This window comes from Poromitra crassiceps (genome assembly GCF_964638095.1).
Source record: "Poromitra crassiceps genome assembly, chromosome: 1".
Lineage (NCBI taxonomy): Eukaryota > Metazoa > Chordata > Actinopteri > Beryciformes > Melamphaidae > Poromitra > Poromitra crassiceps.
The window spans coordinates 31,518,928-31,589,388 of NC_139623.1; the positions used below are offsets into that span (position 1 = coordinate 31,518,928).

The window sequence follows — 70,461 nt, forward strand, 5'->3', positions numbered from 1 at the left end:
GGTTTCATTGTTTTCCTGGAGGGTATTGCGCTATGCGTTGCTCTTGCACAAGCAAAGCCTAAATGTAGGCATATGAAGGAAACCTGGAAAAAAAATGAAATTACAATGATGTACACAGACCGAACATCCAAGCTCAACATAGTTGTGGACAAGTCATTTGTGGAAATTGAAAAAGTGAGCTGAATGCAGTAATTGTACCAGTTGGCCTGATTCAGATCAGAAGGTTATCCGCTTTCTGTTTACCAAAGGTAGGTTGTAATCAAGGTCTCAATCAAATGCATGGATACTGATGAGGCTGTGATTTGATGCAGATGCCATCGATTGATCATTATGGTTTGGGAGAATATGAGCACATTACATGTGGTTTTAACAACAGAATTAAAACGGTACATAGTACAGAGACAGCATGTTCAGAAATCAGAGGTCATTATGCAGCTGTTAGCCAAACCTCTGGCTTAAAGCTCTCTGAGCAGTAATAGCAGTAAATTGGCACAGCTAATTCAGATTGAAGAGAGCTCTGCTTTGACGATGTGGGCTCTTCGTAAACCCAGATACTCTCAGTGTATGAGCTCGCCTTAAAGCTCCAGTGCAATGAGATTGGCATTTCTCAATTTAACTAAGGACCTCCAAAGTCATCCAAACGATTATAACTGTCAGCCTTGTGGAAATTTGACTAACGCCCTAAAACTCTGCCTCTGGCAGTCAACAGAACAAAACTGATTCAGAATTCCAATCTACTTCCTGGTGTTAATGATGTCACCTAGGTTTGATTAGGTCAACAGTATGCATAGTTAATCAGGTTTCCCATAGTGTGTCAGACAATAACAACAGGCAGCCGGGTACTTGCCAAACCAGCCAAATTATCTGTGTCTCCATCCCGAGGTTCCCACACTGGATATTTGTTCCCCAAAGACAGAAAGATTCAAGATTCAAGATTAATTTTAATAGCCATAATGAGTAATTAGATTACAAATGAGGAATTTGACTTAGTGCAAGTATGCAACACAGCGGTCACATCAACAGCAGAAGATGGAGCAATACAGAAAACAATCTTAAATTATAAATTATAAAGTAAAAAGTCAGAAGTATTTTAAAGTGACATATAATTGGGGGGTAGGATAGTGTCCGTGGGATAATGTCCATGGGGGGGACCCCAGCCTGTTGCAGAGCCGGTTGTGCTCAGGGGGCAATGGGGGGTGGGGGGGCTTTTTGGTCTCAATGAAGAGACGGATGGCGGTTGGGAAGAAGCTGTCCCTGTGACGAGAGATCAGTCTTCTGCCATCTATGGGGGAGGGCCCTGAAGAGTTTATGTCCTTGGTGGGTAGGGTCGGCCATGATTTTCCGAGACCGCTTTAGCATCTTGGTGTGTAGGTCCTGAAGGGATGGCAGGCTGCGCCCTACAACTTTTTCAACGTGGTGGATGATGCCCTGCAGTCTGGAGATGTCCTTGCGGGCAGCAGCAGCATACCAGACGGTGGAGGAGGTGAGGATGGATTCAACGGTGGAGGTGTAGAAAAGTGCCACATTGAACTTCCTCAGCTGCAGAAGAAAGTACATCCTCTGTTGTGTCTTCTTGGTGAGAGCTTTGATGTTCGACTCCCATTTCAGGTCCCCACTGATGATTGAAACCCGGAAGCGAAAGGACTCTACAGTGTTGATGGGGAGTAACCCAGGGTGATGGGGGAAGGTGGTGCTGCGTTCTTCCTGTCGTCCACAACCATCTCCACTGTCTTTTGAGCATTGAGCTCCAGGTTGTTTTGAATGCACCAGGTCATCAGGTGGTCGATCTCCTTACTGTATGCAGACTCATCACCATGAGAGATGAGCCCTATGAGGGTGGTGTCATCTGCAGATTTCAGCAGCTTGAAGGACTTATACTGCAGGCTGCAGTGAAAGGTTTTACTCTCATTCAGTCCCACAAGCTGTGTACCATCTGTAACCATCAAAAACTGAGGAAAACACACTTTTGCACACAAGCAAGAGTTATAAGTTATAAGTTATAAGAGTTATGTGACATGCATGACAAATGTGGATTGAAGAATTCCAGCAGAACCTGATCTACCATTAACGGGTAATGGACAGGCTCAATGCAAAAATGCCCTTGAAACTGGGTGTCCAGGTAGTGTAGCGGTAGATTCCCTGCCTACCAACATCGAGGGTCGCACGTTCGCGCCCCTGTGTTACCTCCGGCTTGGTCGGGCGTGCGTGCGGGTGGGAAGCCGAAATGAGGGTATGTGTCCTGGTCGCTGCACTAGCGCCTCCTCTAGTCGGTCGGGGTGCCTGTTCGGGGCGGAAAGGAACTGGTGGGAAGCTCCCCGCCGTCAGGTGAAAAGAAGCGGCTGGCAACTGCACATGTATCAGAGGAAGCATGTGTGAGTCTACGGCTCTCCCCAGATCGGCAGAGGGGGTAGCAACCAGGGCATCATGGGGAATTGGCCAAGTACAATTGGGGAGAAAATGGGGGGGAAATCAGGAAGGGGAAAGCCCTTGAAAGATTAAAAAAAAAAAAAAAATGGTGGTGGTGAAAAAAATAGGGGCCAAAATATGCTCCTTATAGCACCCTGTTCATCTTTTTCTAATCAAGTTGCCAAACAATCATGCACGAATTCGACCACTGTCCCCTGTGATTGTGAGCCACCGTGGGTAACTTGTGGGAGACCACAGGATTCTTTCCAGTGTGTTCTCTGTGAGAAAGATTGGGCCTTTTTGATTAGAAACCCAATGAGTGCACAGCCTGAGGCAGTAGGAAACGTTGCCACCACACAGCCGACAGTAGAGCAAAATGCCAACCCCACACAAACCGCTGCATCTAAACATAAAACAACCAAGATTGTAAACACTCAGCATTCGGGGGAAAGGGAGGGGTAGAGGGACAGAGAGGGAAAAACAGCACCATGCTCTTCAAGTCATTTGCATTTCCCCCCCAATGGAAGAAACCTTAGTGGTACAAATTGAGTGTTTAATTGCCCATATGCAATGTATTATTATTGCATTGTTGCATTCCATTGTTTTCACTGCATTTTTTTCTCGTAACAAGGTTTTTGTATGTGAGTTTTTCCTTTGACTTTTTCATTGAGGGTCCAAGGCTGGTGGAGCCAGGAAGGTTAGGCTATGTAGAATAGGTAGGCTTTATCCTAGTATATATAAAGGGAGCAAGTGGGCAATGTCTGTTTAAATGTTTGTCCCGGAAGTGATGTCACTCAACTGGAAGTGATGTCATCAGTGATGTCACTTGAACAATTGTGCATTGTGACATCACTGATGATGTCATAGGCATTGTGACATCAGTGATGTCATAATTGTGCTATTGTGCAATTGTGACATGCCTATGACATCATCAGTGAATTTGAGCTGTGCATGCCAATAGAGCAGGCGAGCCGAGCTGCGTATGTCAGGTAATGCAGAGGTGTGGACCCAAATGCAGAACAGAGAGGCAGCAGGCAAGGCTTTAAGTGCAAAAAAGGTCTTTACTTGAAGATCATATGATATCACAGGAGCAAAACAACAAAACTAGCACATTAAAGACAAAACTCAGAGCACAAGGACCGGGTAGACAATACGTACCATACCAGAGACAGAAAGACAGGGTAGACAATGACTCGACAAAGACTAGACACAGACTGAGACAATGGCTGCGTTCCGACCAGCTAGTAGTTCCCCTTCGAAGTGGACTGCAGGGTATTCAGCCATGTTAAGTAATATAGCTGAATACCCTGTGCAGTCCACTTCGCAGGGAACTACTAGCCGATCGGAACGCAGCCATAGACAGAGGTAACTAATGAAACATGAGGGACAGCTGGGGAAGGCAGGAACACAGAGGGCAAAACTGAGAACTGATTGGTGGGTCAGACTAACGAGGGAACATAGGCAACAGGTGGGAGGAAAACAGAACACACAAGGAATAAACATAACAAAGTCCTTTCTCTACAGTATATGACTGAGGGCCACTGAGGCCAGCTCCTCAGGAATTACACACATGATAACAGAGCATAGCAGGCCACACCATGGCCTGGGTGTTACAGCGTAACAGGAGGTGGAGGCCCTGGAACAATGGTGCCAGGACAACCACCTCTCTCTGAACGTCTCCAAGACAAAGGAGGTCATTGTAGACTACAGAAGGAGGGGGGGCGCACACCCCCCAATCACCATCAATGGCACAGTGGTGGAAAGGGTGGACAGCTTCAAGTACCTGGGAGTCAATATCCACCAGGACCTGACATGGGCCAACCACACCGCCACTGTTGTCAAAAAGGCCCAACAGCGACTACACGGACTTAGGCGCCTGAAGAAATTCGGGCTAAGGCCAAAAATCCTCAGGGACTTCTACAGAGGCACCATTGAAAGCCTGCTGACTGGCTGCTTCACCACCTGGTACGGGAACTGCACCACCATGGACCGCAGGGCACTAAGAAGGGTGAGGCGCGCGGCCCAGCACGTAACAGGATGTGAGCTGCCAGAACTGCAAGATCTGTACAACCAGCGGTGCCTCAGGAGGTCCCTGAAGATCATCAAAGACACAAACCACCCCCACAACAGTCTGTTCTCCCTGCTACCCTCAGGGAGGAGATACAGGGTCCCAAGAGCACGCACAAATCGTTTGAGGGACAGTTTCTTTTCACAGGCCACGATACTCCTTAACATATACAAATAGTGTAGTAGCCGTAGTGTACCGCACTGTAGATGCTACCATTATGTATGACTAATGTTCAATAGTATGTTTAATTAGGTATTAAACCTAACAGAATGTTATTATGTTTAATTATGTTTAAAGTATGTTCATGCCATTTGCACTATGGGCAGTGAATACGCCACTGTCTGCGGTGTGTCTTACTGCTCTATTGCTTGTTGCCTCTTGTTTTATTTATATATCTTTTATTTTTTGCACTATGTTGTAATGGAGCCTACAGCACAAGAATTTCACACATGATACTTGTACTACGGAGTGACAATAAAAATCTTGAATCTTGAATCTTGAATCTTGAGTATGCGAGCTGCAGGGCGGGTGATGACGCGCATCTCTGCCTAATATATACTGTATACATATATATATATATATATAGCATATATACAGTATATATACCGGTATATCTTCGTTTGCCGAAAAAGATCAAAATGAAAAATCTGATCAAAAGGTCATAAAAAGGACCTATGCACGTTACATCTCTCTCCTCCCTCTCTCTGATATGCTGATATACCTTTAGCTTCTGGCTGATTGCCCCAGGGTGTACTTCCTTACCACAACTGGCTTCCTATACTGTACCACAACTGAAGCCCAGATGCCTGAACTGTCTCATAGGAACTGCTGTGTACTATTCTCTCTGTTGCTATGCTCTGGACTACTAAGATCTACTATTTCTGCGTTTCTTCAAGTTTCTTCTGTTCTAAATGCATGGCCACAATACACTTTTCATATTTCATTTTCATTGCTTGAAAAAATGTGTAATCCTTTTGGGGGCTTTTCCTCCAAATGTTGCTTTGTAGCATATTCAACAAGACAATTTCCTAATTTTCTTCTATTAAGAGCAAGATCGATCATGTTATTCTTACCCACTCGTTAAATCTGGAAAGCCACAGAGCCTTTTGAGTCCCTAAATTATGATTGTCAGTGCTGTGCTACAGTTGTAAAACACATGGAGAACGATCAGTTATACGATCCCATTCTTTTGTGCTCTGTTTGCAGATGTATTTGGCATATTCATGACAGCCATTTGAGAAATAGGCCCATAATGTATAACTAATGTTTGGGCCCATATTCAATTGGCTTCATTTTTCTGGAGTTCTCCAAAGACTGCACAGCACAACCTCATCAACATGTGGGAGTGAAGGAAAGACTGCACAGCACAACCTCATCAACATGTGGGAGTGAAGGTAAGACTGCACAGCACAACCTCATCAACATGTGGGAGTGAAGGAAAGACTGCACAGCACAACCTCATCAACATGTGGGAGTGAAGGAAAGACTGCACAGCACAACCTCATCAACATGTGGGAGTGAAGGAAAGACTGCACAGCACAACCTCATCAACATGTGGGAGTGAAGGAAAGACTGCACAGCACAACCTCATCAACATGTGGGAGTGAAGGACAAATGAACAGAGCTGAATGTTGTTTTGGCAGTAAAGTAATGGGATAATGAGTAGATTATCGCCTTGTGGCCATTTTTAGGAGATTTTTACTGTTATTGATTTTGTTTCTTCTCTATCATTACTCCCCGACTCCTGACCCACTTAGATTATAATACATTCCATAACACACTTAACACACATAACACACAGTTAGAGCTGTAATTACCTTTTGCTGTTCGCATCCCAGTCTATAAAATCCCGACCCGCTGATGATTTCCTTGTCAAACTGAAGCCATATTCCATCATTACAGCCCAACTGATAATTATGCTGTACACTGTATTGTGCTTTTGGCCCCATTTTAGTTGGCGTTTGTGATGTCTCGTGTTCTTATTATCCATGTTTTAATGTTTATGTGTCCTTTGCTTTCTGTAAAGCACTTTGTGACAATGTGACTGTGTTTGTTGACTTGGCAATTTCAGGCAACACATTTGCTGACTTCCAGGAAGTTGCATTAATATTTGAATTGATGCATGGTGCAATAAAGCTTACACTGATCATAAACTGTGATGCTGAACATTGAGTAGCAGCAGGGACACCAGTGAAGAAGTCAACATTCACCACAGTTGTGGGCTATTTATTATACAGTCTATGGTTGTGGGTGGGGGTGAGTGAGGTATGAGACAGGCCCGGTTACAATTCAAGCAACTTTGCAGTCCATTTGACTAAAGGTTTAATTTATTGTCATCAAGGATGGGCCATCCATAAAGTTTGTAAGAAAGTATGTCAATGTAAGTTGGTTAAATTGTGAAAGGCCAGCATCTCCATGTTGATTCTTTGATGCAATCTATTTCTTTGATAAAACAGTTGTGTTTAAATCAGTGAGCTAGTATTACACAATTGTTTTTAAACGGCTGTTGATGTAACTACTCTCATCAGAAATGTGCCAGACTCGAGGGGGTCTTGAGCCCTGCGCCTCCTGTAAAAAAAAAAAAAAAAAGTATGATTGAAAATTACATAAATCTATAATTGCTTTCACAACCACAAACACTCACTGCAATGGCAAATGACTATGGCACAATTTACTACATGAGTCATATGGAATAAGGAAAATAAATATTACCATGTGCTGTTTTCCCATTTTGTTTTTCATTAGAGATGTATTGATGCCTCCAAGGGAATTAGGAGTAAGTCAATAAGTGTGGTTTTTAGTGTTTTGCCTGGAACAATTCAATGATTACAGTGGAAACATTTGAATTAGAAGACTTTAGATCACTTTAGAAAACTCCAGTTTCATGTAATTGCAGAGAAATTCAGAGGTTATGACCAGTGCTACCAACAGAGGCATAGTGTGCATTCCCTTCAGTTAATTAATATTCCATTCTTATTTTCAACCAGCTTTGTATTATTACAAAATCAGTATTATTTGCAAATGAATAATGTTTAACTTCCATCCACCTTGCCTGGACCGAGAGCTCCCGCTTCATTCACAGAAATTCCTAGTCCAAAATGATGTCATAATGATGTAATTTGGAGAAGTTTTGCCATGGTGTCACTATTACTCCACTACTACACTGTTTCCAGGTGTATCACAGTCACACTGTTTCTAGGGAATTCAACATCATAATTGAAGACTTGTATAACTCGACTGCCATGGGTCCTTTGGGGGAACAATAGGCGGCTATGCTCTGCCTATCCATCGCAAGATTACCTCAGTCAGTCATCACTCAGTTGTTTGTCCTCGCTAATTTTCACATCGAGTTCAATAGGAAGCTTAGAGGGAGAGAAACAGACATTATTCATCATCATAATCACAATCATTATTCATGTCAATCTTTGAGCTTCCTAGCTGCAGAATGGTGATTTGAGGCTCGTTTGATAATAGAAGTCATTGCACATTAAGAATTTGGGACTACGTATGGAAAATAACTTATTGAATCTAATCTCTGTCTATCCAAATACTTTTGCCATGCTGCTACGTGGGGCACGCACAAACCGAGCTACAGTTTTAAAATTTGTGTTCATTTTGTGATGATTTAATTTCTATTTTGACTGAAGTTTGATCTGGGGGAAAGGAAAACAGAAAAGAAGACAAATAAATAAATAAATAAATAAATAAATAAATAAATAAATAAATAAATAAATAAATAAATAAATAAATAATGAGATGGGGAAATATGATGAAGCTTGCCATACCCTTTGGCAGGACATGAGAGACCTGAGGGAACATTTGCAATTTATTCCCTGCCATGATTAATGACTTCACTTACTCTGCTTCTCTGTTATGAATTTCAGTTCATACCATGCTGATACAGGGAAACCTAATCTGCGCTGTTCTTACAAGTCTTTGATTTATGCTTGTTCACGCTCTGTTTGGTTCTGTTGCACTTACAGGTTTCTCATTCTGGACCGGTTACTTCATCCACAAACACAGATGTCAACACATCCACAACTTGCACTTCTGCATGTCATCTTAACCTTTTTGTTGATTCACACAAATAATACAAATGAACAGAGAGAGAGTTTGTGTATATCCAATTATATTTGTAAATTATTTTCAATCATGTGGAAGTATCTGAAGTCTGACCAAAGTATACGTTCTAATGCATTGTTTACCGTCAACAAATCCTTTAAAAATAACCAAATCAGCAATGATTTTGCTTTGCCAACAAGTCTTGTCCATGTAGCCATGTCAATAGCTACTACAGCCATATAACTCCATCGTATTAACAAGCGCAAAGACCTTGAAGCTTGAAGTCCACCGTGCAGTGGTGTGGCCATTCAGCCTTATGGCACTTTAGGGAATGTTTCGGGGGTACCTCAACAACACGGCTAATCGTTTTCAACATGGAAAATTGTCCTACCCCTACCCTAACCTCCCCACATTCCTCCAGCCATTCCCCCTACCCACCCCTCGAACCCCGACTCTCTGCCACCTTCCTATATCCCTAACTATGTCCCCCCCTACGTTTTCCCTAGCCCCGCCCCTTCAGGGGGTACGGTGGCGCAGTCGGTAGCGCTGGCGCCTCACAGTTAGAAGGTCCTGAGTTCGATTCTCGCCTGGGACGCTGTGGGCGCTGGAGTTGTGACCCCCCCATATCTTCAGTGCCTATCTCGTCGAAAGGGCCTTTCTGTGTGGAGTTTGCATGTTCTCCCTGTACCCCCCAGGAGGTTCCTCCGTACATAACCCCCCACTAAAAACATGCAGAAGATCGTCATCCGACCAGTGACAACAACATCTGAAGTTGGTCCAATGATGGTCCAATGATGGTCCCCGGGCGCTGGAAAGAAAAAGCGACCACTCCTCCTGGCCTGCCCCCTGGAGGAAAGGACAAGCCTGGATGGGTCAAATGCAGAGGACATATTTCACCGGCCACCGTCAGCATGAGTGTGTGTTGTGGCCGCATGCATGTGTTGTAGTGTGTTCGTGTGACAATAAAGACGGGCTTCCTTCTGAAATGGTGTTTTATTTTTCACTAAATGTCGATGAGTGAGTGAGTGTCCTGACTTTGGCATCTTCTGCCCCTGGCCTGGCCTGCTGCCAGCGCCATGGGAGGAAAAAAGATTAAAAACATGTCAAAGAGCCTTTCCTCTGGGCAGCATATTTCATCATCGCGATGCTGGCCAGCCAAATTTTTCCTCAAACAACTTAATAAGATGACCGTAAACACATTTACACGTCAGGAATGTAGTTCTGTAGCACCAAAAATAGTTCCCATTTAATGAAGAATTTAATTTATTCCCATGGAATTTGATTTCATAACTACAACCGTCTATTTGTGGTAAGTAACAGTTAGTGGTTTTTAAAATTGAAACTATGTCTTTCTGAGCTGTATTTCAAGGTTTTAGGTTACAATTGGAGCCAATGACTTCCGGGTTGATGGCTAAAAACGATACATGGGAAGTCAGAAAGTAACAGGAGTAGAGCAAACACATTGTTGATTTTGTTGTACACCAGTTGAGAACTAGATCTATCATGTTGCCCTTTCACCATGTCACCTCCATTTACATGACATGATGTCTGCACCCACTCACATCAGTGTTATTCACTCTACAGCGTACTGTATGACCTTCATGGCTCTTATTTGAATGGGGCCATGCTGATGCATTTTCCAGGCTTGTGTGAGGGTGTTTGCCCACAGCAGGTTTGGATTAGGGGGATCGTGGCCTTGATTGCTCTTGTTCATAAATCATGACATATAATTAGAGCTCTCAACTCATTTAGGGATTATAGACTTATGGTTTGGACAAGTATATTTTTCATAATGTCACATCGTTGGTTAGCACCGGACTTAACAAAATAACTTCTGCGCTTTGTTGTACCCGGTATCATCTGAGCACAGATAGAGTAATATGGCCTTACTCCTGTTAAACACTCCGTTTTATAGATTCATAGCATCACCATATGACTTCATCCTCTCACTTCTCCCTTCAAGATGTTTCGCCTGTTGAGTAATGAACTCAGTCTTGAGGGACTGGCAGGGCCGGACTGATCTCAGTCTTGAGGGACTGGCAGGGCTGGACTGATGTGGCCCAAATCCAAACATATACAACCGCCGGCAGCAGGACTTGACATCTCCTCTGCGCCAAGGTTAAAGGGATACCTTGACATTTGGAATTTCAGCAGGACATTTGTCTTCGCCAGGAATTTATCACAGTATAGGAAAAAACGGGCCGTTCCGTTTCCCTGGAATGATTGTTAGCATTGGTAGCATTCCTCATTGAAACCAAGGGGCACGGCTAGCCACGAGCTTGCAGTAAGAGAGAGAGATACATAAATACAGAGAGTGAGAGTGTGTGAGAGAGAAATCGAGACAGAGAGGCGAGAGAGAGAAGGAGAGTTTTTGTCTACTTTTTGGAGGGCAGTGAAACTGAGACACTGTTAGTAATCTGATACAAGAGAACCCAATGAGAAGAAGAGCAGAGCTACACACTGTTGTACCTGAATATGCAATGCTGTTCTTTCTCCTTAGCTGTAGTCTACAGTATAACGAATCATCTCAATACTTTTTTTTGTTAAGGACTAGGCTACTGACTCTTCTCAACCCCTGGCCAACTACCACTGGACTTTGCCATGTTTTAGGCAAATCAAGCTGACTGTGGGTTGGGTGTAACAAAGGACCCAAAGACCACCCAAAACTTTTGATGAGTAAGGTCATGTGTGGCCAGAGCAGCGGGTGTCCTGCTCTTCTCTGTACTGTATACACTCTGCAACTTTGATCACAGCTCCATGATTGATGCCATATTTTGCGTTTGCCTGGTTTTGTCTTTTTTGATCCAAATTATAGTGTGAAGAATAAATGTCAGCTCTCTATAACAAGCCCCCCCCCCACCCCCCACTTTGGGGTACTTACCATATTCCCTCTCATAAAGACACACATGGTTCTACTCAATCTGCCTCTTCATTCTGAGACCTTAAAAACCCCTTGATTAGAGTAAATGGAATATGAAACCCCAGATTTAAGCCTGGTCCTCTGTAGTTGGTGTGCCTTTGGATGAAGAACTTAAATGAAACATTAAATTATTTCTCATCCAGCTGCGGTGAAGCAAGTTCATCCCTTTGACTTGGCTGCGTTACAGTTCTTCCTGGCCGCGTTTGAACACTGACATTATGTACTGTTACATAGTGTCCAAAGTCTTGCTATTGAGTGTTTGCTTATCTGACTAGCAACAATCTTCAGTGGAGTGTAGACAAGTCCCTGTATCTCGAGTCCAAGTCGAGTCACGAGTCCTCACAGTTCAAGTCCGAGTCACCAAAGAAGAGTCCGAAATGAGTCCGAGTCGAATACGAGTGCCTGCCGTTAAGCCCATGGCACACCAAACATTCTCCAACTGCAAACAACAATGTTGGCAGGTTGTTGGAGAATGTTTGATCGGTGTTCCATAGGCCAGTGGTTCTCAAAGTGGGGTCCGGGGACACCCAGGGGTCCGACATAGAAAAGTTTGAGAACCACTGCCATAGCCTACAGAAGGATAGAAGGATTGAACATGTTGAATCTGACCAAACATCTCCAAACAATTCCAAACAAGGACAGACAGCCATGGCACACCAAACAAACATCTGTGTTTGTCCGTGTTTGTTGGAGAATGTTTGATTGGTGTGCCATATGGGCTTTACACGAAATTGAATAATGTCATGGTAAAGCTACATGTATCAATATCTTATGCCAAATCATTATGGCCTATTAAAAAAAATGTTTACACAAATGAACAAGTCCGAGTCTTCATCTCCGACTTCCGAGTCTGAATGCTTGAGTCCATGTCCGAATATCAGTTAAGTCCAAGTCGAGTCACGAGGACTGGCTGAAAATGAGTCCTGGACTTTCTACAGTATGTATAGCAGATATTTTAGAATTCAAATGTACTTTCCTAATAGCTGCCAAAATACTGTACATCTAAAACACGCTTCAGAGTTGTCAGTTCTCATCTGTATAAGTTACACATCAATACCACCACTCAAATAGAAAAAAAAAACAGACTGGCATTTCTGCATTTGACAAAGCCTATAAAGTGTTTTCAATGACTGCCACTGCCCATATGGCTGCCTTTACACTCTATATAAGCTAAAGGTGGCAGTCTGGAGAATGACAGACCCTGTTGGACTTCCCCCTTTGACTCAAACTGCCAATCCACGTTATGATGCAGCTCTCTGCCAGAGCTCAATTGGAAGAACATTGTGAGTGGAAATACAGCATCTACTCTGTCCCAATCAATTTCCTAGCGCTGCTTTTAAATCTCAGCAGAGCTCAGGCAAAAAAATAAACCCACCTGAATTCAGTCCATACAGAAACAAGCAATGGTAACACTGCAGTCCCTTTGCTTCAGCCTGACGTGAGTCAGACTGTCAGAGTCTTGTAGCAGGTAGTGAAGCAGGAAACATAAAAAAAACACGTGGGACTCTTAATGTACTCAGGGTTAGAGATGGATGATGTAGCCCGACTCCCTCCACTCAGTCCAATTGCTGTTGAAATACTGGGAGGTGCTGAGCTAACCTTCTCTTTAACTCAGTTGGTTATGACTTTACAATAAATATGAATTTCTGATTTGTGATGATGTTGATTGTGACACTACACTACACAACACAACACAGAGCATTGAAACCACAACACTAACATGTCAACTAAAATAAACCATGTACAAGCACCTTAATGAACATTACTGTAAATGTGCCAGGGTTAGCCAGACGACACATTTTCAACTCGACAAAGAAATCCAAAATGTATTATTTATTTTTTTTAATGCATAAACTAAATTCATTCTATTTTATTATGTGGTTTCCCAGGGAGAGGGACGAACACCAAAATGCCCAAACAAAATGGAAAAAGTGGGGCAGAGCGATTGAGAGAGTACAGGCAAAGACTGAGGAATGACCCAGTGAAATACCAACAGTATTCTTCAGTTCTTGAAGGAGAACTATCCGAACGTCCAAAAACTCTTCTTCATCAGTGATGGGCCAACCATGCAATATAGAGGGAAGAAGAACTTTTACCTCATGAGCATCATTCCATTCCAGATGGGATTCACTGCTGTAAACTGGAAGCTGGTCATGGCAAAGGGCCTGCTGATGGAGTTGGGGCCACTATCAAGCGAACTGCGGATTCAGTGGTATATATATATATATATATATATATATATATATATATATATATATATATATACCACTGAATCCGCAGTTCGCTTGATAGTGGTGATATATATTATATATATTATATATATTATCTATATATATATATATTATCTATATATATATATATTTATCTATATATTGTAGCGATCCTGGGTCTGGGTGGATAAAGCGAGCACGTTGGTCCTTGGCCAAAGGGATTGTCCCTTTGGTCGGATGGTTAACGTGTTGGGCTTGTAAGTTGTCTTTGTCTTTATTTAAGATCCCCATTAGCTACAGCACAGCTGCAGCTATTCTTCCTGGGGTCAAACAACTTGCATAGTTTCAAGATATCACATACAAAATTTACATTCTGTATAAAAATACATTCTGTACAAACGGTACAACTTCAGATATTACATACATACATACATACTGTATCTTTCATGATATTGCATAGTCAGAATTACCTACATACCATTACAGATGTGTAGAATATACATAAAACTACATCACATATTATGTATACCTATATATATACCATTACCATATCTTATATATATAATTATACATATAACTATTACCATCACCTTATATATAATATATATATATAAGTTGGAGACCTCGGGTTTGAAACCAGCCTCGCCTGTGCTGTTACAATATATATATATGTATATATATATATTGTAAGTAGCTCTCATCCTAAAAATGTTTGGGCACCCCTGCTCTACTGGAGACTACCTGCAACTAGGAGCAGTGGGCAGCTGCCGTGCAGCGCCCGGGGACCAACTCAAGTTCAATTGCCAGTGCCTTGGTCAGGGGCACTGACAGGACTATTACTAGGACCCTAACATACATTTGTTTTGATAATGGTAGAAAACCCATATGAACACAGGGAGAACATGCAAACTCCACACAGAAAGGACATGGGTGGGATCAGGGTTAGAACCCACGACCTTCTTGCTGTGAGGCAACAGTGCTAACCACTGAGCCTCCGTGCCATGCCGTGCCAATGCAAGGGAACCAGTATAAGTGTAGATTCTCTGGATAATTACTCTTTCTCATTGCTGTTCTTCAATAGCAAAAGAAGAAGAAGCCCACCCTTTAAATTCACACCACTGTCTTCACATCTCTCCTAGAGCCTGGGAAACTAGACGTTGATCCTACTGTTGTAGTGGCACTGATACTACTGTACATTATACAGCAGGAAATTTAACAGCTCTTTCTTTATAAAGAGAGCTACTTCAAAGGGAAATCTCCATTCATTCCCAATGTGAGGCCAAGTGGCTTACTCACCACTGTGTGCTATATCAAATGGTAAGTTGGCCCTCTCTTTACCTTCAGAGGAAATTGCCCATGTATATTTTTATATAAAGCCATCCTAGGGAAGCTTCCCCTATATCTTTGTGGTCTACTTTCCTTTGCTTTTAGCAGCTACCATACCAGGTCCATGACTAGATGGCTATACGCTTAAAAACTCCCAGAGTGCTTACTGAACTAGGAAAGACGGCCTTCTCTCACTATGCACCTCTGACATGGAATGGACTACAAGAACTCATCCACTTAGACACCCTGGTCTCGTTTGGTGAATTTAAAGCTCTATTGCAGAACGTCTTACACGAAGAATGCCTTTGTTTTCCATAGATTGGGCCACAACTGTATCATCCTCATTCAGACACTTTTGTTACCATGTTGGTTTCTTGCGTTGTTTTGTGTGTGATGCATTGTATTTTGGATGAATGTACTTTTGTGATGCTTGTATTTCGGATGTATGTACCTTTGTGATGCTTGTATTTCGGATGTAGCCTATCCCAGCGAGCATTTTTCGGTTGAAAAGACGTTTAAAAAACGTTTAGGGTCAACGTTGAAAAAACGTGCAAGGAAGGTTTGAAAGTGAAAGTTTTTTCACCCACTATTTGCAGACGTTTATTGAACGTTCAGATTTAGACCATATTTCACCAGGATCTTAAATTAAAAATTTAGCAATGCACACGGGATTCAAACCCAGCTTTCCCACATTCAAGCCAGTCCCCTCTATGCGCTGAGCTATACATTTTCTTATCCTCTGTAGAGAGCTGGGCACATACTCTATCTCGCACACAACTTGTAGACTACATGATTGTCAACGATCGGAAGGACAAGTTATTTTATGTGATGTGTACGAGACTATTATATTAATGTAACAGACTAAAATTATGTTGTGTGTGTGTGTTGTCTATATGCTGTAGCCTATGGCTTCAGAGGTTAACTTCATTTAACACCAGAGACTGAGGAGGTACACAGAGCAGACTTGCTTTGGTCTAGTCTAGTCAGTCACGGTTATTATAGCTAGCAAGTAAGTACTTGCGCATACGCGTTGCTGCAGGAACTGAATTCATTATTTTATAGTATTGCGCTAAACTATTAACCATAGTTGTGTCCTGGAAGCTTTTTGCTGGCACCACATAGCCTATATAGTCCCATATTTATGATATTTCATGTGACATAAAATGCGTTGAAATGTAGTTTCCGTATAGACCAGATTTCAACTCTCAGTTACACAATAAAATGGACAAATGCCAATTCACACACTATCAATATTGCCTCTATTCCAAGCTACAACAAATGTTTTAACAATATGATGAACCAAATTGTGTTTTTTTACACGTTGACGTTGTAACCGCATTTTAGCCGGTTGAAAAGAGGGTGAAATTAGGTCTTAGACGTTCAAACCCAATATCACCCAGATTTCAACTAAAAATCAACGTTGAAAAAACGTTTTGTGCTCGCTGGGATGTACCTTTTGTTCTGTGTCCTGTGTGATTACCTCATTTTATTGCTGCTGCTGACTTGGCCAGGTCTCCCTTGTAAAAGAGATCTCATATCTCAATGGGACTTCCTGGTTAAACAAAGGTTAATAAAATAAATAAAATGTGGAGGTGTGACAGGGTGGTATTTGCGGTATTTGGTGTCGGTGTTGGTCTAATATTACTGGTCAGCTATAAAATGTCTGCATTGTGTAACCTGTTATCAACAGCTTTGCATTCAGAACACTAACGCTCATAGCGGGAGTTCAGAAAGTGATCATTATTCCTTTTTGTTGGTCCGAGTTCTCTTTATCTGAGTAAATCTATTTATTTATTTATTTTATTCGTTTATTTGGATGGGACAGTGCAAAATTAATGAACACAGAAACCACAGAACAGATAGTAAAACCTGGAACATAATAAAAGTGTAAAAATTGCCGGATTTAGCACGAGGCTAATTTCCATCCGTTGTCCCATAAAACATAAAACACAAAAAACAGAGCGTAAAACGTAGAACAGAATAAAAACATACATAAAACATAGGTAGCAGCAGTACACTCTAAAACTACGTAAAACATAAGTAACAACAAAACACTCTAAAATACATGGCAGCAATTACACTTAGAAAAATAAAAATACATAATAATAATACACACAAAAAGAGAAGAAAAACATACTACCTGTGGACACATGACTGGTTTGTTTTCAGCCATTTTTTAAGTCCACCTTTAAAAGCGGCAAGGGTGGGGCTGTCCCTTATGGAGACGGGGAGACTATTCCATGTTTGGCTGCCTTTTATCGATAGGACATTTTGACCAAACGTGGTCATTCTGCGATGGACCTTACAATCACCTCTGGTGTCTGATCTAGTGCCAAGTCCAGTGAGTCTATTTTTTTGGATGAATTCCTGTAACGGAGGGGGAGCTAGTCCATGTAGGCATTTGAAGAAGAAACAGGCACTCTTTAAGACCTTGAGATTTTCAAAGCTCAGGAATTGATGTTGTTCCAGAATGTTACAGTGGTGGTATGACAAAGGTTTTCTAGCAAATGCCTTGATGGCTCAAATATTAAGCTGAGGTGAAAAGGCCTGTACTCAGTGACCCTTATTTCTCCACACAGTCACTGTAACACAACACAAACAAAGCACACACTGAAAAGAGGTTAATGGTTTATCTTTTGCCCATCACAATCCTCCCCAGTTTTCTGTTTTTCTTCTTCTACTGTTTTTCAGCAGGAACCCATTATGAACCACATATTCTGATTGGACCTCCCAAAATGTACATATTTAAGCTAAAGATGTATTTAAATTAATAAATAATGGTGGGATTTGAATAGAGACATGTCACAGTTTAGCAGTTTAAAATCTGAGCTAAAGGTATCCGGGGTAGTGCAGCAGTAGATTCCCTGCCTCAACAAGAGGACACGTGTTACCGCGGGTTTGGTCAGACATCCAGAGAGGCACAATTGGCCATGTCTGTGGGTGGGAAGCCGGATTAGAGGTTAGATTCTCTACCCGAACCCGAACCTGGCCCGCGGGCCGGGGCTGGGTCGGGCTGGAATTTTGCTTCTATTCCTCACCCGGGCCGGGTCGGGCCGGGCTGGGCTCGTGGTCAGATATTTATATAATTGGGTAATATTTGGTGTGATAATCAGAATGATATAACATTGTAACTTTAAAACTTTATATTCATAAGACTGAACAGACAACAGGGTTATAGTTTAGAATTAGATAAAGAGCCAACTTACTAAGGACATTTCGGGCTCGGGCCCATGAATGCAGTCAATGGGACGGGCCGGGCCGAGACAGAATGAGCTTGTGCTCGGAGCGGGTTTGTTTTTTAGGCCCGATCTAAGCTCTAAGCCAGATTAAGGGTATGTGTCCTCCTGGTCGCTGCAGTAGTGCCTCCTCTGGTCTGTAGGGGCACCTGTTCGGGGGAGGGGAGCTTGGGGGAATAGCGTGATCCTCCCACGCGCTACGTCCTGCCGGTGAAACTCCTCGGTATCAGGTGAAAAGAAATGGCTGGCAATGCACATGTATCGGAGGAAGCATGTGCTAGTCTACAACTCAGATCGGCAGGGGGGGTGGAGCAACAACCGGGACAACAGGGGGAATTGGCCAAGGGAGAAAATAGTATTATCTTCTCGGTCCCATATTCTGCTTCCTCATGACACCCAACAAGCAAGGTCAAGCTGCAGTGACAGGTGTCCAAAGCATCTGTATTAGAGGCTTGGAGCCGAGCCAGAGTGCTCTCCTCATGTTGTGCCAACAGAATCATCTTCTGCTGCAGCTCTGAATGTTCCAGAGCTTTCCTGCACTGTTCCCATATGACTGTAGTATAAATGTTTATATCAGACTGTTATGACGCGTTGAACGAGTCTTAGACCCCAGATTGGCTCATAAATCCCTAGATATGGGCATGTTTAGGATATTTTACAGGACGTAAGTTGCTTAATAGTCTTAGTACATACTGAAGTATTTAGTGTTCAGAGAATGGCCAGAGAACTTTTGGCGTGTCGACGGTGTGGGGCGGGTGACACAGCCAGACAATGAAACATATGTGTTAAAAAAAAAAGTGGCAGGCAGCTCAACACTAAGTGGACATATTAGATCACAGAGCCTTGCTAAGCTGAATCATTTGGAATAGTTTTTCATAAGAGGAGGTCAGCTGTGAATCTGTCATCGTTATTGTTTGCAGAGCGACCGGTTCCTGCTGCAGTCAGCAGACCTCCTCAGAGATGTGCATTAACGAGGCCTTCCCATGTACCCAGTCAGTGTCACATGAACTTTGTACAAAGCACTTCTTTGAGAGCAAATATCTTTCAAATGGTCTGTGGTGCCGGGGTGACCTGACTCAGCAAGAGCTGCAAAAACACAAATCTGTAGCTGATCAGACAGCAGAAGCCACATAGAAGATTTGTCATTGGCCCCCCTCACCCTAATTGCCTCCAGAAATTCTCAGCTGTTGACTATTTTTTAGCGGTTCCACCAATTAAGGGTAAGCCTCTCTTGGTGGGGGTGGGGGTTGTAAAGACCAGAGGGAAAAAAATCTGGCTTCATGGGTTAGTTTGTTTAAACAGGAAATGCAGTGATGTGCTGCTAAGATTGGATTTTCCTTCTCTTGCAAAGATCCCCCCCCCCCCCCCTCTCTCTCTCTCACATTCCTTCCAGTCATCAGTCCAGTCATCTCCAGTTCACGGGACCAGTGGAGTCCAGGGTGCTGGAGATGTGCTTGCAAAGCATTGTTCTGCAGTGGGTCAGTCTTGCTCAAGGATGCCCCACGATCAAAAATGTCAAATATCTTCAGTTACATGACAGCATCTTTGACTGTTATGCCAGGCAGATGTTCTGTTTTTGAGAAAAGTTTAGTACTGTATCACTCCAAAAGTATGTTAGAAAAACCACACACTGTTTTGGGGACCATTAATCCTTCCATAAGTACCTGATTTATTTTTCCAAATCAAAAGCCTCATTTGAAGCAAGCATTTTCCTTGATAAGGATTCTGGCCCTATTAAACCCATCAAACCAGCAACCAGATACCAATATAAACCCGAGCGCAAGGCACCGAGGGGAACAAATAAACATTTCCATTGGCTGGCTTCCAGGTTTTCTTCAATCTGCTCTTATGTAGGTCAGACAAATCAACCTTTCTTGCAACTGACACATCGCTGCCTTCTGTTTGAAATGGGAAAATACAAGTTTGGAACAATACCTCCTGCGCTAGGCTCTGACCTCTTTCTCTTTGTGTCCTCAGACATACCGAAGTCATCAAGTCAAAATGTCATTTTATTATAGCACAATTCAGAATTTCCACCTCGCCAACGCACCCAGCTGCATTCTGGGATGTGTGACACAGACAGTTTGAGAGAGAGTGGATTCACAGTGCTATACAACCACTGGAAAACATCTGTAGTTGCATGTCTGAACTGTCCATGTATTGCTGATAAAAAAAACAAAAACAATACATGCTCAAGTGGAGTTTCTAGGTCACAGTGGGATGCTGTACAGACACATCCATTTCACCTTTGCACTAAACATGTGAAAGCTGTTGATTCATGTAGACATTTCACAGGGAGGCAGCAGAATACTTGAGCATATGTGCTGGCACACAATGTATCTTTCCTAGACTTTAACTTTTCACTCTATTCTCTCTCCTTCCATCTTAATGGTTTGTGTGTCTGTGTGTTTATGTTAGGTTAAGTTATCCTTTATTTTCTAGGAACCTTCGTAGAACTAGGAGCAGTGGGCAGCCGCATTGCAGCGCCTGGGGACCAACTCCAGTTCTTTTGCCAGTGCCTTTGTCAGGCGCACTGACAGGAATATTAACCTATATACATATTAACCCATACATGTGTTTGACGGTGAGAGCCGGTAACCTGACTCCGCCAGATGGGGCAGATGTAGGTTGTGAAACAACCTCCATCCATCTGGCAGCGTCAGGTTAAGGAGCCGGAGCACCTGGAGGAAACCCACCCAAACACGGGGAGAACATGCAAACTCCACACAAAGGAGCTGGGACGGACCGGGGGTTTGAACCAGGAACCTTCTTGCTGTGAGGCAACAGTGCTAATCACTGAGTATATCTGTTATTTTTCTTCACCAGGCACAGGTGACATTTTGGGGAATACATTTAAATGGACTAAACAAAGGATCATTAGCATTGTTACTACTCCTCATTGAAACCAAAGGGTAACCAATCCTGGCCATTTCTAGGGTCGCTTAAAGACAAATGTGCAATTTATTTTTTGCATAGGGCCAGAAATTCTTGACAAAAATACATTAAACAAAAACTCAAAAGTGTATCCCCTCAAGCAATGACTACAAATGTAAATTATAATATATGCTATAAATTTTATAGCATAATAGTTTATAGGATAAACAGGCAAGTGAAAAAGACTTGAATAATTACGGCTGCAACCTGCTAAGGGATGGGTGACATCAACACAGAATTGAAATACAGTTACAGTTCATTAATGGCTTTATTTGGAATAAATATCTTAAAGTTGAAGACAATTACAAATGCCAGCGTAGACAAAAAAGAAAATAAAAATGAAAAAAGTATTTACATTACTTATTTGCACACAGCCGAATAAATGTATACATAGTATACAAGACAGCCCATGCAGGTCATTGGTTTCTTTTGCTGTACAATGTGCAAATGCTGACAAAAATATCCACATAGGAACCACCTTTTAGTTGGAAATGCGGCCCCTTTAAGAACCAAAACAAGAATATAATGGATTACAGAATTTCATCAAGTGTGTAAGAACAGCTTGGCTCAGGCTGTGGAGGTCCAGGGGAACACGTTCTGTACAGCCTAAAAGAACAGCTTGGCTCAGGCTGTGGAGGTCCAGGGGAACACGTTCTGTACAGCCTAAAAGAACAGCTTGGCTCAGGCTGTGGAGGTCCAGGGGAACACGTTCTGTACAGCCTAAAAGAACAGCTTGGCTCAGGCTGTGGAGGTCCAGGGGAACACGTTCTGTACAGCCTAAAAGAACAGCTTGGCTCAGGCTGTGGAGGTCCAGGGGAACACGTTCTGTACAGCCTAAAAGAACAGCTTGGCTCAGGCTGTGGAGGTCCAGGGGAACACGTTCTGTACAGCCTAAAAGACGGCTTGCCAGTTTTTCTTCGCCTCTGCTTTATTGTTTCATCAATAATAAATTATGTATGGTAACTGTGCCAGACAGGCACGACTTAATGCAACTGCACAACTGGCTGAACACTATGAACCGAGCAGGCAACGCTTTCGCTCAAAGTCAAATGATGCAGGCCAAAAAAGTCAAACATGGCAAAGGCAGGACACAATCTGTGTGTGTGTGTGTGTGTGTGTGTGTGTGTGTGTGTGTGTGTGGAAGGGAATTGGGGTGTTGGATACTAGGGCTGCAACTACCAATCATTTTCTTTATCGATTAATCTGGCGATTATTTTCTTGACAAATCAATTAGTAAATTAGTATTACTTTTACCCAAAAGTGATGACGTCCTCAAAAGTCTTCTTTTGTCCCCGATGACAGTCCACAACCCAAATACACTCAGTTTACTGTCATACAAGACTAACCCTGAAACCAGAAAATATTCACATTTAAGAAGCTGGAATGAGAATTCTCATATTTTCTTCTTAGAAATTAAACGATTAATCGATTCTGAAAATAGTTGGCAATTAATTTTCTGTGGATGGACTAATGGATGAATCGTTGCAGCTCTATTGGATACTCAGACTTGGATCTGAGCTGAGCAGTGCGATGTGAGGTGCAGCCTGATGAAATCATTATGACCCAGTGGCCACACCATCTGACAGAGACAAAGCAGTGGTCAGTGTTTCCTGGCCTGCTTTGTGTAGATCTTTCACAAAAGCCACCAGTGTGACTTCAGCTTCTAGTTTCAACTGTTTCCATGACTGAGTGAGGTCTGCAGAGAATCAATGTCTAACAGTGCAGGTGATTTCTTCCTCGTTTTCAAGGAAAGCACATGGAAGACGGGAAATGCATGGGTGCATTGTCCCCTTTTGTTATTGTTGAAAAGCTAGCCATGTTTCTGTGAAAGATCCCGGAGTAAAACATGCTGAGCACGATACAGTGGTAGCTATTGTAGAAATCCATTTGGCTTGCATCATTCCTGGATTGGAATCCTGGATTCACTGAATCCTGCGGTTCTAAATAACATCTTTGGGTTGGAGCGACAGTGCAGCAGTAGTGCAGCGAGTATGTAAAAACTAGGCTACATCTGTACAACAACACAAATGATGTGGATCCATTTCATTTCAGAATCTATTTCAGGATTTTAAGAGACTCCCTGAAAAGCCAGGAGTAAGGAAAAAAAAGGTCAATGTAGACACTTTTATGCATTGCACATAACCTACATCATTATAATTTACCATTTACTGTAAATGGACTCTTCCCCTGGATTGAGCAAGGGATCAAATATTACTTTTAGCCGTATCAAGTGTTCTGCAAACACAGGCAATACATCTGGGTCTAGTTTGTACATAGTCATTCAATAATGTCAATTTCCACACAAACTGTTGCTTTTTGAAAAGTGAACGGAACAATTTTGTGGACAATTAGCTCTCCAGCCACATGGTGTAACACTGCACTGATCTACAGGTATTTGCAAAACCCAACTAAAAGTTGACCCCTGCGCTGTTGAAATATGATGACATTAAATAGGTTCCAGACTCATAAGGTAAACCAGATTGATTGCCTGCAAATGGGCATTCTGTATCTGCACAACAGTTTCAACAAAATATGGTATGACCTTCTGTGCTGTTGTTTTAGCATCAGAGATAGACCTGGATCATATTTCCTGAAGGCAGAGCAATAGCAATGAAATCTTCAGGCATTGATCCTGCTCTCTCACTCTCCTTCCAACACTCTTGTTGTTCTTCCAAACAAGTGTCAATCATGTTCGACCAGTCCCAATGTTGCAGGTGGAAATACTTTCACCAAATAGACAGTCCTGGATCGGCGAGTGATACTTACACGTGGTTTCATATCAGTCCATTCAAAATGGGATATAGGTTAGTTTCGAGGTTTTAGTCACTAGCAAGGCGTTAGGTTACAGAAGTCCAGCTCCTGTGGCTTGCGTATGCTGGTGCAGTGGTCCCTCGGGAGCAGCAGCCCAGTTTGGGTGGCACAGTGCAACGGCCGCCTCTTGAAGCCCTTCCCACAGGTTCTGGAGCAGGGCGACCACTTGCCAATATCCCAAACGGGACATGGGTCTCCGCAAACCCTGGTGGCCGAGGGCCTTTGCGCAGGATCACAGTCCGACCCCGGCTTCCCGTCCGGCCTCAGGCACTGCACCATCCTCCGCTGGATCCCGCTGCCGCAAGTCACTGAGCACTCGTCCCACCCCGACGATGCCCACTTCCCGGGAATCGAGACCTCCTTGCTGTAGGACGTCATCTTCAGGATGACACCTCCATTCTCCTTGATGCCGTCCTCGGCCAGGACGCTGTTGACGGAGTTTGTGCGCTCTTCCTTCTTCGCCGTCTTGTCCTCCTTGCCCTGACGGGCCAGGTAGAAGGAGTAGCGGATGCGAGGAGGGGTCATCTTGCCCACGGACAGCACCTCCACCGTCAGGGCTTCTCCCAGTGGGTTGATGGCTTGCAGAGTCTCGGCGAGCCCGGCCGTGCCGCTGTAGCGCAGCAGGCTCTTCTTCACGATGATGTCCCTCTCCACGGCCGACACCACGTAGTTGCCGTTGAGCACGTACTGGCCCTCGCTGTTCTTCACTGCCAAATAGTTGTCATCGCTCACCATGCCCTTGTAGCCTCGCTGGCGGATGTCCACGTTGGACGCGCCCACTGGCAACATCACCACAAAGTTGTAGCCGTGTCTACATGACAAGACACATTACAGTCATTAAGAGCTCTTCAGGACAATTTGATAACATTAACATCATCCAATAAGTTTGTATTCATTCAATACATAAATTAAGAGTGACGATCTCTAAAGCAGTAACTTTAGCTTTAACTTTTTCACATCAAGGACCCCTAAACTGACACAAATTAGACCACGGACCCCCACTTTATAAGATTCTGTCCCAGCGTCCCCTGTCTGATAAGACTTTTGCTTTTAGATGTTTTATTACAGAAAGTGTATGAAACCCATGACCAAAACAGTCATAGTCATTGTGTTACTTATGGATGGAATTATAGTGAAAATAAAATATTAGCCTTTTTGCTGGGGACCCCCTGACCCCCCCTCAAGGACCCCTGGGGAGTCCCAGAGGGCACTTTGAGAACCACTGCTCTAAAGGCCTATCCAATGAGGGTTTTACTCACATAGGCTTGGTGAAGAGGCCTGACACCTTCTTGCAGCCCTTGTTATCACCTCCGCAGATTCCACACTTATCAAACTTCTTGTTGGAGCCAAGTTTGCCATCACAGCCAGCCTTGATGCACTTCCCTTGGACACACACTCCTGTGGAGTCTGGGGAGCATGCAGTTCCATCCACCACCTGGAGGAGTGCACAAACACTTTGGGTTCATTTGTCTAAGCTTCATTTGTCCAGGGGAAAGTGGGCTGGGAATAGAATATCAACTTTATTGTCGACAGGCTTACATGGAAATCTGCCCACGGCTTCAATGTGTTAGAGTGAAAAACAGACAAGTTCCAAAAAAAATAGAATTAAAAACATCACAAGACACAGGAACAACAGAACACAGCCTCCAGCACACAACTCGCTCCACATTTACTAAATAAGAGCACACTTGCTTGTTTTTTTCAGCAGCACTATTCTTCACACTCAGAAAGATACACAGATTCACAACAGGGGGCTGCCCTGTACAACCACAAACTTCTATTGTTTGTCAGCTGAGCAGCTGCACTGTTGAGGGTTAACTGTTTTGCTCAAGGGCACATCACCTCTTAAGGATCCTTCCTTCCAGCATTTCTCATCCCCTGCCTCAGCAATTTTGGGGAATTGAACTGGCAATATTCTGGTCACAAGCCTTCCTCTCTAACCCTGCATTAATGCTAACTGATGTTAATACAGTAGAACTGAGGGTGATATCAGTTACATACTTGCATATATGTATAAATAATCTACAATGTGATCATTGAAGAACTGAGCCACATGCCTGAGCCAGATTAGCATACAGGTATGTTGAAAAGCCCGTCGGCTACAGCAGAGTGTGAGAGTCAATGAACAGATGCTCTCCTTCAGATGTGCAAATCTTTCACTATGACCCACTTGCACTCTGCAGTCCTCGTCCTCTGCACCATGCACCCAAACAAGGGAAGACTGTGAGCTCACTTTACCTTCTTACCTTCAGTGTAGATACAATCTACCCGATAGTGTTTCTACCCAGTCTGGCCTGGGTCCACTCAGCCTGACCGTGACCCTAACACATGACGGGAGGCAGTCAACCAGATCAGCCTCGCCGCTCGTCTGTCTGCAAATATGTGACTGATAAGTTAGCTTAAGATGGCTGACTGTGAGGACCCTGACCCACACACTGTTTTCCATCCCATGGCATTATCATGTCTAAAAAGCTACCCCAGAATGAAACAGTTTGTCTCAATGCCAGCACGTAAGACATGTCACTGTACTCGGAAGGTAAATTCCTGTTTTTGTTCAAAGCCGTGACTAGAACATCCAGCTATGCTCTGATTCAGAGCTCTGTGTCCTCTGGGTGCTCTTCTCCTCTCCTCCTCCGCCAGTATGACGTGTGGACCATGGGTTGACTGTCACTGGGACTCCTGCTCAAGCTCACTCCACACCCTGCTATCTGAAAGAGATAAGCCTGCTCTCTTTTCACTGGAACCAGAGGCAGCTGGCTGGAGTTTGATGTTTATGATCATCCACACTCCACATGGACTGACTAATATCTTGGAATCTGGGTCAACAAGACTGAGTTAGAACCATGATGCCTCCAATCCATATTTGAGAAGGAAATCTCATCCAGCCTTGATTTATTCAAATGAGTTGTCTAATGCAGGGATCCCCAACCATCGGTCCGGGGACCGGTGCTGGTCCGCAAAGCATTTGCTGCCGGGCCGCGAGGAGGTGGCAGGGAGAAGGGAAAGGGAGAGAGGGGGGGGGGGGGGAGAGAGGGGAGAGACTATTTGTGTACAATTGGCATGGTCTGTCTGTGTGGACAGCAGAGCAGCCTGCACCTCTTCTGCCCTGAGCCCACAACACACACACACACACACACACACACACACGCGTGAGGTAATTAAATGGTGATGTCCCGCTGTGCGCGGTGCAGCGAGCTTGAGAAACATCACTTGAGAGTTTCTTCAGAATAGGCGGGGGAGATAAAATGAGACCTAATGAGGATGACAGCATGGAGGGTGGCCGCGGCCGCGTGACTAACTAACTTGGCATACTACGCTTGCAAATGACGGTAGGCTGAAAAGTAGTCTATGTTTGACATCTCTGCATTCTGGATCAAAGTCAAGGCTAACAGCCCGTTCACACAGGACGCCGAAGCAACGCTCAACCTAAGTTCTACCTACGCCGAACCCACAAGTTTCATTTAGGCTTCCTTGTTAACAGGCGAAGCCGTTCACACCACCTGCGGTGGTGTGAACGGCTTGTGGGAGTGGGAGTTTGTGGGCGGGTTCAAAGCGCCGAGTGGGCGCTGAGAGGAAAAGAGAAGGCTTCTTGTGTGAACGGTTAAGTGTGAGCCTGCCTCAAGCTTCAGTTCTGCTTACGTTAGGCGTCCTATGTGAACAAGGGCTTAATATCATGAGATAACGCAAAAGCACTGAAAACGTTGCTTCTAGGGGTGTCACGATACACTCAGTTCACGATACGATACGTATCACGATACTGGGTTCACGATAACGATACGATACGATACGATTTTAACAATATTTTTTTAAACTTGAATAATGACAATATATGACTGGAAAAGTAGTATTTTATTTGAAATGCACAAATACAAAACATGCTGTTGTGGGAAATTGTAATTACAATAACAACTAGAAAAAACATGAGATTGGAGATAAGGCTTATCTTGAAATAGAATGAGTTACACCGTCACTTAGATTTACTTTGAACTAAAAGGTTTCTCAGCAGTATAAATTCTCATTATGCATCTTCAGTTTTTCTTCAAACTCAAACAACAAGACTTTTCTTAGTCAATTTTTTATGCATCTTCAGTTTTTCCTGTCAAGTAAACAGTTTTGCCAGAAACTCAATTGAATGGTTTCTCTCCTGTATAACTTCTCATGTGTCTCTTCAGAGACTTGTTCAACTGAACTACTTTCCACACATTGAACTTCAACAAACAAAGACGTTTCTTAGTCTATTTTTTGAAAAAAAAAAAAAAAAAAAAAAAATTTTTTGCGATATGAGATTTCATCTCAACGATACATATCGTGACGTTTTACTATCGCGAAATTTCGTGGGACGATATATTGTGACACCCCTAGTTGCTTCTATTTCCAACATCATCATCATATCTCTCCCACCACTCCTCGATGATGTCTTGTCTTGTTGCAGACAGCCCAGGGCTCCATATTGGTGAGTTACAATGTTTTTATATACAAGGTATTAAAGTGCAAGTTCATGCGAGGAAAATACGTGCTGTGTATCTAATATCACGACCCCCCGCGCGCGCGCCGCTCCGCAGCAAGATTGTCAGTATTAAACCGGTCCGTGGTGCAAAAAAGGTTGGGGACCCCTGGTCTAATGTCTGTAAATATCTTTATGCTGATCAAAGCACGGTAAAAGACAGTGAGGTGGAGCTGCTTACCTTGGGGGCCAGGACATAGAAGTAGCCGGTGCCATTAGCCCTGCAGATGAGTTTGCACTTGTCCTTGGGAGAGACTCCGGAGTACTTGGGCACCCACACCACAGAGGGGGAGAGGCGGTTACTGTTCAGGCTGAAGCCGTTGAAGGCCTCGCACTGCTCCTCGCGGTAACTCTTACCTATGGGAGGGGAGGTGGGGGTCAGAGGTGGAACTGCTCGAGGGGAACGCGTCATCGGACATAGTTTGGTGTTTTGAGCGACTCGTACCTGTGTCAGGGCAGTGGTTCAGGTTGCAGGAGCGGTATTTGACCCGCACCCCTTGGCAGTATTTACCCCCGTTTGACGGAACTGGGTTGTTACACTCCCGTTTAGACAGCTGGACTCCTCCTCCACATGTGCGAGAGCAGGATCCAAACAGGCCCCATTTCCCCCAGCGGCCATCCACCTGGGGGATACACACACACACACACACACACACACACACACACACACACACGCGCACGCGCGCACACACACACACACACACACGTACGCACATGCACACACGCACACACACTGGTGGGTTATTACAGCAGGTATACGACAACACAGCCTTGCTTTATCACACCCCAGTCATCTCCAAAGGCAATAGCCGTATCATCACAGACGTGACACATTTTACACTGACCAGAGAGTTCTTGGAAAGGTGAACAAGGGAGGTATATGTTGATATTGATAACTAAGTGTGTTAAGTGTGTGTGTGTGTGTGTGTGTGTGTGTGTGTGTGTGTGTGTGTGTGTGTGTGTGTGTGTGTGTGTGTGAGAGCGAGAGATTGCAGTGTTTACACAGTTCCCACTTGTTTGTATTTATATTTTTTAACTGCACTGTACACATTTTTCTATTTTTATTTAACGTTATCTTTACTTATGTTGAAAAACAGCAGGTCCCAGGCACTCAAAGGAGTAAAAGAGGAAGTAGGATTCAAAAGCCTTTATTATACAGTATATGGCTAAAACATTATAGCCATATATAATAAAGACTTTATTATACAGTATATGGCTAAAACATTATAGCCATATATAATAAAGACTTTATTATACAGTATATGGCTAAAACATTATAGCCATATATAATAAAGACTTTATTATACAGTATATGGCTAAAACATTATAGCCATATATAATAAAGGCTTTTTAATCCTACTTCCTCTTTTACTCTTTTGAGTGCCTCTGGGACCTGCTGTTTTTCAACATGATTGAATCCCAATCCCCACTAGCACCACAACCACAATTGTTTGTTACTTTGCACTCACATGAGCGCCAAGTTGAATCTTCTGATTTTTATCTTTACTTTTACTTTACCTATATTTCATTCAACAGCAAAAGCACATTCTTTCCCTTTGTACTTTTTAAGTAAATTGTACCTACTCTTACAGTATGTACTGTATATACTGTACTGTACTATTTGATTGCAATGTTGCAATGTTACACAGCTGTTTACATACTTCTAGTACATATTTAATTGTGTTTTTTACACTTGCTTTGGCAATGCAAACATGTTTCCCATGCCAATAAAGCCCTTATGAATATAATTGAGAGAGTCAGAGTGGGGGGGGGGAGACAGAGAGAGGGAGAGAGAGGGGAGAGGGGGGGGCATAGAGCCTTACCCTAGCATCGTGGACCTCCTGCTTGTCGGAGCAGACCCCTCGAATGCAGACGTGTCCGTCGCCACAGGGGGTGCCGTCCGCCCAGGGGAAGTGTCGAGTCTGACACACAAGCTGGCCGTTGGTCTTCCCTGTGCACCACAGGCGGCCGCATGAGGGCATGAAGTGGCAGGGCTTGGAGCTCTCGCCGAATGCCAGCTCACACTGGCGGTCCAGGCTGTAGGCCGCTCCCGGCAGCACGTCAGGGAGGATCAGGGGCTTCTGTGGCTGGTCAAGCAAGCAATCCCCTAGGAGGGAGAGAGGGAGAGAGGAGAGAGAGAGAGAGAGAGAGAGAGAGAGAGAGAGAGAGAGAGAGAGAGAGAGAGAGAGAGAGAGAGAGAGAGAGAGAGAGAGAGAGAGAGAGAGATTAAGCAACACAACCGCCTCTGAGATCAACAACTTTATGACCATGAGCACCTCTGCCTGTTCCTTCACAGATGTAGTTTGTAAGGTCTTCACAGATGTAGTTTGTAAGGTCTTAACAGATGTAGTTTGTAAGGTCTTAACAGATGTAGTTTGTAAGGTCTTCACAGATGTAGTTTGTAAGGTCTTCACAGATGTAGTAAGCACGGTGGCTCAGTGGTAGAGCTGTCGCCTCACAGTCAGAAGGTCCTGAGTTCGATTCTCGCCTGGGACACTGTGGGCGCTGTGGTTGTGTTCCCCCCCATATCTTCAGTGCCTACTGCCCAGGTGGGGTATCTCGTCATAAGGGCCTTTCTCTCTGTGTGGAGTTTGCATGTTCTCCCCGTGCTCCCCCAGGGGGTTCCTCCGTATATAGCCCCCCCACTAAAAACATGCAGAAGATCAGATCGTCATCGTCATCCGACCAGTGACGACAACATCCGAAGTTGGTCCCCGGGCGCTGTACGAGAAAGCGACCACTGCTCCTGGCCTGCCCCCCGGAGGAAAGGACATGCCTGGATGGGTTAAATGCAGAGGACACTTTTCACCGGCCACCGTCAGCATGAGTGTGTTGTGGCCGCATGCATGTATTGTGGTGTTCGTGTGACAATAAAAGACGGGGCTTGTCCCGTTACGAGATAGATAGATAGTTTGTAAGTTCTTGACAGATGTAGTTTGTAAGTTCTTGACAGATGTAGTTTGTAAGGTCTTAACATCTTTCAAATCTGTGATCTGTAAATGTAGCTCTTTTGTCCAAACCAAGCACAAATTCGCAATAGCACATATGCATGAATTTCAAAAAATGCAGGATGCCAGGGGCAATTGGCATGCCATGAACACAAACACACCTTCACCCACACCCGCACTCGCGCACACGCACACACACACACACACACACACACACACAAGCACGTGCACGCGCGCGCCACACACACACACACACACACACACACGCACGCACGCACAAACACACACACACACACACACACACACACACACACACACACACACAACACACACACACACACACACACACACACACACACACACACACACCTCCATGCCAAATTTCAGCCTCCTAGGGCAAAAACTGTGGCCACTAAAGGGTGGTGAACTTCTTGTGGGCCAACCAACCGACTGACAGAGAGACTTATAGAGCTGCTGGTCAGCGAAACAATGTGTTGTTGAGTATCTTTAGTATCTGGGGCCAGGAAGAAATCTATAAATATCTCTCACAGAAGGATCATAGCTAGTTTTGATGCCATGACTTGTGTGCACTGGGCAGCCAGGTTAAGATAGAAATCATCACCGTAAATAATCAATGCTTAGTTTCTATACATGTGTCATTATGCCATTATCCTTTTCATCACATTCACTCTGTTTCTCTGCACCTCAAGAAACCTGTGAATGCATCACTTCCTGGTTGTGTGTTTAGTGGTGGGAGTGACCTTGTGATTTGGGCCCTGTGAAGGCAGGGCTTCACAAAGTGGTGTTTGATTCAGTGTAGCCTACTATACACACCAACCCCCCTCACCCCACCCACATGCAAGTCCCTCTATACACCACCCACCAACCCCCCTCACCCCACCCACATGCAAGTCCCTCTATACACCACCCACCAACCCCCCTCACCCCACCCACATGCAAGTCCCTCTATACACCACCCACCAACCCCCCTCACCCCACCCACATGCAAGTCCCTCTATACACCACCCACCAAACCCCCTCACCCCACCCACATGCAAGTCCCTCTATACACCACCCACCAGCCCCCCTCACCCCACCCACATGCAAGTCCCTCTATACACCACCCACCAAACCCCCTCACCCCACCCACATGCAAGTCCCTCTATACACCACCCACCAACCCCCCTCACCCCACCCACATGCAAGTCCCTCTATACACCACCCACCAAACCCCCTCACCCCACCCACATGCATGTCCCTCTATACACCACCCACCAACCCCCCTCACCCCACCCACATGCATGTCCCTCTATACACCACCCACCAACCCCCCTCACATGCATGTCCCTCTATACACCACCCACCAACCCCCCTCACCCCACCCACATGCATGTCCCTCTATACACCACCCACCAACCCCCCTCACCCCACCCACATGCATGTCCCTCTATACACCACCCACCAACCCGCCTCACATGCATGTCCCTCTATACACCACCCACCAACCCCCCTCACCCCACCCACATGCATGTCCCTCTATACACCACCCACCAACCCCCCTCACCCCACCCACATGCATGTCCCTCTATACACCACCCACCAACCCCCCTCACCCCACCCACATGCATGTCCCTCTATACACCACCCACCAACCCCCCTCACCCCACCCACATGCATGTCCCTCTATACACCACACACCAACCCCACCCACATGCATGTCCCTCTATACACCACACCAACCCCACCCACATGCATGTCCCTCTATACACCACACACCAACCCCCCTCACATGCATGTCCCTCTATACACCACACACCAACCCCCCTCACCCCACCCACATGCATGTCCCTCTCCTGTTTAACCCCACCCTTGCTGTGTGAGATTCAGCTGCCTTGTGTTTGAGATGCAGGGTTAAAGTTACATTCACGTTTTTAGCTTTTAACTGATGCTCTTAGCCAGAGTTCACAATGAGTGCCACCATAGAATTTGCTTTAATTCATATATCACCAAAAACACACGCAAAACTAGTAAGGATAGCAAGGTTTAGAGGCGTAAACGGTAAATCCCATTTACAATGCATGACACAGAAACCTTTCCAGGAACAGACTAATAATAGTAAGAGTTTGACGAGCAGGTGCTTGGAAACATGAAAGATCAACATCAGAGAATGGGAAGGATTGTAGGAGGTTGTTTTTATCACTTACAAACACTCCCAACTTCTCACCCTCAAGGGGAATTCACACTTCCAAAAGAAGTAGTTTACAAAAAGACATGATACAGCAGGCAGTGCATGCATGAGTTGTAACTGTGAGTGAATTAGTTTCCTCCCATTTCACCACAAATTTGGCAGAGGAAACACACTGATGAACTGATAGTAAACGGGTCCACAGTGCATCGAATAAACGCACTGATGAACTGATAATAAACAGGCCACAGAGGAAACGCACTGATGAACTGATAATAAACGGGGCACAGAGGAAACGCACTGATGAACTGATAGTAAACGGGCCACAGAGGAAACACACTGATGAACTGATAGTAAACAGGCCACAGAGGAAACGCACTGATGAACTGATAGTAAACAGGCCACAGAGGAAACGCACTGATGAACTGATAGTAAACAGGCCACAGAGGAAACACACTGATGAACTGATAGTAAACAGGCCACAGAGGAAACGCACTGATGAACTGATAGTAAACAGGCCACAGAGGAAACACACTGATGAACTGATAATAAACGGGCCACAGAGGAAACACACTGATGAACTGATAGTAAACGGGCCACAGAGGAAACACACTGATGAACTGATAGTAAACAGGCCACAGAGGAAACGCACTGATGAACTGATAGTAAACGGGCCACAGAGGAAACACACTGATGAACTGATAGTAAACGGGGCACAGAGGAAACACACTGATGAACTGATAATAAACGGGCCACAGAGGAAACGCACTGATGAACTGATAGTAAACAGGCCACAGAGGAAACACACTGATGAACTGATAATAAACGGGCCACAGAGGAAACACACTGATGAACTGATAGTAAACGGGCCACAGAGGAAACACACTGATGAACTGATAATAAACGGGCCACAGAGGAAACGCACTGATGAACTGATAGTATACGGGCCACAGAGGAAACACACTGATGAACTGATAGTAAACGGGCCACAGAGGAAACGCACTGATGAACTGATAATAAACGGGCCACAGAGGAAACGCACTGATGAACTGATAGTAAACGGGCCACAGAGGAAACACACTGATGAACTGATAATAAACGGGCCACAGAGGAAACACACTGATGAACTGATAATAAACGGGCCACAGAGGAAACACACTGATGAACTGATAGTAAACGGGCCACAGAGGAAACACACTGATGAACTGATAATAAACGGGCCACAGAGGAAACACACTGATGAACTGATAGTAAACGGGCCACAGAGGAAACGCACTAATGAACTGATAGTAAACGGGCCACAGTGCAGCGAATAAACGCACCGATAGTAAACGGGCCCACAGTGCAGCGTATAAGCTGAACCTCCCACTCTCCCTCCAGTGAACAATGGTCAGAAACAATGGCCGGTATTGTGTGCGGGTGGAGCGAAGAACCGGTTGCACATCATTTTGTGTGCAGCACTCCATGAAAACTGGCTCAAACATGTGGCAACATGTCTTCTCCCCACTGCTTTTTGAAGTCTGGATTTGCATTTATGAGAGTGGGTCAGGAGAAACCACAGTACAGCATTAGCTTGTTTTTGTTAAAAAACAGAAATCACTCAAACATGTTCTCCTAGTAAAATTCAATACCTCTGCTTCTCTCTGTGGATCAGTTAGTGGTTTTAGTACTGAGACAATCCCTGAAATGGCCACAGAACGGAGCAAACAGCTCTCTATTTGTAGTAAACCTGCATGGGAAACATTGGGCGCTACACCTCTTCCATCCAAACCACTGTGGTCGCTCTCCCTAACAACCCCTCTCATTTGGGACAGATGTGGGGCAGTTTAAAATAAAAGTTTAGCATGGCTCTGAGGCCAAATCCTGTGGTCTGGCCTGTTTGGCTAACAATCTCCATCCAACAGAATACATTTCTTTTGGTCTTTCTACGAGTATAGTACTTTAGGAGGATAGATAGATTGGAGCTTCTCACATCATCATTAACAGCTGAGTGCTCTCAGTGGCATCAAACAAAGTATTGTGGTTATATAGGAAATCAGGAGGCTGTCAACCAAGAGAAATGGGGTAGTAAAAACTAAAAGAATGTCTATGCAAAGTGAGTCTGCTCCTCCTCCACAACTGCCTGGAAGCCAGGTCTAGGATCTCAGTGACACAGAACCAACAACAGACAAGGCTCTGTCATAATGTGAATGCTGGGATGAGCATGTGCTCTTCCAGTGTGATCAGCCGTTGCCATGCCAACACCAAACTGGATGTTTGTTACCAATGAGAGGCAGGTCTCCCTGAACAATGAGAGGTGGATCTCCCTGAACAGCGCGTGTCTTCAAACACTCTCCGGGCTGCACGATTAGAATCACAATGAAAATCACCATTATTTTGATCGATATTGAGATCACGATTATTTAACTGCAGCATTTATTGAACAAAAATAGAACACTGGATTTCTTTGAACTGTCATCAAGGAAGGTTTAAAAATAAACGGACAAACACGCTGTTGTCCACTGGAGCTGAAACGACAAGCAACACAGCGTGTTTGGGCTTTGGAGGAGGGGCGGGGTGCACCACTGTGTGGGAAAGGGGTGCATTGGATTTACAACACAAGACAAAACGAGACGAAACGAAATGTGGCACGTTTTATCTAGATTTTATCAACATTTTTGATTCTCTTGTTTTCATGTTTGTGTGAAGCCAAAATCTTGATCATGATTAATATGCGATTCATTTTGCAGCCCTATTTACGGCCGACCCAAACGGCAACGTCCGTCTTGGAAAGATGAAGCCAACGCGTGCCAAAGTGCCAAAAAATGCAGTTGCTTGAATGGCAATTTGAGGCTGGCTCCAAATGCGAATAAAGCCCCATAGACGAGCATGTTAAAATGGCCAACTTTACATCAGAAATATGCATGTTTACGGTCTCTGTAGCTAATTTCACCATTCATGACAACTAGTGAGGGATGAATTGTGATATAACTCACCCCGTTTATACACCCGTCTATGGGCCTGTGTCCATCCAGTGTCTTTTCATCAGCTCCGGCGTCTTTTTTCAATTGTTTACAATGAGGAGCGAGCGTATGCCGGTGCACACGGACGTCTAGAGAAAGTGCGCTGCACCCAGCGTCTATTTTCACAGCGCTCCGGCGTTTTTGTGTGCCCGACTCCCAGCGCTCCCAGCTGAAAATATTTTAACTTTTCAGAAAGACGCTGGTGTCGGGTGCTCCTTTTCTGGCAACTAATCATATGGAAAAACTATCGCAACAGAGACAGAAAGGCTCAATTGTGGGAGCAGATTGGCTAGACACTTAATATTTCTGGTGAGTGTTGAGCTAAATCACTGTATGTGTGTTGTTTGCTAATGTTAGCTGTCAGCTATCAAGCTACTACCGCACTGAACTAACGTTAGTTTCAGACTGCTTCCTTGTTTTATTGTACGCTGAGATCAGCGCTTCCCAGCGTCCCAGATGGACACAGGCCCTATGGCTGCAAAAATAAGTCAGATTGTATATAATTCAATGAGGAAATTATCCTACTTCTCACTTGCTTTAGAGTAAAATTTAGAGTTTAGAGTCAAATAGACCAGGGATTTTCAAAGTCTGAGATTGTGGGCCTCCCCCCAGAAACAGCTTGGAATAAGCAGCCCCCCTCGTTAAATTCCTGGATGCCTATAGGATCATGATTATGTTATTTGATCTCATAGACACACAACAATTGAGCCAAGATCGCCTGATATTGCTATTTGACATACTTCAGACTACACCAAATTCCCCAAACTACTGTATCTCTGAACTATTTCTTTAACCAAATCACACACATTTAAGCTCTTCTATTACATCTCCTTTTAATAACTAATGTCATATTTTTTCACTTTTCACTGAGCCTCCCCTGAAACTGCAAACTGAAATAGACGATAACAGACTACGGTTTGGGCCGTGATTGACAAGTCGCCTGTCCAGTGATCGTGCAGGCAGTGCTGCGGCTCTGTCTGGCTAAAAAAACTACAAACAAAAACAAGATGGCAATGGACAAAATGCCAAACTCAAGGCTTCAAAACAGGAGTCCTCAAACCATCACGGTGGCTATGTCCATATTTGTACAGTCTATGGGCCGGTCACAGGGGGTCAGGGGTCACGCTGACTCAGTGTAGGAAATGAGCCAGGGGCACTCAGCACCTGCAAGCTGGTAGCCAGAAGAAGATGAAGAACACATACAAACAGTGCTGTTGTTCACACGACGCTTTAACAACTTTATGCACTAGTTACTTCTTATTATAAAAGGGAGCAAGTGGGCAATGTTTGTTTGTTTACATTTTGTGCCGGCGACAGCTATGCCGTTTTACGTGCGATCGGGCTGAAACTTTCAGGGGGTGTAAAGAGCACCCATGCAAGTTGGATCTTTTAATTAGGTGATTGCCCTAATTACCTAATGATGTGATGTCATCAGTGATGTCATCCTTCCTGGCTGAGGAAGTTCAGTGATGTGTGTGAGCAACACACACACACCCGCACGCGCGCCAATACAGCAGGCGAAGCCAGACAGCAGCCGAGCTGCATATGCGAGCTGCAGGGCCAGCTCTGCGAGCTGCAGGGCAGGCGAGGCGGTGCAGCGGGCGAGCCTAGGAATCGAGCGCACATAGTGTGCGAGATGCCTAGTTTTTTTAAATGCCCCCATTTTTTAGACAGTGGGGGCCCCCAAAATATTTTTCAAAATTCCCACACTGCGCTGACTCACCGTGTCCGCTGTCCAGGAAGTCGGTGATGATGGCGGCGCTGCAGGGGGACCAAGGCGTGGTGCGGTTGATCTGGATGAGTGTGGGTGACATCATGTGGTTGTCCTGTAGCTTGCCGAACACCTCCTCACACGCCTTCACGTTATCGTGTGGCATGTTGAACACGTGTCCTGTCAGCAGGGGGCAGCACGGCACAAACCTCACATGTCCAGTCTTTCACAAATGCAGGGGCTATAGAGTGCCAAAGTCACGCCCTCTTCTGGGTTCTGCATATGTCCTAAGGGATTTCATCCGCCATTCATTTTTTCATAGACGTTTCGTAAAATACTTATAGACGGTTTTACCTTGATAACAAAAACATTCTAAATTGAACTCCAGCTCACTTCCTGTTGCAGTGTTTGCTATGGACAGCTCACTTCCTGTTGCAGTGTTTGCTATGGACAGCTCACTTCCTGTTGCAGTGTTTGCTATGGACAGCTCACTTCCTGTTGCAGTGTTTGCTATGGACAGCTCACTTCCTTTGCAGTGTTTGCTATGGACAGCTCACTTCTTGTTGCAGTGTTTGCTATGGACAGCTCACTTCCTGTTGCAGTGTTTGCTATGGACAGCTCACTTCCTGTTGCAGTGTTTGCTATGGACAGCTCACTTCCTGTTGCAGTGTTTGCTATGGACAGCTCACTTATTGTTGCAATGTTTGCTATGGACAGCTCACTTCTTGTTGCAGTGTTTGCTATGGACAGCTCACTTCTTGTTGCAGTGTTTGCTATGGACAGCTCACTTCTTGTTGCAGTGTTTGCTATGGACAGGAGAGAGAGAGAAAAAAAAGGAGAGCCTGACGGACAATTTGGTGAAAACCGTCTATAGAAGAAGTGACACCCGCACACTCTCTTCACTTGCTCAAACAGGAATTTAATATGTTTCGGTACAAGACCTTTTTCAAGTATATGCTGACAGGTGGAATAGAAGACTTTATATACAAATAATAAAATGCTTCTAAAAATAGTTTTACTTGGTCAAACCAAGCGATTCAGCTATATTTTGAATCAGGAGAGACTACAGTATATAACATTTTCAACATGCTTTTTTGTTTGTTTTTGTTTTGTCCAAGTGAAATGTTATGGTCTCTCCTGATTCTAAATTTCTATCATTTTATACGGTGCAGCTTGTGGTCACAACATTGTCTGTGTTTTTAGTGTGTATAGGGTATATATCTTGTGTTTACTTTTAGAGTTATTTTAATGTGTCACTCTTCTACTTGTTTGAGCTGCTGTAATGAGTGAATTTCCCACTTGTGGGATTAATAAAGGTGATCTTATCTTATCTTATTTAGTTGAATCAATTGGTTTGACCACATAAAACTATAGGGTTAACCCTAACCTTAACTTTATTACCCCCTAACTATTTTTAGAAGCCTTTTACGAAACAGATATGGAAAAATTTAAGGTCGGACGAAATCCCTTAGGACGTATACTGAACCCGAAAGAGGGTGTGACTTTGGCACTCTATGGCTATGGGTGTATTGTGTGAGGGGTGCAGTGGGACAGGACAGGGCTGGTATTGTGTGAGGGGTGCAGTGGGACAGGACAGGGCTGGGCTTACCGAGCTCGTGAGCTGTGGTGAAGGCTGAAGGCAAGCCGTCGTCTTCGATCACACCGCAGCTCCTCTTGGGGTCACACATGGTGCCGACATCGGCCATGCCCAGGGTGTCGCAGGTGGAGGCTCCACACAGGTCCTGGACAGAGAAACCAAACGTATGCATTGGATTGCTAAGATGGTCAATGTTAACGAATAGCGTTTGAAAGGGTTCTAACTGAAAGGGTTCTGATTTTAGGTGTGAAAGGGTTAACCTGGGTTGCTCAACCCAGATTGGCGACCCACCAGGGTTGCTTTCAGTGTGAATGGCACCACCCGGGTTAAGTCAAGTCAAGTCAAGTTTATTTGTATAGCCCTAATTCACAAGCATGCAGAGGACTTCACAGAAAATATGTCTAGCTAAATCTAGCTGACACAACAGTAGCAATTACAGTAGTAATAATAACAAGATTGAACAATCTGATAGAGAAAGGCAGAGAGAAAGGGAGAAAAAGGGGATGGAATGTGGGGGAGGAGAGATCAGGAAAAGGGAGGAGGTGAGGAGGGAGCAGGGGAGGGAGAGCGGGGGGTATGTGGGGGAGGAGAGAGCAGGAAAGGGGAGGAGGTGGGGAGGGAGCAGGGGAGGGAGAGCGGGGGAAATGTGGGGGAGGAGAGAGCACGAAAAGGGGGGAGGTGGGGCTGGCCAGCCCGTGGAGCACGAGCCAGGATGGGAAAAATGGGGAGAACAAATTCCACGCCCTCTAATCATGCGTGTGTGCATGCATTGGTGCACAGTGGCAAATAAAGATGGTGTTGTCCATCCTGTACCGTTAATAGCCTATGCTAATTGTTTTGCATCTCCTGAGTCCCGGAACAGGTCTGAATTGTCATGACCAGGGATTAACCCGCGCTGACCGACATGGTGTGAATTGACAAAATACGTGTTGAACATGGCTCAAGTAACCCTGGTCGTTGGTCTGCAAGTGGCATTAGACAAAGCTCCACCACTTGTTTTCAGTGAGCAACAGTGTTTTGGAGCACACCTTCTTCTATGAGGCAATGTAACTGTCCCCAATCATAACATTTCCACACCAAAAGCAGAGTTTCCAAATGACCTATTTCTCCCCGCCACAAGGTTTTAAACACAATCTAAGTGAGTATCCATTTGGAGCAGTTGAGCGAACCTCCTAATCACAGGGCTCGCTGACAACTGCTGGAGTAACCAGCACACAGAAACGCCCTTCTGCCTGCTCTCTGCACAGCACCGGGCACACAGGACAGACTGCTCCCTGCACAGCACCGGGCACACAGGACAGTCTGCTCTCTGCACAGCACCGGGCACACAGGACAGACTGCTCCCTGCACAGCACCGGGCACACAGGACAGTCTGCACCCTGCACAGCACCGGGCACACAGGACAGTCTGCTCTCTGCACAGCGCCGGGCACACAGGACAGTCTGCTCCCTGCACAGCACCGGGCCCACAGGACAGTCTGCTCCCTGCACAGCGCCGGGCACACAGGACAGTCTGCTCCCTGCACAGTGCTGTCTGCACAGCACCGGGCACACAGGACAGTCTGCTCCCTGCACAGCACCGGGCACACAGGACAGTCTGCTCCCTGCACAGCGCCGGGCACACAGGACAGTCTGCTCCCTGCACGGCGCCAGGCACACAGGACAGTCTGCTCCCTGCACAGCGCCGGGCACACAGGACAGTCTGCTCCCTGCACAGCGCCAGGCAGACAGGACAGTCTGCTCCCTGCACAGCGCCGGGCACACAGGACAGACTGCTCCCTGCACAGCGCCGGGCACACAGGACAGTCTGCTCCCTGCACAGTGCTGTCTGCACAGCACCGGGCACACAGGACAGTCTGCTCCCTGCACAGTGCTGTCTGCACAGCACCGGGCACACAGGACAGTCTGCTCCCTGCACAGCACCGGGCACACAGGACAGTCTGCTCCCTGCACAGTGCTGTCTGCACAGCACCGGGCACACAGGACAGTCTGCTCCCTGCACAGTGCTGTCTGCACAGCACCGGGCACACAGGACAGTCTGCTCCCTGCACAGTGCTGTCTGCACAGCGCCGGGCACACAGGACAGTCTGCTCCCTGCACAGTGCTGTCTGCACAGCACCAGGCACACAGGACAGTCTGCTCCCTGCACAGTGCTGTCTGCACAGCACCGGGCACACAGGACAGTCTGCTCCCTGCACAGCACCGGGCACACAGGACAGTCTGCTCCCTGCACAGTGCTGTCTGCACAGGGCCGGGCACACAGGACAGACTGCTCCCTGTACAGCACCAGGCACACAGGACAGACTGCTCCCTGCACAGCACCGGACAGTCTGCTCCCTGCACAGTGCTCCCTGCACAGCACCGGGCACACAGGACAGTGGTGACAGTGACAGCCATTAGAGAGAAAGTGCCATGAGCATCTTACTGCAGACCCAAATCCTGCAACTCCTACTATTCTTCGCTGCTTTGATTGTACTTTTAAAACGCCTTGCCAAGGGACGACCTCAAGTCCTATGACAAATTATTGACAGAATAAACCATAATTGTTGGCCAGTGCAAATCTGATCCAGATGTGTTCATGTGTCCGGATGACATCTGATCCAGATGTGTTCATGTGTCCGGATGACATCTGTATGTGGGAACATTTATTAACAGAAAAATAATAAACCTGCAAGACAAGCAGGAGAAAAGAAACAGTGTCAGTGTCAATGAGTTTGTTCTTTGCTATGACCTACTTCTCACATCTGTCATCTATCTTGTTTGTGTGTGTGTGTGTGTGTGTGTGTGTGTGTGTGTGTGTGTGTGTGTGTGTGTGTGTGTGTGTGTGTGTGTGTGTGTGTGTGTGTGTGTGTGTGTGTGTGTGTGTGTTACTGCAGTTTGATCCCAATTTTTTTTTTTTTTTTATCTCAGCCCAAAGACATATTTCCATTTCATTTTGAGCACAGATTACAATGCATTGAACAGTCCTCCCACATATAGTGGTAACTAGTTGCCAGTGGTTGCATATTGGGGCTTTGGGTGCTTTTAAACTTTAAAGGGAGTATGTGCAGAGTTACAGCGAGCACTATGTAAACTTTCCTACACTTAAGACTCTTTTCTCTCTTTATGCTGGGTCTATCATGCAAGTTAATGGCAAACTTTCTGTAGAGTTACAGTATTACCAGTCCTCCCTCTCAGGGGAAATATAAATTTGGCAGGTTTATGGTTAGAATCTATTACTGATCTTCTGCAGAATGGCTTTGCACATACAATGAGTATTCTGTCTAACTCGCTTAACAGAGTAATCATGCAAGAGTTTAAAGACAACCGCAGTTGCCTCTGGACAACACTGAGTTGGTCTTCATAAAACCTTCAAATTACTCTGTGGGCTGGTAAACAGCAGACAGAGGTTGTTGCTTCAGTCCATCTAGTAAACCAAAACAATACCACTGACTAAATTGCAATGTCACCACATCATAAATCTGTAGAAAATGAACTATTGTCTTTGAAAGTGTTTATCTTTGCTGATTTGCAATGTTGTCTGTGTACATGCAACCCAACCAAGCCAACTATCATGTGTGCACAGACATTAAAAAAATACTGACTTGTTTGGTATTTAGCGAAAATGTAGAAGGTACCATAAGTCCAGAAGGAGTGACTATGTTTCATGTGTGTGGTGTGCTACACCAAAGGCCTGCATGGCAGTATGCCTGCTCATATCATGTGTGTAAACCTGCTATACAAAGACTCACCAGCACCGGTTTTACATCTAGCCAACTGTTATATTCGGATCTTTACATGCTTTGAGGTATTTCGGTCCTTAAGGTTTTGCACAGGATTTTAATTTATCTTTGAAATGTGTAGAGGTCATAGTAAGTAAGCCCAAATAATATAGGCTATTGCTTAAGGATGTACTGTATGAGTTAGGGTTATTCATCTTTACTCAAGTTGAGAGGTTTGTCATAGTGTACATGCAGGTCCTTCAAGTACGGTATTTAAACCAATAGGGAACTTTTTTAGATGGAGGCCAATCAAGGAGGTGTTGAGCACGAGTTCAAGCACCATTTGGATGTGTGTGTGTGTGTGTGTGTGTGTGTGTGTGTGTGTGTGTGTGTGTGTGTGTGTGTGTGTGTGCATGTGTGTGCATGTGCGTGCGCGCTCTAAGATGCAGCCCTGTACACCACAGATATTTACATCAACATTTGCCTGTTTGTGGCCCTTCTATTTCTATGATATTGTATTTGTTGCAGCACTCTCGGTAAACCCTACACAGTTGCTTGCCAAAGGCAGAGGAGCAGCTGTTACTTGTGATTGTGTATCAAACCAACAATCACACCATGATCAAAGTAGTTTACTGTAGGTCACTGATTTTGTCCACTTAGATTCAGTCAAACAGTACTGGATCCCTCATCCCTGGATGATTTTATCCACTCTAACATTCAGTCAAACAGTACTGATCCCTCATCTCTAAGATTCAGTGAAACAGTACTGATCCCTCATCCCTGGATGATTTTATCCACTCTAACATTCAGTCAAACAGTACTGGATCCCTCATCCCTGGATGATTTTATCCACTCTAACATTCAGTCAAACAGTACTGGATCCCTCATCCCTGGATGATTTTATCCACTCTAACATTCAGTCAAACAGTACTGATCCCTCATCTCTAAGATTCAGTGAAACAGTACTGATCCCTCATCCCTGGATGGTTTTGTCCACTTAGATTCAGTCAAACAGTACTGATCCCTCATCTCTAAGATTCAGTGAAACAGTACTGATCCCTCATCCCTGGATGGTTTTGTCCACTTAGATTCAGTCAAACAGTACTGATCCCTCATCCCTGGATGATTTTGTCCACTCTAACATTCAGTCAAACAGTACTGATCCCTCATCCCTGGATGATTTTGTCCACTCTAACATTCAGTCAAACAGTACTGGATCCCTCATCCCTGGATGCCTGTCTTCCTGCTTTATATAGCAAACCACAGCCACATGACTCACTGTCTGTAGGAGTGGTGCCGTTTCGGTGAACAGGGTCATGTAAACTGGCCAAGGACTGCATAACGTGGAAACTGTCGCATTGTGACCTCAAAGCTCAGTAAGACTCTAGATTTTGTATTTGTATTTCACAATTTATCTTTGAGGTGTAGTGACCAAAAGAAGAAAAGTGAGAGTGCATAGGAACTTGGCAGCAACAAGTACACACACAGGCATAAGGCAAGTGAACCAGAGAGGGAAAGCATGGCATGAGAGTGAAGAATGGGATGCAGAGAGGCAGGAGTGCAGGCCGAATGCAGCTGTGGACAACTGGCCCTCTGGAGCAGCTTGTTTCAGACTTGGGGCAAACAGGTGGGGGCAGAAACCTGAAGGGGAAACAACATCTCTGACATGCATAGGGAGACCCCCCCCCCCCCCCCATCCCTCCTTTCCTCTCCCTTCAGGGGCCTGTTTAATGAGGAGCAGGCCAGGCGTTGGGTAGGGCTGGAAACACAGCTGGAGGAAGAATGGGATGACTGAGAGAAACAAGACACTTCCGACGAGTGCATCCCTCAGGGCACTGAGGGTCCTTACATTTGGTGAAGTTATAGGTAAAACAGGCCTGTGTTTGCAATATAATGTGATCTTGCCTGATGTCATATTAGTGACGCTGGCCAAAAGTCATTCAGCTTAGCATTGGGTTACCTTTTTGGCTCTTTCATTCTATTGGAGGATGCTTTGAGACTGTAATTGTATCAGCAGAAGTTACTGGGAGATGTACGAGCATGTGTATGCTTAGCTGCTGTAACTCTTTGACTGCAGTGAAAAAGGTTCATGAATTAGCCCAAATGGATCTCATTGCTTAAAAATGCATCTGCTCTTCTGTTTGCCAAGTCTGTTAAAGTTGAATCCAGAGGGCCAGATTTCACAAGGCACACGGTTCATCATCATAGGTCAGTAGAGCTACAAATTGAGCAATGAATGCTAGCAGTGACTTCATCCCTGACCTGCCTGCCTCATCTGCCAAATATTTGGGAGTGCAGAGAGAAATTGGGAGTGTTTTCCAAATCTATAAAATGATCCCTCTAAGGATCTATCAAGAGGAAACAAGACCTCAGCTCTATTCAGCTCAGGTCGTTTCCATCCTGACCTAGCCCAGTGGCTCAGATGGGATGGTGGCCTATAAATCCAGTGCTTAATTGTCTCAGAGTTCACTAGAGGTGGAGAGGATGTTTTGAGAGCAAACTAATCAAGGCAGGCAGTGATCAAGTGGCTGAGTGAGAATCTGTCATGTAAATTAATGCTCTTGTCTTGTCAAATATAGACATGCTTCACATATGTTTATATTTAGACTTGTTATCATCATCATATTAATCTTCATCATCATCTTAATCATCATCATCATATGGGACTCAATAAAGTGAAAAGAAATATCTGCAGAAAAACTATAATGCGAAAACACACCTAATTACGCAGGTTCATGCCTAATTACGCTTTATAACAATGCATTATAAAAATAGCCATACCACATTTTCTCGTCAGCTGTTCCCTCAGACCCACAAATGTCAAATACAAATAGCCTACAAAGCCAACCCTTACCTGCCTGGTGAACAGGATTGCTGTATCCCAATAATCTGGGTGCTTGTCGTTATTCTTGTTCATCTTTTTCTGCCAAGTGCAAAAGTTTCGAAGCGTCATGGCTGCGTTCCCCGACACCTTAGGTCCTTTGTCCTCCTCGTTTAACACCATGAACTTCACAACTACGATACTGATGGAGTTGAGAATACTTGGGTGTTTGTAGAGCCTCGCCGCCACTGACATCAAGGTCAAGAGGTAATGTTTCAGGTCGTCTCCATGGAACTGCGCCATGGACTCATCGGCCACGACGAGCGTCTCCACGTATCTGGGGATGGAAGCGAATCTCTTGGATCTCCCCATGCCCTTCAGCATCGTTTCGGTCACATTACTGTAATCTCTTAGTTGCTTGTATTTCTCCAGTGATTGCGCAACCTCGGGGCTTATGCCGCTGTCCACTGCGCACCTAGAGGTTGAGTCGAGCTTCAGGTTGTTGCTGGTTCTGCGCCGGATAACGTGCGCACTCTCGGCGCTTCTGGTGTCATTTTGGACCGGGCTGATAAAGTATTCCCAGCCTTGGAAGGCAAACGCGCCGTGTAAGCCCTTGCAGAGGCTCAAAGCAGCGTAAGAAGATCTGTCGGCGTTGACATAACCGGAGTAAAAACACTGACTCAAGTCATCGGTGTTGGAGAGCCTGGACACGTCTTGGGTGGAGATGGAGGGGGAAATGAAACTGGAGTCTGGATGCAAATCGATCACAAAATCCTGCTGGAAAGCTCGTATTTTCAGAATACAATCCCCCTGAAGGGTTCCCACGTCGTTGTCAAAATTCCTCTTCTCATGCTTTTGGTTATCCAATCTGATGGGGAAGCAAAGTTCACTTTCCATGCAACGAACAATGTTTGAGAATGAGACCACAAAGTGGAGAAAAGCTGTCCTGATAAACATGACGATATTTGCATTCAGTAGCTAAAGAATGCAATGCCCAGAGAAGAAAAAAGGGTAAGATTCAATCTGCAAGCTGAGTGGAAGCGGTGAGAGCCACAGATGCAGAGGAGTAGGCTATAATCCAAGGCACAGTGCTCTAAAACATTGCAGCTCTTACAAGTCCACTCAGTGAAAACTCCTCCTGGTCATGACCCATTCCCATCCTCCACCTGTGTGTGTTGAGTCGATTGTTGCCTTGTGTGGACTTTATGCATTTTCGTCATGTGTAAAAATATGGAAATTCAATCTCTCTGTTGGAGGGGGTTGTCTTTGGGAACGCTCATTGGATTGCTCTGCGGCCACTTGTAACTCAGCAAATAGGCCTATCATCTCCTAACAGACGAACATGAATTATTAGCCCTTCCACTTGTCAGGGCTTTGTAGCCTGTGCTGCACATGCCTGCATCATATCGCATCTGCATCTCATCCAAGTTACTGCGGAGTAGATGCAACTTGGTTCTGAACTTGCGGAATTAATTTATACACATTTAGGCCTATATAACATAATAATCTATATGTATGGATGGATATTAATATTAATCCCATTACAGTATAAGAAACGTAGCCTATTTGATTTTTCACTGTGCAACGTGCAGGGACTAGCTATACAGCAAATGCAGGAATAGTGCATCACGTCATTGCACCAATTGGTTCTATTCTGGGGGGGAAAGGGAAGAAAAAATAATGCACACGGATTTTGCATAGACTGATTTTGACACACCGAGGAAGATCAATTACTATGCCTGCCTGCATGTGTTTTTCGGTTAATATGTAGACTATTTATAGCCTAACATGTAATCTTTATCTTAGCAGCAGTTTGTAGCCTATTGTTGATTTGAAACTGCTTTTTTTCTGAAGGCTGAGAAATGTTCCTTGCGAAAAAAGAACGATATGAATCATAAAAATAGCCCTACCCAAACTAACATCCTACAAGAATAGGCTATTATAGTCTAGAAATAGTGAGAACAAATGAAAGAATAAAACAGCATTTAAGTAAGATAAGTCATTATAAACACGATCATAACTGTATTATTATAAGCTCAATATTGAGTACCACATTAAAGTCCTAGAGGAATTAATGTTTTAGTACAGTAATTTTTTGTCAAGGCTCACATGAATTTGCTTCTGAATGTAAAACACGCGCGACATCTTGTGGAGAATAGCAGAAAAAACGGGAGCCGAAAAAAAGAAAATAAAATTATCTAACGTAGGCTATATAGGGTAGGCAAGCAGCATTTTAAACATTGCTATTATGATTTTCAATATTTGATCATGATGAGCACAGTGTGTGTGGAATATAGGGTTGTTAACATAGATATATGGTTGTTAAGGCTTGTTGTTATGGTTGTTAGGATAAGGACCCATGTTGTCTTGTTGTCCATAGAAAAGCCTGTTCGGATTTTTCAATGCAATTGGATGGAAATGATAAAAATAACGGTTTATTGTTACAGCAAGTTATTAAAGATTGAGCAACTACAAATACAAAATCTATGCTTGTGGTACCCAGAACTTTACCGTGTCTTTTGTGTTGTCTATGAAACGGCGGATAGCTAGCTCGCTAAGCATTGTTTGTTGTTAGTTTCAGTAGTAGGAGTAGCACATTACCAGCAGCAAAATGACAGTTAACGCATCAAATTACGGATTACAAAGTTAGTGGTCTAAATTTGGAGTTACAGATACTCGCAAATGAAGGACGAGACACTGGTATCACTGACATAACGCTACAACAGAAAGCTTACCGATGCTAACAGGTTGCAGTTTGAAGAAGTTGTGTCTTCGTCCCAGGCTGCCGCGCCAGCCTATCTTATGGTAACACCATGAACTCATATCATGTCTTGGAGCTGGTGGGAGAGGGCTCGTTTGGTCGAGTTTACAAGGGAAGGAAACGGTTCACTGGTCAAGTAAGTAGCTGTTGTTAGTTAGCCTTGTTACCACACGGTTATGCCAGCATAGGCTAATGTCGACAGAGATGATGTCTGTCTCTGGCGAGAGCTACTAGCTTCTTCCAGAGCTACCAACGTTAAGTAACATTAGATAGTTACCTAAATCTAGTTGGCTAATTAGCCGATTGACAACACACAGCGACTTTTTCTGGACACATTTATTTCCAGCTAAAACCATATAGCCCTAACCTACAGTTTAGTGTTTGAAAAGAGATTGAAAAACATAAACGAGTTGGGGTTCTTCTTCTTTGCGGTTTTTTTGCGGATTGCAATACCAAATTTTAAAGTGTATACCGCCGCCTACTGTACCGGAGTATGTAGAACAAGTCAAGTCAAGTTTATTGTGACTTTTAAGAATTACATTACCCCTCTCTGTGTTACCCACCTAGTCAGTGTGGCCATGTTTGTGTGACATAACCACCACAATGGCCAATCAAAATCAGCACAATACCACAACTTAAAATATATATCTGCCAAACATACACTGCTTTTAAAGTCCAACAGACTTGCTGCCGTTGCCAAATGTATTGTACAAAGTAACATTAAAAGCAGTTTCCCTAAAACCGTTCTTTCACATAGATCCTAAAATGGCCTTTTCATCATAAATAAAATGTAGCTCTGTGGTGTGTAGACCAGTGGTTCTTGACCAATCCCTGTAGTCTCAGGGATCTTGTCTGATAAGATGTCGTTATTTCATAGCTGTCCTCCATACAGTAGATTTGCAGATTAACAGTGAAGAGTGTGAAACATACAGTATGAGAGAATAGTCATTATTATACAGTATATTCTCTCATTGGGCTAACTTCTAGTCAATGAAATAACAATGAAATAAAAATATTCCCCATTTTTCTGGGGACCCCCTGGAACCCCTTCATGGACCCCTGGGGGTGCCCGGATCCCAGGGTGAGAACAGCTGGGGCCAGTTGCACCAAGTGGTCTTACGACTGGTCTTAAGCTACGCCGGTCGTAACTTTACGACCTAACAGCTACGCCAGTTGCACCAACGTAAGCCTTTTTCTCACTAAGACCGGTCGTAAATATTACGCCTGGTCAGGAGGAGGCATAAGGTGCCTGAGATCTCCATGGTAGTCTATCAGCGGAGACCTGCTATGATTGAGTCCTCACCGTCCTCATCGTCGTAAAGTCGCCTTCGAAGCATGACGTTCGATTATAACAAACTAGTTGTGTGGCTTAGCCTTCCCAAATGTTGAGGGTCGTTTTTTAGAATTTAATACATAGAATTGGGAATGTTACATTCAATTTCATTCAGACTGTCTGGCACTCAATCGCCGCCATTGAGGGAGGGTGGGAGGAGGGAGGGTGTAGTGATGCACATACAGTAGTGGCTGATAGAGCGTAGTGGCACAGTGACGCTCCAAGCAGGTCGCGAGGCACATTTTTGTGCCAATCAGGGGGCATTCCCCGGCAATTCACATGGACGCGCATTGCTACGACCGGCGTAGTTAAGACCAGACGTAAGCCCTTTTGGTGCAACAGGCGTAAATCCACTCTAAAGACTGGTCTTAACTAAGACCGACGTAGGAGTTACGACCAGTAACTAAGGGTCTTAATGATGAGATGTTACTTAATGTGATGTTATAATCTGTGGATTGACCTTGCAACTTTCCCTGAGTGATATGTACTCTATTTCTTGTGAATTATTGTTGTTGTTGGCTATATGCTATAATGTTACATCCAATTTGAAATTTTATTCATGTGATAATGTATTGATGGAATTTTTTCTACATGTATACTCTGAAAAGGTTATCTATTTATTGTTAATTTTTGTTGTTGTTGTTGGCTGTATGTAGTAGGGGTGTCAAAAATAATCGATTATAAGATGCATCAATTCACAAATGTCAAAAATCGATTATTATTATTTTTTATTTTTTTTAATATATAATCAAATAAAATATAATGGAAGTACATGCAGTTGTTTATTTTAATTATGGATCATAATACAATGCAATTCTAAATGCACTTTAATTTTAAAAGTAGCCACACAGTGAGAAAAAAGAAAGTGAGGAAAAAAATCATGTATTCGGGAAAAAAAGTGATGCATCGATTTAAGATGCATCAAGATGCATCGATAATCGTTATCGAATCGAATCATCGAATCGAATCGTGAGGCCAGTGAAGATTCACAGCCCTAGTATGTAGGCTATAATGTTTTCATCTAGCCACACCCACTGTTCCCTAATCAAGCTCACCTGAGCAATTTTCAGGGTGTGGCCAGCCTGTATCTATACCTCACTGACATGAGTCAGTCTTTTAAAACCTGATGAAGGTCTAGCACCGAAACGTTGTTTTCCCTATTTATCTTCTAATAAAGAGTTTACCAGTAAGGTCAGTGTCTTGCGGGATTTTCTCTACTTCTAGTGTAAAATAAGATGAAAACACTTCAAGCAAACAATTTAAAATAGTTTAAATTAATATAGATAATATGCCAAAGACATCTCCAAGGCCGCCTGGGTCAGGACGAGATGGAGGGACCAGTGGAAGTCAGCAGAACCATCTAGGCGGCGCCGCTACAGTGAGGACCCCATGGACGTTCCTGGTCAGGACCTGCCTCAAAAGCAATGGACAACACTCAACCATTTGAGGACCGGCGTTGGACGCTACAGTGTAGCAATGAAGAGCTGGGGCCTTGTGGACAGTGCTTCCTGCGAGTGTGGGGACCTGATATAAACTGTAGGACATATACTGTAATCACTAGCTGCCCCAAACACCGGCCACCGAATGGCGAACGTGGCTTGATCGACCTGGACAATGACACGTTGGCCTGGCTCGCCTCAACAGAGCTGCAGGTCTAAAGATATATACAACAGAAGAGAAGAAAGGACATTTGTGAGCCGGATTCGAACTAGCAAGCTAAGGATCTAATGCCATAGACTGAACATGTCATCTGTGATGTCACTCAATTGTGATGTCACTCGAGCAGTTGTGATGTCATTAGTGATGTCATAATTTTTTTATTTAACCTTTATTTAACCAGATAAGACATTTGAGATACAAGATCTCTTTTGCGAATGTGATCTGGCCAAGAAGGCAGCAATTACAAGCCAGGTTACAATCAACATAAATTACAGTACATATAAAGGAAACATAAAAACAGGGCTATAGAGCTGAAACATTTCAAAAAAGCAAGGACAACCAAGTACATCATAAAATACCACATCCAAGGGTAATAAATAACACAGGATCAAGAACGTAAAAACATATGGCCTAAAAACAAAATTAAGTGATGTCAATCGGGCAGTTTTTATTAGCGATGTCATAAATCCTTCCAGGCTGAGGTTATAAGTAGGACCGACATACTAAACTGTTATCGGACTGTTAAGTACAAGGATTCTATCGATAAAACCATAAAGACATCTCTGTGATTCTGATCGATAACCTGCAGCGGATCCAGCACAATCATGAACTCGTATCATGTGTTGGAGCTGGTGGGAGAGGGCTCATTTGGTCGAGTTTACAAGGGAAGGAAACGGTTCAATGGTCAAGTAAGTAGCTGTTAGCTAGCCTTGTTACATGGCTCTTATGCCAGCAGAGATGATGTCTCTGGAGAGAGCTACTATCCTCCAGAGCTATAATGTTAGGTAGTTACCAAAATCTAGTTGGCTGATTAGCCGATTGACAACACACTACCTTTTCTGGACTCATTTATTTCCAGCTAAAACCATATAACACTAGCCTACAGTTTAGTGTTTGCAAAGAGGCAGTGATGGGCAAGCTACAGTACTTGGAAAATGTAGTAAGCTAAGCTATCAGTTACTCTCAATTAAATATAGCTAAACTACATTGAAGCTATCCCCAGAGAAATGTAGCAAGCTAAGCTACGAGCAACATGGCAAAAGCAGCTTGCTACATCAAAGCTACTTTTTTCTCACATTGAATTAACTTCATGTAGAACAACTTTCAACCAAACAAATAGGCAGGTAAAAGAAAATATCATTTTGATTGTTTATTATATTATAAAACACACTGAAACTCTGACTGGCACAATATTCAAAAACAGACAATAAAGCCTGAAAGTCTTCTTCATCACTGCCAGTGGCTCCCTCTGGCTCTGCCATCTTTCAAAGTTCGTTGCTGATGTGACTTCGCCAGCACATGACATATTTTGCCCTACCCCCAATCGTCAGTCTTCATTGCCTAAACCCAACCCAGTCAGAGGCAGAGTAGTGCCGGGTCTTGCTGCAAGAGAGGCAAGGATGCTAAAAAGCAAGGATGAAACAACAACACTGTCTTGTTGTCCATCATAATGGAAGCTTTTGCGGGAAGCTACAAGCTACTTGGGTCTATAAATAGCTTAGCTACTGAAAAAGCTACTTGGTTCAAAAGTAGTGAAGCTACCACCAAGCTACTGAGAAATGTAGTTAAGCTATGTAGCTTCACTACTTGTAGCAAGCTACTGCCCAACACTGCAAAGAGGTTGAAACCATAAACGAGTCAGGGTTCTTCTTCTTTGCATTTTTGTTGGATTGCAATATCAAATTTTAAGGTGCATACCGCCACCAACTGTACTGGAGTATGTACAGTAGAACAGGATCAAGTTTACCAGTGGTTTTCAAAGTGTGGTCCGGGGACCCCCAGGGGTCCTTGAGGGGGTCCCCAGCAAAAAGGGGAATCATTTATTTTCACTGTAATTCCATAAGTAACATAATAACATACAGTAATGTATGACTATTTTGGCCAATAGTTTCATACACTTTCTGTAATAAAACATCTAAAAACTGAAATCCTATCAGATTGGGGACCCGGCTGGGACAAAATCTTATCAAATGGGGGTCCGTGGTTTAATTTGGGTCAGAATCACATCCAATACAAACCAATGCTAAGGTTGTATCTATTGAATTGGGCTGGTTAGATCTAGCTGTCTAACTGGGTTGTTTAGCCACATCATTTCAGCATCTGTCCATCTGTCTTCCTAAGGTGGTGGCCCTGAAGTTTATCCCAAAGGTGGGTCGCTCTGAAAAGGAGCTACGGAGTCTCAAGAGGGAAATTGAAATCATGAGGGGACTTCAGCATCCAAACATTGTCCAGATGTTTGACAGCTTTGAGACTGAGACAGAGGTTTGTTCAGTATGATCCACCGATGCTGTCTTTTCCCTTCAAAACACCAGAGAATATCCCATTCAGTACACAACCATTCAAATTGTCCCCATCTAGAATTCTTTTAGACCCACTTGTCTTTATACTTGTGGTAATAATCCCATGACCCTGATCCCGTATTTGTTTTTAATAGGTTGTGGTTGTAACTGAGTATGCAGAGGGAGAGCTGTTCCAGATTCTTGAGGATGACGGAAGCTTACCAGAAAGCCAGGTATTCCGTTTCAGTGCGCAGAAGTATGCCAGAAATTGAACACTGACAAAACAAACCATGTTTTCATTAGATCTTTATGCTTCTTCTTCTCTTCCAAGGTCCGCGAGATTGCCTGCCAGCTGGTCTCAGCTCTGTATTATTTACATTCGCACCGGATTCTCCATCGTGACATGAAACCGCAAAATATTCTGTTGGGAAAATGTGGGGTGGTGAAACTCTGTGATTTTGGGTAAGCAGGTTTTTATCATTTTAAATGAAAAATAGCTGTGCTAATAATTTGTTCAGAAATATATTTTGGGTACATACAGTATGCAACATAATCTCTCTGTAGGTTTGCCAGGGCTATGAGTGTCTCCACCTTGGTCCTAACTTCTATCAAGGGAACCCCTCTGTACATGTCCCCCGAGCTGGTGGAGGAGAAGCCATACGACCACACTGCTGATCTGTGGTCCCTGGGCTGCATTCTCTATGAGCTCCACACAGGGGCGCCACCATTCTACACTAACTCCATCTTCCAGCTGGTGCAGCTCATCGTGAGAGACCCAGTCAAATGGCCAGACACGATGAGCCAGACCTGCATGGTACAGCACAACTACAGTGTTATGCTTTGCCTTCACTGGTCAGAGTGTAGCCGTGCTGGGGCCTTCTGGCTCAGTCAGCGTCTACACTATATTAAGAGGCTGGTTACACCTGGCTGGAGCACAGCTGAGCTAGCTGCATTCCACAAACCTAGTGGTGAACTAAATGCTAATTTGATGTCCTTGTTATTTTCAAATACTGTTGTCAAGCTGATTAAACTGTAGATATGCAAAACATACCATACCACATTGCAGCCAGGCTGCCCCCAGCTAGGCTGGACAGAGCTAATGGAGGCAAGCATGAATGGATGATTAACAGAATGTTATGGCCTATTCAGTGCTTCTCTGATTTTGCCCTGACAGAGTTTCTTGAAAGGTTTGTTGACCAAAGACCCCCAGAAGAGGTTGTCATGGCCAGACCTCCTGCATCATCCTTTTGTTGCTGATGAAGTTGTAGGTGAGGTCCTAAAACAATTGTCATATGTATTTTAATAGGGATTTTCAGAATATATGTGTGAGTGGTCTCCGTTTAAGATTATGCCTATTTCTGACTTATTTTTGTTTTTTCCTAATGATGATGTTGGCAGTGCTGTCAGACACCGGTGTTTTCAGCCCTCTGACAGTCACACCCAGCCCAGACGTGCTGGCGCTCAAACGGCAGCAAGCAGTGGAGAAGACGTTACCCACTTCTGGAGAGAGCAGGTTATTGCGGAAGGCCAGGGAACACAACAAACAGGTAGGTGGTCACAGTATGAGAGAGTCACCCATGGATTCTTCATAAGCAAAGTCAATCACATAAACATTGATGTAGGCGCTCTCAGCTGTACTGTGTACATTAACAGACGATGAAGGGTGGAATGGGAAATGAAAGGGCCAACTCAGCACCAGCAAGAACATCACCTAGAGCCAAGCCCCCCTCCAATGATGTCACCACTACCTCTGGCCTTTTGGTCCAGGCAACCGCCAATCTAAGCCTCAAATCAAAGGATCAAGCCAGTGTCACATCAAAACACAGGTGCTATGGAATACCATGTTGAAAAGTTGCCACTCACATGTCAGAATATAACTCAAATCCGACTAGTGGAACAGACTCGGTTGTGTATTTACAGGTACTGACTTTTTCTCTGCAGGGGTCAGATCAGCAGGGACTATGAGCAGGAGTTCCCGTCTGTAGAAGTCGGGCCACGACTGGTGCGAAGGTGCAGCCAGGCTACACTGCGTACGCAGGTCAGTGTCTCTGACATTCTCTGGTGATAAAAAATAAAATATAGAAGACATATACTCTTCCTTGTAATTTGAAAAGAATATGACTTCTTTATTCAATATTTGCCCTGGTAATAAAGATGTTAGTTGCATCAAGAAAGAATAAGGATTATTCTGTTGCGTATGCCATTAATGTTCCATTGATCATATTGTTCTATCAGGATGTTGACAGTGAGGAAGAGTGGGAGAAATTGGCCCAAGAAACAGACCCAAGGCACCAGACAAAAAAAAAAAATCACAAAGTCATTATTCCTCAGCTCAAAAACAAATTGCTGGCTTTTAAGACTCAGGTAATTAGGTATACATTCAATTCAACATGAATTGGCACTTTCCTTGGAGCAACACCGTTTTATTTATTATTAATTATTAATTCTGTTTTTTGGTCAGCTTGCAGATGGCATTCCGGAAGTGTGGCGGATTCACCAACCGCTGACGGTCTTGTGCAACCTGATCCTGACCTCTGACCTTGAGAGTTCATACCATATTGGCTGTGAAGTCGGACTACCCCATCTCCTCTTCGACTTGGTCCACGATACTGTAGAAAACCCATTTGTCGTGGAGGTTAATACACACAGGAATGGAACCATATTCAGCACTGGATTGTTGATTGGCTTCATAGTGAGGCATTACGCAACACTATTGATAACTTTCTTGTACTTTTTCCCCCTCCTCTTTTGCCTGCTCAGCAACCATCGAGTGTGACAATGCTTGGAGAAATGATAGTAGTGCTCCTGATCTATTGGGAGAAGCAATGTGAATGGGTGCCAGAAGAGGACAGGTAGTGACTACGATACATCTAGTTAGACAGTTTGCACAGTATTGCAGTATATACTGTGTAGTGTGCATATGGCTCATCAGCTCTTCTCTCACTGTAGAATGGAAGAGTTCACCAAGCCGTTTGTCAAGATCCTTAATCAAGCCAACCCCAATCCTTTGGCAGTAAGTACATGTTGGTTACTGATGTCTCCCATGTATGCCGACTCTGCCTCTTGCTTTTGGGTGAATAGTGAGCTGGTCAGTTAGTAAGTGTCACAGTTGTTTTTGCTGTCTCTCCTCTAGCCTCTGGCTGCATCAGTTTTGTCTATGTTCACGCAACATGGGGTCTCTGTGGATGTTGGTATGGATAATCTAACCCCCGGGCTGAAAAACCTTCTCTTGCACTCATATGAGGTACCTGATCTACAGGGAGCGATTTCTATACTTTGTATTCAATATTTTGTCATGTGACTAAAGTGATGCAATCTTTTCTGAGCTGTTCCCCCTCCCCTGCTCCTCCCCTCCCTTGCTCCTCCCCTCCCCTGCTCCTCCCCTCCCTTGCTCCTCCCCTCCCTTGCTCCTCCCCTCCCCTGCTCCTCAGCCTCAGCTTCCACTACCTCCTGGTTGGGGATTGTGCGATGGCCTCCTGTCTTTGGTTCTACACAAACTCTCTGAGGTCAGACAATAGCTAAAATAGATGGTATAAATGTAATCCAATTGGCGGTATCAGAGTTATAAGTGTAATAAATTTTTCTATATTGTCCATTTATTTTTATTTTTTCTTCTTTTTAGGATGAAAATGGCCCACTGTCTCCATCTTTAGATCCAGGAATTATTCTCGACCTGTGGAAAAGAATTGGTATTTCACTGGCAAGGACACCGTCTGTCACAGACATCTGTTCAGTAAATGGTAATTGTGTCCTATGAACTTCAACCCTATTTAAAGCAACCTTTATGTGTTACAAATATTACATGAGATAACTTTCCAACTCCTTTTCCAACAGGCCTGTATGCCTTCCTGTCTACTGTGCTGCTTGTCTTCACCAAGGATCCACACTCCTGCGTCCCTCTGCTCTCAGAGAGTGAATCAGAATGTGTATACACCCTAGGCCATCTGCTTGACACCGATCGGTTAAGTGTTCATGATTTCCTAAGTAGCGTATTCTTTCACCTACAGATTCAGCTGTGCCACCAGTCTTAGAGCAGCACAGTAAGCATGCCTGGAGGCTCAACAATAACTCTTTTATACCCCACAGTCTTCTTTCTGAAGGCACCCCTGGGAGACTTCAGGAGGATTTGAGTCACGGCAGCTTGTCCGTGCTGAGCTGCCACCTGCTGTGCTTTCCATTTGCCCTGGACCTTCCTTCACACACCATGTCCAGGATCCTGCAGTCATATGACAGCTGTGGCATCGCCCAGGGCCTCCTGCAGGTTCGGGCCTTACTCTGCTCTGATATAGACCTCTCTGACTGTTGTAGCAAATGTCACTCTGACGCAACAGCAGATAACTGTTGCAGGCGGACCATCAGGCACATACTAAATCGTACTGTCTCTGTACTCTTGGGAGAGCATTATGTGTGTTGTCTCTGCTGTTTGATGCCTCACTGGCTGCTGCTTTTTTTCCCACGCTTTGACAGGTGATCCGAACTCTTCCTCCTCCACTGCTCGAGCTGCCGCTCTCGCTGTTGGGCCGTCTGCTCCTGTGCGACCCCGGGCGCTCCGTCTCGCGCCTCAATGCGACCGCGGGGGCCTGTGGCTTCTTCTCTGCACCCGGGGACAGCCAGCCGATCGCCTCCAGAGATCAGGCTCTGGGAACCAGAGATCAGGCTCTGGGAACCAGAACTGCTAGCTCTCTACTCTCCGCCTTGCTGCAGCGGGATGCACTTTGGGACTCTGCCGCGGAGCTCCTGACGCTGATGTCCCAGGTCGCCCGTCATTCCCCCCGGCCTGCCTGCCTTCAGCTTCACCTGGAGCCTGTGGTGCTGCAGCAGGCTCTGGTTCACTCTCACGACAGGGTTAGGGCCGCGACCTGCAGCCTGTTGGGAAATATGGATCCATTTGGGCCTACCGCACCGCCTGCCCTGCAGCCCGCCATTTTGGCAGCCATGATAGAGCGTCTTCATGATCACTGCGTGTCTGTCCGCCGCATGGCTTGCAGAGCAGTGGGGAATTGGTTGGGATGTATTGGGCAGGCAGGGTTTGAAATGGGAAGGTCCAGGGGAAAGGGCAGTGCCACAGGGTGGGGCAAAGTGAAGGACACAGAGAAACTTGAGTGCTGTCACATTGGGGCAGGAGGAGATTTGGCTCCAATGCTAGAGCAGAGAGTGGAGCTGGAGGAGGGGATCAGGTGGATAGAAGAAGCCAATAGGACGGCAGCCATGCTGGCAGCTCTTATCACTGACCCTGATGCCGTCACACGCCGCCATTGCTGCACCGCCCTGGGGAACCTGGTGAACGTGGCCGGCGGGGTGTCCTCGCTGTTGGAGGAAGGCGTGTCAGGCCTACTTCTGACAGCAGCGTGTACAGATTCCCATCATGCAGTGAGACAAGCTGCCATAGCAACCCTATGCTTGTACAGCCAGCAGGATGCAATACGCCAGGTAATAGAGTTAACAGGTTGGAAAGGTGGATGTTAATATTAGTTAGTATGCCATTTCTATAGTATTTTCCTTTCAAATTTGGTTAATCAGACAGTTATTACATGTTTGAATTAAGAAAAGTCCTGACACCCTGACGAAGGCATTCGCTGAAACATGTTGGTGTAACTATTAAAAACAGCAGAGGAGAATTTGAGTGTGTGACTTCCTTTCCTTATGTTACTTTGAATTTTTGTTAGTCTGCACCTCTTCAACTTGTTTTGGGTGTGCTCCACTCGCTATATTTTGAATTAAGAAAAGTCCAAAATAGTATATTTGCTTGAAAAAGTGGATGAGTATATAGGAGTAGTAGTAGTAGTAGTATATTAGCTTTTTTAGAATATATATGCTCAGTTTATATGGAAGAAAACAATTTACACTATCTTCTTTCAATTCTTTAATTTTTCACCATTGTATTACTACTCACTGCAATGGTTATGGGCTCATGCATTCTTTTAAATAAAGTTGTTTGCTGGTCATAGTATTCTGTATTCCATTGTGGCTTATACAATTGTTTTTGTCTGATTTGTTTAGGCTCAGTCATAGCTTGCATGCATGTGCTTGCACTCAAAGATATATTTAGACCTAAAATATCTTTAAAAATAGTCACTCTCTTTACATTGAAGGTCCTGATATCCCTTGATGCAGATCAGAAACTCCTGCAGGCTTCACGCCATGCTCCTCCACAGTGTGACTATCATCAGCTCATTGGCCAGCTATAAGTGAGTGATCATGAAGTTTCATAGACATGATTCTATGACATGTGATGTGACTTTCCTTCTGCCTGTGTACAGTATACCGTTTTTAAATTGTGCCTTTTTCTCCAAATATGTGGAAAACATTTGTGAAATTAAATATAACTTTTCTTTGTGCATAGAACATGTTTATTAGGGTCACTGTTTGTCACTGTTAAAATTGTTTTTTTCATACTATTCCTGAGTTTTTTTGTTTTGTTTACTGTTGACTGTTTATCTGATGTTTTCTTGTCTATAGGCCTGCGTGTACACATAAAAAAAAACAATTCGATAGAAATTAATAGTAGGCCTATGCCTAAATAAACTATAAAGTAGCCTATACTTCATAGATTTGTAGTGCGTTTTTTATATTTCGCTACAGTTAGGCTACCACATTGATATAGTTGGAGATTTTTTTTATACTCGTTTAGTCTTAATTAAGACTAACCCAAAACTATTGACGATATCGATTTGTAATTGTATTGATTTTTAATTGTATTTCTACAGCCTTCTCCTGTCGCATTTTCTTTTCTTTTTTAACTATTTTTATTCCATGGTGCTGCCATTGCTATAATTGCAACCCGTTTTTTTAGGTTACTAAAATAATTTAGGGCACAACATTGATTTTGGATCTGCTTTGAATGATTCCGTTTGCAGTCTTGACAGTCGATCATCCATCCACTCAAACAAATAGCCATGGGTTTCGTTCCTCTGTGTATTTAATTGTCTCGTGGCCGTGGGCCCGCCCGGTGCGTGCTGCCTGGAAGCGGGTCGCCGTGGCTGCATGCGGTCTGTCTGTCTGTCTGTCTGTCTGTCTGTCTGTCTGTCTGTCTGTCTGTCTGTCTGTCTGTCTGTCTGTCTGTCAGGCTCTGGAAGTTTCATCTCTGCTTTGCGCAGGAGGAACGAAGCGCTGCCCAAATTTAGAGCTCAATTTTTTGCCTGCAGCAGATTCAAATATTATATCTGCAACAGTTTGTGCATCCAGAATAATTTCTGGTTGATAATACCCGGGTGATGAGGGCTTTGAATAACCACAACGGACTGCGACGAACTGCACAATCACTTTATTTTTAAGGGGGGGAGGGGGTAATTATAGCAAATTATGAAGCTTTATATTTGGTTTCAAATGATTGTAAATTAGGTTAGGCTGCCGTTAAACATTTTACGATTTAACATTATAGGCTACCTATTTTAACATCGGAGTTGAGTAATAGCCTATTACAAGGGTCAAAGCAAACACATATTTGCTACCAAAATAAATAAATAAAATGTCCATAGGCTATAGTGTTTAATATGGTTCATTTTCCACAATGCAATAGCCTAATTGTGTTGGGGGGAGGGGGTAAAGACAGAATCTGCAGGTCATTATTTAACATCATTATTTTACTCCTTTGCCAAAACAACATTTATAGTAGCAACATGTTTTGGCTGAAAATAATTCAGACATCCTCATACACCGAAGCTAGAACATTGCAAAAGCTATCACACATAGGCCTAATCTAATGAAAAATGTACATATTTTGAAGTTGATTTTCTACAAAGCAACGGCTTACAAGCTCCACTCCCTGCATACAAAAAGTTGTTACAAATCAGTGCAGACCAGCCATAGGTCTATAAAACTTATTGCCTAAGCAAGCAAGTAAAGGGACAAAATCCCTCAATGAAGTCCTACATTTTCTATTGAGAGCACATTTAACGAAAGACATGCAGAGGCTGATAAAAAGTCACTAGTCACAATATCTGTACATAAGGAAAACCAATCTGTCAATAGCCATCAAATCTGTACCACGTAAAAAAGATGGACTGGAATGCACTGAGCCTATATCCTGTCATCAACTGTCTGACACTTGAAGACTGGGGGACAAATTGCATAACCTGAGCTGCAAGATAGATTGTATTGCAATTTGCAACTGAGGAAAGGGTTACAGACTGGCAACAACATGGTCAAATGCAGTTTTTTTTCTCCAAACTTTGCAGTTTGCATTATGATTCATTTAACTTCTTTTTTGGTTACAGAAGCAGTAATTTGGAAATTATACCATTATTCACTATATGAACTAATAGATGGACTGTTACGAAAATATAGTGGACAACAACATTAAGTTACTGACATACCAGTGAATGTGAAAACAATAATTAAAAAAAATTAAAACAAACAACAAAATAATCCAATATTTTGTTTAGGAAAATCAAATGCACTAAAGTACATGAATCCTATTTAGTCATGAATATTTAAAGCTGCCAACTTTTTCACATTACTAGACAAACAATAAATCAGAAGGAAATACTTTGCGAAACATTTGGAAAAGAAATATATAAGATATTGAAATATTGACAAAATGTTAAATTTTGGCTAAGGTTGATGATAAAAAGTTTTTTCCCCTATATATATACGATGTTCTTTCCACAATTGTAAAAGTCAATAAATATTCAAAAGCTATTCCAATATTTTAAAATATTAATGGCGATTGAAATATTATTTGCTTTTCAAGGGACCTTAGAAATAATTCTAGAAAAATATTTGATTTGTAAGATATGCATTCAAAAATCAAATCAATCTGTTTCGCCTGTTGTCACAACATATTTCACTACTTCAACCTATTTGGAAAAGGGTGATATTTACAAATAAAATTTGAAAATAGAAATACTTTCAGTCTAATCCTATTGCTGACATCAACTCCAATGTAAGGCCGTTAAAAATTCTAAACCTGCATAATTAATAATATTAATTCTCTATAAATCAAGCCTTTTTCAGTTATTAGACTCACTCAGCGTGAGATCTATTATAAATGATTGTCATTTAAAGCATTACAGCATCACAGTGCAGGCTCAAGTGGTTAGATTTGTCAAGAGCGAAAGCGATGGAAGCATTGGATAGATTGTTGACTTGAAATGTAAAAAATAATTCACATTTAGCAAAACATGCAGTTAGCCCACCCGCCTTGAAAAAAGACAAACATTCAATCTTGGACAACACAAAGAAATGAAAAAAGCTCTACAATGTCCCTGTTATGTCCTCTTTAAGTGTACTTGCAGAAGCTCGGTGTGTGGACGTGTCCTGCTTGAGCCTTTGGCTGCGGGCCTTGTACACTTCAATCAGTAGGTCTTTAACATACTGGATTTCACGTTCTACGGACTCTGCCTTGTCGCGGAGCTCCCGGTTCCTCCCCTCAAGACCCTGCAGCTGTTCCTCCAAAGAATCTAGCTCCGCCCTTTTCCGTTGGCGATACCTGCATTGAAATGGGTAAGGAAGCAAAAGCAAAAATTAATTCAAATCTTTTCATCTGTGAAATCGCGTAATTTGCGATCAAACAGAGCTAGGGCGAAATGTACCTGTGAGCGGCCGTTTTGTTCTGATCTCTTTTCTTCTGTTTGCGCTTGCCGCCCTCTGCTGGCATGAGGTCCTCTTCGTATTTCATAGCACAGTGATCTTCCTTCAACCTGCATGCTTGTCTGTGTCCTGGAGACTCCAAGCCGAGACTCTCCCTAGCCATCAAAAGACACTCTGGGCCCTGATCTTCAAGGAAGCTACAGTGGAAGTCATGTTGATGTTGCCCTATCTGTAAACTCTCTGTTTTGACCTGTTCATTGATGCTGCCTAAGAAGCTATGATAGGCCTCAGATGGTGGTGTGGTTGGAAGATAACAACGCTCGCTGCTCTCACTTTTCCAAGAAATGCTGGCTTTTGTCACCTCCACAACACTTTTGATATTGCTCAGCACTTCGCTGTGACCAGTGGCTCCATTGACCTCCCTCATGCCATACATCAACAGATCCTCTTTCTTATGCGAGGCATCAAGCATCCCACCAAAACCAAATCCGCCACCAACAACCTTTGCACCACCTATGATCTCTTGACCAAAACAGCAATTTTTCTCGTCTTTGGGTAGAGGGGCGCATCTTCTCACCTCAACTGCACTGCCCAGACAGTAGCTTTTCCCTACCAGCTGCTCATCTTCTACACAGCCATAACTGCCAGTAAGGGTCACTGCTGAGTTACCTGAGTTATTTCCTTTGGAACTCCACAAACTATTCTCATAGCCTTCCCCCAACCTCGCCCCATCGGGAACTCTCTTCCTACCACACCCATTTGGGCGACTGCAGCTGTATGGGGCGTGTCTCGGAATTTTGGATCGCCCAATGGGCCCGCCACAGATACTCAGCAGGTCCAGTTCTCCAGTTGCCAGGGTAACAAGAAGTGGGCTGGATTCCGATTGGTTGGAAGTCGAGTATGATGTGTATGGCAGCTGGCAGAACGGTTGAGGACCCGTTGGCAGTGGACCCCTGTCACATTTCCCCAACTTTGCCCCTTTCTCTGGCAGTGGTTCGGACAGGAAGTAGTCCTCCAGTTGAGCAAGCTCCTCTTGCAAAAGGCAGGTCATGACCTCCAAGTCAGAGGGCACCTGGATATCATTCTGAAGGGGTGAAGGGGGAAGGGAGGCATTGGTGGGGGAGGGAGGGGAGGGAGGGTTTGGGAGGTACGAGGAGAAATCCACTTCTTCCGTCATCCAGTCAGTGAGACCATCACCTATTGAGAGAAAAAACATAACCCTTTTAATAAAGGTAATCAATCACTACTAAAGAATAAAGGTCATGCAAATGTTTCCTGAATGTCAATCATGCAACATTGCACATAACAGGCTTAATTTTATAAAGGCATATTCGGAGCGACAAACGTGAACACATAGAAAGACTTTCTATTGAAATAAAGTTGCAGCATTTCAGTATATCAGACATAGCTAGTTGATTACTCACTGTTCGAGGAGGACGAATGTGCTGCAGTGCCGAGCCCACCTGAAATGGGGAAAAATAAAAAAGCGTACTCGCTGCAACTCACCAATTAAGTGCTGACTCTCCTCTGACACCTCCCCCCTGCACCCCTGTGATTGGCTGTGGTTAGCCTGTGGGTGAGAGAGAGCGAGGGGGTCTGCCGGGCAGACACGAAGAGTCCTCCAAACAGGAGCTGATCTTGCCATCATTTTTCCTATCGGTCTTTTGATTCAATCCAAGTCCAAGCATGTGCTGAGAGCGAGCGGGGTCTGACAGATGGGCCACAGAGAGCAGGGCTGGGCGAGCATAATGAAACCTAAAAGGTAAACAGTGGGGGGTGTTAAAGAATCTCAGAAATGTGAGCATCTAAATGATCACACTAATAAACAAGGGTGCAGAACTCATGGAGAGTGAAAAAGGTGACAAATAACCACTCAGAAATCCTTCACTTAAGTGTCCTGTTTTGGGATGAAAAGGATGACTGCACCTAAAGGTGACTACTTTGCCTCCCTGAATACCTATTCAGTCTGGTGATGGAATGAGGATTATCAACATGTTTGCCCTCACAAAGTTTCCAAGCCTGACTGAGTTTGACACATAATGGGGGGGGGTGTTTAACTCCAAATCCCATTAGGCTACTACAAGTAATTACATTTCCTTAATCTAAGAATCAGAAGCTAACTCAGAATCACTGATTATATGCAAAGTACACAAGTGTTGGACAGCAATGCACTATTAACGTTTCTAGCAGCACCATGTCAGCAAGTATCATGAACAGAACACAAATTCATTCAGAAACACGGACAGTGACACAGGGATGGATGTGAGCGGAGCCCTTTGAGCGCCTCCGAGTCATGCACTTCACTGATGTGTTCAAAACACGTGGGACTTGCCAGTGACGTTGTCATGGCCCCAGCTGTTGGCCAGATGCACCAGACCAGACTGAATGGACTGCTCTCTCTGAGACGCCCAGTTCATCAAATCGGATTAATGCAGATTAGCTGCTTTCAATCACATGTTCCCTTTGAATTAATCACTTGTGTTTTACCACTAAAGCAGATTAGATAATTGACAATAATGCGATATCCATGAAAACAACACAAGCTGTGAAACCGACTGGGGCAGGAATGTGCCACTTCCAGTACAGCTGGTTATGCGTAACCAGCTGTAATGTACAGCCTGTACATTTAACACACATTAAAGATACCAGCTGGTAACACAGCTATCGTACATTAACCCTACGTTGTACAGTATTGCTATCATGACCAATATAATGGTTCAGTACACATAATACATGCGTTATTGAAAAGTGATGAAATAGGATATAACGTTTGTGAAAACTGAAATAATGGAAACAATCTAAACCAGAGACAAACCCATGGACCACTTCACAAAGACTACTAGAAACATGTTGACAGCGTTCAACAACAACAAAGTGGCAACAGAAACACTCAACGTTACCAACACAGTAAGACACTTGGCACAGCTGCTGGATGGATGGATACAAAGTAACAAGTTCAACTTACTCCATTCTTGCGGGGAGAAATGTAGAGCACTTGGGGTGCGTTGCTAAAGCAAAGCACAGTTTCTTTTCAGGTTCAACTTCTTGACGAGTTTAGAGAGCCATGTTTGTGCTCGGAATATCCCGTGACAGCGCAGAGAAAGAGTTGTTGCTTTGTTGTGATCGACCTGAGGACTGCGCGAGCGGCTTAATTGGGGGCGAGCATCAAGTTCATTCACACCTAGCAACCGACCGCGTCACCAGGAGAGACCGTGCTGTAGATTCCTCCGCCCACACTCCTCGGTTTACTGTAATCTTGTTGCTGAGCTTGAAATAGTAACGCGAAAAGTAATCCCATTACTGTAACGCGTTACCAACACTGCATGTATTTCCAAGACTGTATAGTAGTAGTAGTAGTAGTAGTAGTGGTAGTTGGCTTGTATAGGCTACTATCGAAGGAGGTCTTTAGGTTGGATCTATATCTGATTGTCATGGATGTCCATAGGCTGCCGAAAGAGTTGATTCAAGACAGCATACGCACTCCCGAGGCTGTATTTTAAACCCAGGCATGGTATGTATTGTTTGGGAGGGGACTAGTTGATTCAGTCAGTGTGGAGGTAGCCTACATGCTATATGTGTGTTGTTCAGATGTATGTTCGCTCTTGCATCTCAGTTGCATCAGTGGTCCAGGCAGACAGCGATAGGCTGGGCGCTGAGGCTGCCGCTCCGTCACTGGCTGGAACGGATACGTGTGTAATTTGATTGGTTGGTGGTAGGCAAGGCAAAGCATCCCAGTGTTGTCTTGTTCCTGTGTGGGTGTGGTGTGTGCACATGTTTCACGTAAACAAACCGGGGAAGAGAGGTACACTCAGTCTGAAGAATGATATTGACATTAATGTGCATTTTAGGTTATTATAGCTCTCTGCCATGCAGACCGTTGACAAACAGTTTTTTTAGGCTATTATTTATTATTAAAAAAAAATACAAACTGATATTCATGTGTTGTCAAAATGGACAGTCAGGAGCCCAGGAAATATCGTGTCTCCTGTTTAAAAGGTAGTCTGACTGAGTGAGCATAGAGTTGAGCAGAATACATTAAATTACCTTATGACTTTACACTATACACAGAAGTTTATATTCTTAGGAATTGCATAGCCAGAGGAGAGAGACTAGCCTATTCATGTGTTTGTCCATCAGCCAATATGGTTTGCTTCAGATTTTTAGTAAGGCTCCAACATTTTATTGGAAAAGACAAGTATAAGTAAAGTACTGTACAAGTGTCTTTCATTTTGTACATTGTACTCCTATAATGATGACAGGCGTTCTTATTTTGCCATTACGAGATTATGACACATCATAATTACATTTTAATTTGATTGCCAAACCTATCAAGTCAATAGCTGGCAGCTGAGCTCATATATTATGCTGGCTTCAGTGCATGCTTTGATGAAATGATAACTGAACTCACATTACACACAGTCTGGGAAATAGTCCTTCTGCTTGGTTCCTTGGGCACAGAGTTCTCATAGATCTCATGAATGTGATAGATTTACACACGGCCGGACTGTATCAGCCAGTTCAGTGAATAACGGAAGTTAAACTGTACAATGAGGCTAATGTACTTTGAGAATCCTGGCCAATTGAATGAGACACATTTGGCCAAAGCAAACCAATTCACTGGTAATGACTGTCAATAACAATTATGTAAAGAATAAAGCATTGTTTTTCTCCTCTCAGCAAATCCCGAAGCTGAATGAATGAGCTGTTCTCCTGTTGCTATAGTAATAGCGGACACTGCCCCCTATTTTAGACTTGTTTTCTGGTTGCTGTTGCCATGGGATTTACAGCGCTCGCTCTCTTTCTCTCTCCCTCCCTCCCTCTCTCTCTCTTTCTCTCTCCCTCCCTCTCTCTGTCTCTCCCTCCCTCTCTCTGTCTCTCCCTCCCTCTCTCCGTCTCTCTCTCCCTCCCTCTCTCCACCTCTCTCTCTGTCTCTCCCTCCCTCTCTCTCTCCCTCTCTCTCTCCCTCCCTCTCTAATGTTTTCCTTCCACTTCTGTTCCTTCACCCTCCCTGGCCAATCATTCCTCCATCTCATTTGCTGAGTTGCATCTCTGTAACATTATCATTTTGCAAAAAAAACAATAGGCTCATCACCACTTCTGCTGAATTTAAATATTGATGGGATACTAGCATCTAGCCTCTAATAGACTTGTCCACCGAGCAGCAGCATGCTAGTCTATTGAGTTAAAGTTTTGAAACAACTAAATTGATTCCACATAATCACACTATCCAGAATGCATGGCCATACATAAAGGAGATGTTTTCACACAAACTGAACTAAAAAAGTGTCCTTTGAATCGAGTTAATCTCCAGAAAATATATGTTTTGATTTTGCTAAATTATTCAACACTTGCAATTGAATGTGAATTTGGGTAGAACAATATACTAATTCTATGTCCATCTTGGGAAAGACCACTTGGATGCCTTGTTGCAGTTGAGCTATTCAGCAAAATTGCTTTTGTAGCCATCCTTAGTATCATTTACTGTGAGTGGAGCCAGTGTTGTGGAAGGCAACCTGATGCAATCTAGATAAATGTGGTCGTAACGGAGACCAGATTGAGACGGTAGTGGCTGTTGAAGTTAGAGGGTCTCCCAGGAAATCGCTGACTGCTCTCTCTGCCTCTATTAATTGGCCCACTGAGGCTCCCTGTTTGCGCAGCATGAGAGAAATCCAAGACTGCTGCGTTTCCCTGTTGTCGCCACAAAAACATTTCCTTTGTCAGTAATCCTGAAAAAGTATATCCCGACTTGATTACACAGCAAAATACTGTTAATACCCCCCCCCCTTCTTCAAATACCTCTATGTGTACTTTCTGAGCATAAAATGGATAATCTGGATTATTCCAGATTGTTAAACTGGCGAAAGACGGAAATAAGATCATTAGACTACATCAACGATGTGAGATCAATTCCTATTTGAGATGCCATGGCAAATTATTTTTCTGTATTAATCGGCTGTCCCTTATTTCATTCCCAAATTCCTTGTCTCAACATTGTGTACTAGCAGAGAAGTGTGGAAAAAGTAGATGTAGCCAAGTGCATGTATGGCACGTTAGTAAGGCACGTTAGTGAGGGTTACACCATCATTTCATCATCGTCGCTCTCACAATTTATTGTCCTCAACTTTTGCCCCTCTTTGAACATACGGTGAAAACATGGGATTCAGTTACTACTTGTGAATGGATGCGTCTCACTCTCAGAAGGGATTTGTCGATGTTTTGGTATGTGTTTAGCCTACAAATCATTCTTATGTGTTTGTATTTTTCGCAAAAACAACAACAACATCTAATCAAGTCTCAATAAAGCGACAGGCACATCATTTTCTCTCATGAATGTTTAAACCAGGCTAACACATTTGCATTCAGCATGACAGATCCATACCAGGCAGTCAGGTGATTATGTTTATTTACTATTCCCAGGGATGTCATGGTGAATTAGAGGTGTTTGATTTGAAGGACT

General features: G+C 44.1%; 3 protein-coding genes across 3 annotated transcripts; 1 reads left to right on the top strand and 2 right to left on the bottom strand.

Moving 5' to 3' along the window:
* Positions 1-21,417: 21,417 nt before the first annotated feature.
* Positions 21,418-47,416, bottom strand: LOC310788123 (A disintegrin and metalloproteinase with thrombospondin motifs 15-like). The gene is made up of 8 exons (XM_083649629.1): positions 46,475-47,416; positions 39,933-40,065; positions 38,336-38,503; positions 30,301-30,584; positions 28,923-29,100; positions 28,659-28,834; positions 25,233-25,408; positions 21,418-24,784 (listed from the first exon to the last, which is right to left on the bottom strand). Exons 1-8 carry the CDS (start codon positions 47,396-47,398, stop codon positions 23,989-23,991), a joined length of 2,835 nt encoding a protein of 944 aa, XP_083505755.1. The 5' UTR covers positions 47,399-47,416; the 3' UTR covers positions 21,418-23,988.
* Positions 47,417-49,205: 1,789 nt separating this feature from the next.
* stk36 (serine/threonine kinase 36 (fused homolog, Drosophila)) lies at positions 49,206-60,661 on the top strand (the record flags this gene model as incomplete). The annotated part of the gene is made up of 19 exons (XM_083641246.1): positions 49,206-49,338; positions 54,316-54,456; positions 54,629-54,706; positions 54,805-54,935; positions 55,038-55,287; positions 55,648-55,741; positions 55,872-56,020; positions 56,127-56,299; positions 56,415-56,511; positions 56,935-57,108; positions 57,234-57,325; positions 57,423-57,486; positions 57,607-57,717; positions 57,860-57,979; positions 58,096-58,213; positions 58,308-58,434; positions 58,560-58,734; positions 58,941-59,903; positions 60,566-60,661. Exons 1-19 carry the CDS (start codon positions 49,255-49,257, stop codon positions 60,659-60,661), a joined length of 3,237 nt encoding a protein of 1,078 aa, XP_083497372.1. The 5' UTR covers positions 49,206-49,254.
* Positions 60,662-63,668: 3,007 nt separating this feature from the next.
* atf5a (activating transcription factor 5a) lies at positions 63,669-65,652 on the bottom strand (the record flags this gene model as incomplete). The annotated part of the gene is made up of 3 exons (XM_083641347.1): positions 63,669-63,903; positions 64,007-65,201; positions 65,511-65,652. 3 exons carry the CDS (start codon positions 65,650-65,652, stop codon positions 63,669-63,671), a joined length of 1,572 nt encoding a protein of 523 aa, XP_083497473.1.
* Positions 65,653-70,461: the final 4,809 nt, after the last annotated feature.

Bases quoted from the DNA above. Each gene is read 5' to 3' on its own strand.
- LOC310788123 (XM_083649629.1), bottom strand. From the start codon at position 47,398: ATGTTTATCAGGACAGCTTTTCTCCACTTTGTGGTCTCATTCTCAAAC. The intron at 29,101-30,300 runs GTAAGGCTCTAT...TGTATCCCCCAG, and splicing joins AGGAGGTCCACGATGCTAGG to GTGGATGGCCGCTGGGGGAA. The intron at 24,785-25,232 runs GTGAGTAAAACC...CTTGTCATGTAG, and splicing joins GGCCTCTTCACCAAGCCTAT to ACACGGCTACAACTTTGTGG.